Source organism: Lipophrys pholis (assembly GCF_963383615.2).
Source record: "Lipophrys pholis genome assembly, chromosome: 9".
Lineage (NCBI taxonomy): Eukaryota > Metazoa > Chordata > Actinopteri > Blenniiformes > Blenniidae > Lipophrys > Lipophrys pholis.
Window position 1 is genome coordinate 14,326,727 of NC_137639.1, and position 54,293 is coordinate 14,381,019.

Below are 54,293 nucleotides of genomic sequence, written 5' to 3' on the forward strand. Positions count from 1 at the left end.
AGAAATTAACTTATAGGCTGAAAAGTGTGGGGATAAACGCCACAAGTGACAGTGGACCATGTCTGGTGTCTGGTTCTCTACAGTAGGACACACGGATTACATTACTTCAGCTTTGCTTTAAAGCTATAAAATGGTCCCTGCTGCTGAAGTTTCCCTGGATAGGCATTGTATCATGATAGGATTTTGCATCGCTGACCACCTCTTTGACCGAGTGACTGGAAATGCCAGGCTGAGGTGTAATTGGGTTTTAAGAGTGGAATCCAGACCCATTAAATTATGTTCTGCATGCAGGGGAGCTAATTGTGTTTGGACCCTGCTGGCATACTGCATATTCACTCGAAACATTTACCCAACATTAAGCCCCAATTAGGCTTTTCAGGATGGGAAACCTGTTGCTGGATGATGGGAAGCGGAGATGCTGTTGCCCGACAGACTGATTGCGTGCTTTTTCCTCCAGTAAATGGAGTGCTGGCGCTAATAGATCTGCTGGTTTCTGACAAACTGATGAACTTCCTCTGTATTTATCAAATCTCTCACTGCAGGCCGCAGTGCAAAACAGTAACTCAATGCTGCTCTGGAAGTCTTAAAGTTTGAAAGTCTGCGTGTGAGGCTCCACTGTGCGCATGCTCCCCTCCAGCTCAGAGGAGCAGCTAATGCAGTTATATAACAGTCAGTGCAGCCGGCGTCTGCTGTGAGCCAAATGCCAGGCCAGTCTGGTTACATAAGCCTGTCAGAGTCATATTGTAGCACTACGGAGCGCTCACACCACAGCACGTCCCTGCACTTCGTTCGCCATCTCCTGCTCCGTCTCTCACTTCCTCCCACTCTCCTTTTTTTTCCCAGTTTTATTTGGGGGGGTGGGGTGCTCTTGTCTCTCCTTTTTTTTCTGCACCTCACCTCACTTCACTCCCCATCCCCACCAACTTTTCCTTCCCTTCCCGTCCCTCATTGCTGCAGTACTTTTCCCTTCAGCACCTAGAACAAAGAGTAAGTGCTGATGCAGACACACCAATAACTCCGACAGTGTGCAACACAAAAGAGGAGAACGAACTGCACACTCATTTTCTGCCGGGACCAAATGTGTCATGTTTATTCTCAGCAGTTTTACTTCTAGTACAGTTACTGGATGTCTTGCTCCCCTTCAATAGTTTGTGGATCAGCGTAAGTTCCTTACGTGCATCAGGCTTGATGTGTTAGGCGAAAGAATGCAGCGCAATTTATTTTGACCTGGACTCTGAGCACAACATTTGATCTCCAGAGGTATCAAAGCATGCAGCAGTCACATTCACCTTTGTAAGTGACCTTTACTATGATCACCACCCTCTGCTATGGTCCCTCAGGTGTGAGATCAGGAAGGCAGGGTCAACTAATGGACTGAGAGCAGGGGAAAAAAATAAAAAATAAAACATTCAAATCAGGGTCACACCAGGCCAAAAACATGTGTGAACGCAGAGCACACCCCAGACTAGTCACCACTCCATCACACCAACTTAGGGTAGTCAATAAACATCAAATGCATGCAATGCAATTCAACCAGAGCACCAGTAGAAAACCCACACTGCACAGGAAGAACATGCAACCTTGCAAAGAAAGGCTCTGCCCAGGACTTTTTCCACAATGAAGCCACAGTGCTCACCACTATAGCATTGCCGGGCCCTGTGTAATCAGGTCATGCAGTCACTCAAGAGGAGTTAATTGAATTTCATTCTTGGATTCTGACCTTCATCGTGCCTCTTTGTTTAATGCATATTCAGCATGCCTTTAGATGTCATTCTTGCAGTATATGGGGGGAGGAGTGCGTGGAAGTGGAAGAAGTCTGTGGGGACAAAACAGGCGATTGCAGCTGAATCAATAAGAGATTCGATCAGTAGAGAAATGCGAGCCTCATCAGACACTGGGCCCACATACTCATTGCGAGAGGTTTCAGGGCTAATTGGAATTAATAGTATTAACCAGGAACTGCTGCTGTTGGCCAATGGCGTCCTCCACCTCCTCATGAATATTAATGAGACGGGCTCGAGGAGCCAGCCCACTGGTGGAGGCTGACAGGAGGGCGGAGTCCGCCGGACTTGCGGCGCGGGGTGGTGCGGAGCCGCGGAGGAGTGTGTCGTGCGTAGGGCGAGATGTTGTTTTGTTGTGGCGATCAGCTGAATGTGGCGTCGCTGTCCGGTCTGACACAACAGTGGGAAGCACCGCGGGCCCCCCCGGCTCTCCCCTCGCACACACACGGCTCCGGAGCGGCCGGATCCGGTGCATCACAATCCAGGAAATGCGGCGGACTTCTGGCTCCTTCGCCACGGGATAAATGGCTGCAGCGCACTGGCTGTAGCGAGCTGGTAAGTGTTGACTCTTTGAATGTTATTGCCGGGGGATCTGTTTGGTTAGTTTCGCTTCAGGTGGTCGGGAGGAAGAGGGCTGACAGTGTGAAGTTGCGAGCAGAGCCCATCTGTATGTACACAAGCCTGGTAGAGTTGACTCGTCTGGGTCGGTGCTGTAAATCATTAAAATTGTGTTGCATGTAGCGGATCGCTGGCAGCAGCCAGTTCGGCGGCGGGGGGGGGTCAGACTTGGTGAAGCACAGCTGACAGCATACGCCTCATCATGCACCTCCATTCACCCCGTCATCCTTAATAACGCACCAGCCGAGGAGAGCAACAGTATAGACCCATTGGCTCTGCGCGCAGAGACTTTACGCAAAAACGTACCATGAAACCTGTTAAGCCACTTGTGATGGGCTGCACCTACACTTGGCAGATATTTAGAGGATGACATCATGCTTTAGTACTCGGTCTGTCCACCTTAATATGATAGATATTTAGAGTTGACCACACATCTATCTATCTATCTATCTATCTATCTATCTATCTATCTATCTATCTATCTATCTATCAGAGGCTTTAAGGCCGTGTAAGGACACTGCTCGGTGTGGATGATGTGAGTGAGACACAGATGTCTCTTCTAAAGCGTCGATCCATCTTCCAAACTGCTTAATCCTGTATAGAAGCTGGAGCGGCTTCCACCTGGCCGTAGGTGAAGGACAAGTAAAGCGCAATCTGGAGTCGCTGCTTAATGACAAATGCACGCTTTTTTCCCCCTGGAATGTTTGAGTAAACTGGAGTACCCAGAGAAAAACCCATGCACAGGGAGAACATGCAAACTCTGCACAGAAAGACCTCCAAGCCTGAGCTCACACCTGGGTTTTTCTCACTGTGAGGCAATAGTGCCAACCTTAGTTCCCTCTAATAGTCTCCATTGTAACTCCTGAAGCTTCACAGAAACATGAATGGTAATCGAAAAGGGAGAGCAATTACAGCTAATGCTGCAGTGTCCTTCACTGTTCCTGGGTTTGTACAGCTCGCAGCACGGAAGTACAGTAAGGTGTCAAACCACGGTGCTGAAGGCAAATAAATGGAGAGAGAGGCCAAGATGCAATTATTTCTTATTGAATCAGCACACAGTGGCAGCCTCACTGTTCCCTACTCGGGCCTGGATCAAGACCACTTGTAGTACGATCTGAAGAAAGGCGCTCGCTCAGCAGGCCCCAAAGCAGAGCTACGCTTCATTTCCCTGCAAGTTTCCAACATTGCTTGACAAAGTAAAACATTTATTTTTTGGGGGGGAAAATAACTGCTCCCACCAAGCGCTGCGGTTTATTATAAAAGTCGTATAACGGGAATAGTTTGATGTTTTCATTTCCTCGTGAGTTGGTTTGAATGTTTAAAAACGGCTTTTTAGGAATAATGGCTTTGTGTTAACGCTGTATTTGAGTGCGCTTGTATCCATGTAAGTGCAGGACCTGTTTTTACTGCAGTCGATCGCGAAGCAGTGCCAGATCATTACACAAAGCTTTGGTATTCTCTATCGTAGCTAGAGAGTTGCGCAATGAGTTCGCGCAGGTACAACAAATGGAATATACAGAATACTGTGAGTCTGTCGACAGGCACACTGATCAGTGGAGATCTGGTTTAGTCAGTGAAATGTGTTGTGTTGTTATGTTGCTCACTGGCACAAAAGGCGATCATAGTGGAAAAATGCCTGCTTTCTGCCAATTAACACCGAACCACTCAAAACTCTGCGTCTTACTCACCTGCCATACCCTTTCCTCTTCTCCTGAACTCACACACTGAGTCAGCCCTGCTGGTGGTGACGTGTTGAATTAAATGGCAGCCAAGGGGGTCGTGTGGAGTTCCCGCTCAGACCTTCAGACAGAAATCCTCCAGTTGAGATCAGGAGGTTTGATAACCGCGGCGACACTGGCGGAGAGGATCAGGAAATCATCTGGAGTTTTCCTACAGTGATAGTGACAGCTTGGTTTGAACCCCCGGTGTGAAATGTGTAGGTGTTATTTTGTCGAAAGAAAGTAAATGAGAGTGTAAATAGGCTGTCTGCTCTGTCTTATGCAGCTTTTACAGATTACACATCAAATGGCATGTATGAGCATGTCTAAGCAGGAGCATGTTTTATTTCCTTTGTGAGTGGGATGCCGTTCTTATCAGTAAAACACACACACGCACACACACACACACACACACACACTGGTGGACACAATCTTTTCATGTGGCTGACGCTGGTCATTAATCCTGTTCTCTGAAGCACCAGAGAAGAATAGACACACTGTAGTGCTGGGCGACCGGACTGAAACAGGAACAAGACCTTGGAAACACAATTGCACAAATACACGGAGCCCAGAAGTGCCTGTCTGGCAACCTTTCAAATGCCCCACTACCCTAATAACTTTATTTCAAGTCATCAGTTGTATTGTAATGTATTCTGAATAGTTTTCAGTTTTTTTTAGCCTCATGGGCCAATGGATCTCCTTTTTTACAAAAAAAATAAAAAATCAATTCGATATGCTTGTGTGGGAATGTGAGAGAGTGTTTTTGTAGGGGCTACAGTTGTCTATCAGTGTCTGGCCTCTAGCCTAGGCCAGTGTGTTGGCTGCCCCTTGAAATGGAGATAAAGTTTCCCTCTGTTTGCCAGTAAGCATAGCTCGTACTGTAATGTGTGTTAGTGTGGCCGCCTGGCCCACTCCCATGTGCGTTTGTGCAGGTTATGTAACGATAAATGTGGACGCGACTTGCAGCTGAGCAGGCGATGCAGGTTTTGTTGGAAGGGGTTGCTCGGTGAAACATTCCCAGAGAAAGAGTTAATCATTGCCTACTTCGGCGCAGCTGGTAGCCAAGAGGAATGCTAAGGGGGTATGCTGTTTGTGATGGCGATCCTCCCTCGGAACAGACCACACGTTTATTACATCACAGCAACTCCCAACGTTTCGCAGAAGCTGTATGAGAATGCAGTTTTAACGAGAATGAAATTTCCTCTGTTGTTCTTCTCTTTATAATCTATGTGTTTTTTTCCCCTTACATCAACACTGGGTTCACTTTCCACTTTCCACAGTGGCCAACCTTGTGCAAGACTTATTGTTATAGGGTGATTCTCAGCTTTTTGCGCTGCACACCACAGGTATGTCTAAAAAAAGGGCTCAGCCAGGACATCACTGGTCAGATGGCTGCTTAACAGAAAAGTAATGACACACAGTTGTAGTTTTTCCAAGTACATTAAAATGAAAGTATTAAATCTCTCAGCTCTTGGAGGTCAGGCACAAAGCTCTCCTTGAAGGTTCTGTGTTGCCTTGAGAGATGCAAGCCGACTGTGTGTTATTGATTGATGATGCAGGCGAGGGATTATGTTTCATGGCCAGACATCTCTACCTCTTCCAAAACTCTCACTTTTCTCTTCCCGGGTCCCAGGATACCCTTCGGACCACACCCCTCGGCACACATCGCATCAGATTGCAATCGCCAGATGTCTCGTCACCAAGCTAATCTGCGTTACTTAACCAACACCTGCAAAGACAACTGGCGTTTTTCTCGGCTTTAACTATCCCTTAATCCTGTTGCTGCACCTTCCATCTGTATTATTTCATGCTCGCGCGGTTATAGTGAATGCTCATGAAGGGAGAAGAAGAGAAGAGTCAGTGCAGGATAATTGTCATTTTAACTAAAGGTGTGTGCTTGAATTGGCTTTCTCCTCTCCTCCTCTCCTCTCCTCTCCTCTCCTTTGTCTCACTGTGTCAGATGTCCTTGTGGTAACTGCAAGTGAGGATTGGAGGGGATTTCTGCTCTGCAGGAGGGTAAGAGGGCTTTGGGGGGAAAATCCTTCCAAACCTGCCGCAGATCTGCCGAGCAAATCAAGTCAGCAGGCGATGCTCCAGGACAATCCTCCCCGTGCCATGTCACTGTCACTGAAGCAGTGATTCCGAACTAACCCCCCCCCCCCCCCCCCCCCGAACCCCACCTCCCCGTCTTTAGCTGCACCATTCCTGTGCAATCTGTGAAGCAGCCTTCAGAAGGGCCCAGATTTGTTTAGTCTCTCCCTGTGCTCTTCTCCGTGTTCAGCCTTGAGGAACTCTCTCTTACCTGGTGCCCCTTCATGCTATGAAGTGTGTTGGCTAGTGGGTAGCGCTTTGCCATGCTCCTATTTTTAAGATTTTGGTCCTATCCGGCACTATGATCCGATAAATCTCGTTTGCCGTTGAGTAAACTGGACATCAAATATTTTTTTTTTGTGTTTGTACTGTGGGTTGCACACATGCATGCTTATTTGTTATCTACCGCCATCTCTGCAGACACACTGCGCCCTAACATTGTCAGGTAAGGTCATATAAAGAACACCTCATTTTAGATGCTGTTAATTATGCAGGAGTGTGGTCGTCTGCCATCACTAGGAAGGTCATTTGCACCTCACCCTATTAAAGGGCGCAAAACTCTACGTATATTGGTTTGTGTGTGTTGTGTCACTAGTAACACTGTTCATTTTTGTTGTTGTGGTTTTGTTGTGAGATTCTATTTGAGGTTAAAACTCTCTTTAAAAGCCTTCTGGTTTTGCAGCCATCAGATGTTATTGCAAATGAAGGTGTATCTATACTTATACTCTACATATATAAATGTTTTTTTACGTACAGCGTTTTAGTCTTTCTGCTGACGCCTCCATATTACGGCCCCTAAGTAGGGGCGTCTGTTTCACGTAATTGAAGGTCAATATTTGCATGAGCATTCCTACAGACAACTTTCCTCGCTCGGTTTAGACGGTGGACAGACTGCCACTGTACTTCAATAAAATCTGAGTGCCTGTCATGTTCTAGTCTTGCAGTGCCAGGCCTGTGTCCTCGCACCAGATATGTGCTGTACCAAAGCAGCGGCTAGATCTTTCATTGCTTACACTTATTACAAGAGACTGAAAAAGGAAAAAAAAAAAAAAAAAAAACCTCAATGTTATGACAGGTTGAATAATGTATGAAGGAATAAACTTTGCAAAGCTCATGGGTTCTTTTGCTTAATGTTGCTGGGAAATAATTTAACCTCAGCAAACATTGGGGAATGTCCCCATTTTGTAGAAAGATTTCAAATAGAACAAACGTTATTGTCATTGTCTTAAAAAAACCCAGAGAGATAACAGAGTTGATTGCACAGAGACCCCGGCTGTTTTTCTGTCTAAATGTGGCCATTTTTAAGAGCGATGTCCTGGGTTTAAAATGTAGTTGGTCAGTGTAAATGTCTTGGATGGGAGGGTCCAGTGGTCTGTTTTATAATGTTCTCTGGAGACACATTTTCCTACACTAACCAAAGCTTTGAAAACAGTGATGTGAGGCTTCTGTGCTTTTGTACGAATTAACCTGCTGAGCGTTTGGATCACATCTACAAGAAAGTTTAGTTCTTCCAAACCAGTTTATAGTAGAATATGTGCAGTTTTTGTAATGCAGTTTTTATTTGAGTAACACTTTGAAAGGACTTTTTTTTTTTTTTTTTAAATGTTGTGTACTTTTGGTCATTCACATAACGATTTATGGCCCCCGGCCTTGTTCTCCCCGTGTGGGCGTGGGTTTCTTTTGTGGGTACTCCGCTTTCCTCCCACAGTCCAATGACATGTATGTGACGTCAACTGGTGACACTAAATTGCCCCACGGTGTGAATGTGATTGTGTGTGGTTGTTTGTCTGTCTATATGTGTTTGACCTGTTACAGACTGGCTACCTGTCCAGGATGTATCCTGTCCTCGCCCACACTATGCTGGGATCTGCTCCAGCGCCCCGCGACTCTCAACAGGATAAGCTGGATAGAAGGTGGATGGATAGATGGATGGAGTTGCTGAGGCACCCACAGTGGTGACCCATCAGCAGTTGTATTCAAACAAGAAACTCCTTGTTAAAAGCTGTCTTTCCTTATAGCTTTAAGAAAACACTGGCCCATACACACAACCATTTTTTTTTTTTTTTATACAAGACAAAATTGACTTGCAGATCTATATTTCAGGGATCCATCAAGATCCGTTTTTTTGGGCTAAATCTGTGATTTAAAGATGTGCTGCCTTTTGTTCTGGCATACTAACCAGTTTGTTCACATCCCGATTGTCTACCTGCTCATAGTTTAGACTTGGCTTGGTTTATTTTTAGGAACTCACCACGGCAGTGCAGCTCTCTGTTAAAGCTGTAGGCCGTGACAGAGATTACTCTCCTGCTGTTTTTTCTCGTAGAGTAAATCTAACTCTTTTCTTTACTCTGGGTTCAAGGACAAAATCGTATTTGCCTCTTAAGTCATTGTGAAATACCTTGTAATCTTTGATGGGCCGTCGTCCTCGCCATCAAACTCCAGGCAGGTGAATCATCTCCACGATGCAGTAAACGAATCTCATGTCACATTTGTTTCACTGTCGGAGTGGATTAACAGGAAACGAAGAAAAGTTAAGAAAACTGAGCTGCTTCAGAATCAAAGATGGTATGCAATTTGTTCATATAGGTGTTGCACGCACGCACGCACGCACACCGCAGACAGCCTATGCCACGCCTCAAGAAACTTCTTCACCCCAGGAGAGAGGATCCGGCCTCCAGCCTCTTGCCAGCGCAAAACCCCAGAGCTGCTGACACAGACTCACCCAGCGTAATTGAGAAAACAAACAGCTGATGAAAAAAGGCATGTGCCACTCATCAGAGGGCTACATGTTTATCTTTGGCTGCTGGCTGTTGAAGCCAAGGATTTCATCACCCTCAGGGGGTCAGAGATGGACGAGATGCGGTGGATCACGGCTGAAGTTGAAATAAAAAAAAAGCAGCAGCCCAGTATATAGATGAGGCTCACGCTTGAAAATCCCACACATTAGATTTATCTATCCATGTATTTACAATACATACCCTTTTATCTCATGCAGGGTAGAAGGATTTGCGGCCCGTATTCAGCGGGAGGCACATAACAGAAAAATTAGATTAACTGGGTATTATAAATCATCTTGTAATTTAGGATTTGTAGCCCTAACAAAGGCTGAGGACTGAGAAAGACATGTGAGCACACGTTTTAGGGGACGAGAAGGGGAGTGCTGTCGGAGGCTGTTTCTCACAGTCACCTCAGTCTGAGGTGTTACAATGTTTTTTGATTATGTAATGCTTCTGTCCTTAACAACCTCAGTCAGCAGTCCCCTTGTTGGCACCCAGGTAGTCCCCCACCACCTTTCTTCTCTCCCGCTCTGCACTGTCAGCACAGGAGAGAGCAGCCCCAGCTAAGTCATCGCAGACCTTGATTTTTCATCAACACTCTGCTAATATGTTTAATGGCACTCCTCTGTCCTTTGAGGGCAGGCCTCCCTCCACATCACCTGATTGGCAGGCTTCTGGGCTAGTGAAGGGGCGAAAGGACGGGAACAAGGACAGGTTATATAGGTAGATGCATGGTGCTTCTGGATGCCATATTTCACTCTTGACACTCTCTCCCACAGGGAGACCAAGCTGAAGAGCCTCAGGGATCTCCTCCCTGATCTTCTTTTCTGATTGTTCTCCTCTTCTGTCTCCCTCTTTTATCTTTTTTAAGTTTACAGCCTGTGATGTAGGTGGGTTCAGCCAAGAAAGTGATTTGAATGCTTTGTGAGTACAGTGGTTGGTGTGACTGGGCTACATTCTCACTCGCTGCCCCTTGAGTAGGGTGTTCATTATGACGGGAGTGCCTAAATTACATGGAAGAGGGGGAGCCCCCCCCGTGAGAATCTGGAAGCGAGGACAGAGTTTGGAGGACAGTCTTGTTGCGGGGATGGGAAAACAAACCCGTTTGTCAATGCAAAATGTTTTAAAAGTGGGTTTATTACAAAAAAAAAAAAAAAAGTGTAATTCTTGGAGTAACTTCTTCAGCTGGAGTCCATGATAGATTATTTTCTTTGTACTGATGAAAGCATACTGATCCTTTGTCTGTAAGATGGATGTTTTCACTGGTCTTTTGAGAGCAAGCTGTCCCAGTTGCTAGTCCAGCAACAATATTTCCTTCATTTGTCATACTTTGGTGTTTTGACTTGCACGAATGCACTTCTCATTATCACCATCACAGACATACAAGTCAGAGGTTGCGTGTTATTTGTGTTGACCAAGTTGAACTCTTGCTTTTTCTTTTGTTGCAATAGGTTCGCCTCTCATTTCTCACGAAGTGAATTCGCCTAACTCGGAGGCTGCCGCTTCCTTTGTGGGAAGTATCAGAGTTTTAGGCCATCAATCTATGTAATGCACTGTTTATTGCTTTTCTGTGTAACTACAGTGTTATCAGATTATCCATGGTGCAGTTTTTCATTGTGAACGGTGTGCTACATTGAATCGCTCCTCTTATTTGCCAAGTTTTCACTTCTTTGAATGTATGTTGTCAAACAGTCATGTCCTTATAAGTTATCTTTGTAAATCAGCCTGGTGGTGACTCTTTCATGCATTTCCATATGGCCTGTTTGATGTTGTTCCATTTTATTCATGGTGGGCAATCCATCTAAAGAGGATGGCTTTGTCCTCTCAGTGAGTCTGAATGAATTTGGGTCTGTAGTTGTATTTGGTCTCGGTGACAATCACTGTTGGTATGATTGGGTCTTGCTTCAATAGCGAAATGCATGCAATTAGTGTTTTAACATCAGATAATGAGCACAGGCCACATGGTGGTGTGTTGATCAGCACTCCTGCCTCACACCATTAATATCTCTGTTTCAACTCTTATTTCGACATTAGGGCCCGTTCGCTGTGGCGTTTGCATATTCTCCAGGTACAGCAGTTTTCTACTGCTCTCTAAAGATATGCATATTGTATGAATTGGTGTATTGGTTTGGAAAGTAGTTTTTGAATATTTGTATGTCAACCAGTTTTATTGGTACCATTGAATGAAACAAGCTTTTGGTTTATACCAATTTAACACTTTAACTTCTAAAAATGTTACACTGATATTTGATTATAGGCCAGACCTGTCAAATTTAATTTCATCCAACAGAACAGATATTAGGAGTTGTATCAGCTTTTGTAATTCAGGTATATGATGATGGAAATGCAGGAAGTCGCGTTACATAACGTGACTCGGTCCTTATATATATACTCATATATATATATATATATATATATAAGTCTTTGTCTCCATCTTTAAAACCACAAAGCCCAGCTGGTGAGGTGGCTGTTCACTTCTTTCACTCTGTTGCATTGTTTGGATATTGTTTCATCAGTGATGAAACTTATTCCACTTGCAAGTCTCCAGATTAGATATTCTCTGTTGGTAGATTAGATTTGTGTTCTCGGTCTCGCTGGTCACTGGAGGACACATTATGTCATTTGTTTGAATTACGTAGGTTCAGGTTTATGACTTAGTCAGTTTTTTTGTGGTTTCCAAACACGTTTTTATCTTTTGTAGAAAGAAGTAGTTGAAGTTTATATTTCAGGAAGTAGCTGAAGTAGTTGTACTGGTGGAGCTTGGCTGTTATTTTAATGAAAAAAATAAAAATTGTTACCAGATTATATTAGAGTCCAACACGTTTTAATTATTTAACTATTATATGGATGCTTGGAGATACTTTTTCCACAAATATTCCAGTACAAATGGAATGATTTAAAATTCAAGGTCACTTTGACCTCAATAACATGTTATGTGGTATTCATTTAGGAACCAGATCTTATCAATCACAATCAGTTTTATTGCTACTGACTTCAAGCATTTCTTTTTCTTATGATACTTTGGAGAGACTTCAAAACAGATTATCAACTTTTTCTTTATCCCAACAAGAGAAACTTGTTGATGAAGATAATATCAAAGTCTTGTTGTGACAAAAATACAAAGAAATCAGGTGTCTGGTGAAATCAAAATAGTACCTGCTTTTCACCTTGTCCCAAGTTAAGTTTTCTTACAGTCATATTTAGATATTGAAAAACACTTTCATTCAAAGCAGTTTTAACCTGATATACAGTAAATGATGTTGCTTTTGTCTTGTGTTTTTAAAGAGATGAATAAAAGAGTTTCACTCTCCAGGCACATCTGGATCATTGAATTGAAGGCTGTGAATCCAGAGGCAGAAAACAGTTGAAATTCCATCAACAGAAATAAAATGTTGTCAGAAAAGCTGCCCTGGGGTGCATAAAAAAGACACTACTGCTCAGGCTGTATGTTTGTGAAACAAATGCTCACCAGCGGAGAAATAAAACCGGGGCAGTTTGCTGTCACATTTGACATCAAACCTCAGATTGATGAGACATATAGTCTGGCTTTGTTTTTTTGTTTTGTTATTTTTATCTTTCTGTGCTTTAGAGAAGTGCGGGTTGTCGGTCACCCCTTTGTTCTTCAACAACCAGCAGGCAGCGACATAAAATCTGCACAAACATGAATAAACAGTGTGGGCAGCAGGAACATAATCCGAGTGAGTTGTATTCCGCTTAATACATTTACTTTAACATGTTCATTAGATAATTGGTAAGTTTTTTTTATTCCTCCAATGTAGGTGTAGTGAACTGAGCAGGTCAACTGTTTCTGGTCACGCTACTTTGCAAACCTAGTTTTCTAAAGTGTATCTTCAAATATTACCAAGCATTAAATGTTTTGGCAGATTGCAACACAGTGAAGATGCCTTGATGCACCACAGAGGTGTTTTATACAGCCCGTGTTTAGTTTGTGGAACTAACCTAATGGTGTGACCAATTTCACTAACATCCAAAACCACCACTGCTCCTATATGAAAGGCTTATTCTGAATTCAAAGAAGAAAACAAGTCTTACACGTGGGTGATTGTGCAGTATTAAATCCATGGTCATTAAGTGTTTAATTTTTTATAAATGAATCCCTCTGAATTCTACACACTGATTTATCGTGTGGATATTTGACTGGTGTCATCTTTCTCTTTAATGCTCCGCTGAAAGAGGAATAAATTAGTTACTTAGAAATTTATTTATGTCAACAAACTTGTGTCTAATACACTCGTCTTCGACATTTGAACCTCCTCATTTGCTGCAGTTTTCCTCTGCCGTCATTACAGTTTGTGCTGCATCATATCTTCACTGCCACCCAGCCCACCACCAGCGGTGTCAAGGCCGTGTTCATTGCACCCTGGGAGCCATCTCCAATTGGTTGCTATTTATAGGTCTCTATCTCTAAACATCTATGTAATGTACAAGGTTGAAACAGAATCTGCATTCTTGGTAAAGTCTGTCTTCCCTGTTAGTGTAAAAGGAAAAGGCTCCATTTCTAGAGGTGTATACTTTTGCTTACACTCGCAGATAATCATTCTATAAAGTTTCTTAGAATTCCTTTATTCAAATGTCCTCAGAATACTTCCCCCCTCTTCTTTTTCCTCACTGTCTATGCTGTGCATTCCTCTGTGACTGTCTACATTTAAATGATCAGATACTGGAGGTCGAGCTTTACTTCATGCTTCATCATTTTCAGTAACCAGAACAACACTCAGCTCTTTCCCTCGAATAACAATGATGTGTGGGAGTCGAAGTGCCATAAATAACTGAGCAACATTTTAAAATATCGTCCTCATTATGGTTACTTATTGGGAGGTAGAGCAAACCTTTCATTGGTTATTTTACGGTCCGTTCCAATTGAAGCCATCAAATCAGAATTTATCAGAGGGTTTCTCCTCTGTAGCTGCTGATCTGCTTCACTAAGCAAGTACTCGATACCCACCCTGCACTCCCGAGGTGTGCTACTCGTGTACAGTACCTGAGGTCCCTGCGAGATTGCAACGTTATCCAGTGACTTGGCCGGACAGAAAGCTCTTACAGTAAACATTCCCACTGGGGAAACATTCTCAGAGGTAACTAATGACCCAATGTGTGTGTACGGACCCAGAGAACCCGGCGAAGCCCAGCTTACAACATGTTCTGAGACAGTGCTTCAACCTGTATTGGATGACAAATCAGCGGCGCATACCAAGACAAGAACTAACAGAAAATCAATGTAACCAACCACCTATCCTACATCAATAAAGTGTCTCATTTGCTCTCCGCGAGCCTGTTCGGCGCACTGGCCTCCACTCCGTCTTGTTCCTGCCCTGTCCTTTCTCTTACTCACTCCAGGTTTCTTCGAAAGTGCATGGCAGCATCTCTATTTTAAGGACGTCTTTGTTGCTCTGTTGCTTTGTATTCAAATGATGAGGCTCGGAGGCAGGAGGACGCTGCTCTGAAGATGAGTGGATCATGAGGAATGAGAGAGAGGTGGCGAGTTGACTTGTGTGGAGTCAGGTTTCTCCAACACCAGATCTTTTATGAGGCGCTGACAGCTGGAGGAATGCTTCACTAATTCCCCTAACATGGGTCACACGACCTCCGTGTCTGGTTACTTTCCAGAGAAATTTGAACAGTTTGGGTGGCCAGGAGAGAGAAAAATGGTACATCGATACTTAAGTGCCCCATATATACGATCTCTGGCCTGTGACTGTATTGTGGGACCGGGCAGTGGCCTTCCCGAGTGGCTAGACGAGCCTGTACGTCCCGGCAATGATGTGAGCAGCCGGTGACACATTTCTGTCTGGTAATGCCAAATGGGCCCGTTGGTTTGTGGTAGATCAGGCCATATTTCTAAAAAGACATTCACTGCGGATGATTTTAATCCAAGGATCTTTTTCTTTTTTCTTTTTTTTTTTTTAAATTGCAGAAACACTCCAGAATTCATTCAAAGGAAGCATTCATCTACTAAGTTCTAGTTCAAGTGTAGAACACCAAGGTCTATTTGCTCCTCTCTTGCGATTTGGAAATGCACCTGTTACTTTACATGTAACGACAACGGAGAAGGTAACGTTTGGTGGACTGTAATATTGGATGGTCGGTTAATGGAGACGTTTGATGCAGAGATAATGAACCTATGTACCTTAAAGCTTCTGCCCAGATATGAAAGCAAAGCATACAAATCGAAAGCCAAACTTCCTGTTGTTGTTGTTATCTTCAACTATTCCAGAGAAACAGAAAACCCTCCAGTAGGTGCATGCAGTAATCAGCCTTCTGTGCAGTCTATGGCTGACATGTGTTTGTTTTTCCTGCAGATTCAGCGTTTAAAAGCTCCCCACAAACACACAGATTTATCCAGTCACTGTTGGAGTTTTTTTTTTTTTTTTTTCTTGTCTTGATTGCTGTGTGTGATTGATGAGCAGCTTTTTTCTGCCCTGGAGCTGCAATCTCAAGATATAGAGACTGAACATTGCTCACACATTTCAGACCCTTTTAAAAGATGTTTTCAGACGCCAGAGCGAGTAACTATTGTCGCCATGCAGCGAAGACATGAAATGACCATATACAAGAGCCTTCTGTCTCACCGTCTCTGCCTTTCTCCTACGCATTTGCACATGCTGTTTTTCTCCTGCATCTTGTTATTCTCCGTCTCGCGCCCTTTCCTTCTCCCTCTGTGACACACGCACTTGCACACATTTCCACTTCCAGAGAAACAAACACATAAGCAGACGGGCTGTGGCACATGGTGTTTGCATATAAGTGCATTGGGTTTGAAGGGCGACTGACGAGGTGTTGATGCGTCAGGAGAGTCTCCGCTGACAGCCCACTAATGCAGCATGGCACCAAGCAGAATGGGCAGCGGGGGCTCGCAGCAGAGGAGGGCGAGTAAACTGTAAACTGACACTTAGCCTGAATGGAGTTGTTTGTCACTGTGGGTAGCAATTACTTGAACTGGCCGGTCTTTGAGTAAACTCCCTGATCAGAAGGATGCCCCTTTGCCAAACCTGGGAGAGGACGGCAGGATGCAGGACAGTGCGAGACGTTCTGCGGCCCAGTCCTTGTGTTTGAACCCACTCAGGCTGAGCGTCCACCTGTTGACTCTTCCCTCATGCCTGTGTTTGTGCAGGCAGCACTAAAAGCACAAGCAGCTTCAGCCTAACGGCTTGAATTAACATCGTCGCGGCATACGGAGATGTGCAGATAAGGCATGGCGCCAGGTCATGCACGGAGTTGGGCAGCGTTGGCGTGTACCTGTTGCAGCTTCACATAGGATTCAGTAATGCCAAAAAGACCAGCACAGACTTTCCCAACATACAAGTTAATTATTTTCATATGAAACAGAAAATATTAGCAAAGCTCCCCCCAAAAAACTCCAAGCACTTAGGTGGCTGCTGTCGGAAAATCAGAAAGGACTTTCTGTTTATACATACACATTTGTCATCAAACAGCATGTTGTGGAATTTTTCTAAAAATAGCTCCAAAAAATGAAGGAAAATGGCAAATGTTCATTGTTATATATTCCTAAAACCTTTACACCTTTCAGAAAATTCCAAACTTCAACACATCACTAAAAAGATAATTGCTTCATCGCATAGTTTTTATTCATATGTATAAAGATAAGGAGTTTCAAGGCTTTTTTGGAAACTTAAATTACAATAGTTTTGACTATGTGATCCTGTGATTTAAAGAGAACCTGTTTTGGGTTAGAGTTTTTTTTTTTAAATGACTTTTAAGCTTATATTATGGAGAATAAAACAAAAATGTTGCAAATTTTTCAGTTTGTGTAATTATTTTTAAAAAAGTCCATTGTTTTAACGGTTTTTTTTCCTAATGCAAGGTGAAAAGTAAAAATATTTCCAAAATAAAAAGGGAAATATTATGTAGGTTTCAAACAGCAGCTGTAGATTTTGTCTTCTTGATTCAATTAATCGAAGAGCTTTGTGTCATCCCAGGTTTGCCTTTAAAAAATAAATAAATTAATTTAAAAAAATCGCACCATGCCAGAGATGCCAGAGGGCGAGTGTGAGGCAGCTGACTGTGGAAGCCGGGGACGGCGATCTGCATGGGAGGATGTGCACTGCGTTCTTAACATCCACGCATCAGTGAAACTTGTGGGCATGGAGAGGTTAGCTTCTGAAAATGTCAGTTCCTCTTTCTATATTTATCCACTCTCCGCCCATGCTTTGTCACTCTTTCATTTCAGTGGCACGCCACTCATGCTGCAGTGTGATGGCGGCTGCAGTTTGAAGGCAGGTGACGTTTGTTTGGCAGAGAAACTCCCTGCAATGTTTGACACTTTTTTTTTTTTAATGTTTCTAATCCAGTTGTTTCCTTTCAAATGGCCATTTTGCCTACAAAGTATAATTCTGCTCCGTTCTAAAAGATGTACACTGTTGACTGTAGCTGTAATAGCAGGGTTTAACACAAGCATCACAAATTGTTAATGATAGATGACCTCTATTTATGGTGTCTTTTACTCTTCAGGGACTTCACTCAGATCCAGGATACTTTTCATAATCACTACCCGTAGCAACCCTGGAGCCATGTTTTCCGACGAGCCTTTCTTATAATATAAAGTTTACTTTGGAGTGTATAGAGACAGTGATGCTTATTGATGCTTCAGCACCGTGGAAAAATAAAATATAATGACTGTGTTATGGGAAAAAGCAGCTACAAAGGGAGAATTGTGCACCCCCCCCCCCCCCCCCTTCCCCCCCAAACAATGTGAGGAATGAACTGAGGGAAAAAACAACGAAACTCTTCAAGCAATATAAAGTGGAGATGCTGAATGAAACGGAGCGCTGTGGGTCTTTTGATGTTTAACAGTATTGGATATCATATCTGCTGAGGGAAAGTATCGATTGGCATTAACAAAAGACCAGCAAGCTAAAACTCCATTAGCAGGCTGGCTGGTTGCACGTTTGAGACCACCCATCACATGCTCGTGCTTTTTATGCTTCACTAAGTTCATTTGTTGTGCAAAGATACAGCTGTTGAATCTCAAAACTTTTTGAATGTCGACCCATTTTTGGGTGTGGGAGAGAATATTAAAGAGTGTTGCGCAGAAAGTCGCAACGTTGGCTTTAGTTTTTTTATACTGGCTTATACTTTAATGATAGGTCGATTTAACCGTAAGTCAGTAGATTGAGGCAATTTCTACCTCCTATGAGCATTTTTTTTTTTTTACTGTTGGAAAAGGACTAAATTGGAGTTCTCATTTAAGGCAGAAGCCCACTCCAGAGGATGCACGAGTTGGATGGTTGAACGGGGTCTGCAGGTCTATCTGCTCACTCTGCTCCGACGATCCCCGTGACTTTAAAAACTACATTGAAACTCTTCACATTGTAGCTTCGAAAGAAAATAATGAGTCCCACACACCTCAGTTAATGTTGGCATTTTGACCTTCGTGTGCAACTGTCAATAACCAGCTGTATGCAATTTTGCTACAAGTCATATGAACTCGTTCCCATTTGAGCACCAGTCGGCTTTTTGTTATTCCACATCTGACGTTTGCCGCCTTTAATTTTTTTTTCTATTCTTTCCTCAATCACTATTTTACTTACTAAATGGACTTAAATTAATTTATGTAACTTTTGGTTTATTGTATTTTAATGGTTTTAAACAGACTTTTTTTTTTATAAAAAAAAAATATATATATTCACAAGAAGCAAAAGAAGTCCTGTTTGTTGCTCTATTTTTTCAATCACTACATGACATAATGCATGAACTCTGGGTCAGGTCAAGCTCACACGTTATTGATTCTGTTTACTGGTACCTAAGTCCACAAACAGATGTTGTATTTTATCAGAATATAGTCAAGTTTTATGTCCTGCATTATCTTTGATTTATGACCATTTATTTCTAACATAGAGGGTAAAAATGAAGTGATAATTACTCAGATATTGACTATCTTTACAAGTTCCACACATTCTTTCAAGCGTAGCCTATTTGTGCTTTGTCCCTCAATGTTTTTTTTTCTCCCTAAACAAATGCAAACAGGTGTGGCGGTGTCACGCCACAGAGGCTTTTATACACCAGGTAGTCTACTTTAAATGGATCTTGTTTCTATCACAATACCACAGTCATGGGGGGGGGGGGGGGGGGTAGTTTACAGGATGACCACACGCCTGAAATAATTTACCCCTAAAACAGAAAGAACCTATTCTGTATACTCCCATATTTGCCCACTTTACTGCTTGTGTCTGCAGTTTATGGGGTGAAAGTCCAAAAATATGTCATCTGTACGGTTGTGTGTAAATGCACAAACCACTCATTTGGACTAAATTATAGTCTGCGGCTGCTCCAGAAATGCACAAACCTTCACATGAAGCATGACGTTTGTGTTTCAGGTGTTGCTTATGTCGGCACTATATTATATTTGTCTGGTGTGTTAGGCGTGAAATTGCCCAATGTGACTGCATCCCAGGGGAACCCTTGTTTCCATTTAATGTATAAGAGAACAGATTTGCATACTGTAAGTCTGACATGCTTTGAACCGTTGAGTAGCATGTGGTTACTATTTATTACCGCATAATGAAAGCGTTCGTTCATGCCGTTACAATGGCTGCTTTTCCAGTTTTTTAAAGGATCATCTCATTTGCAGATGCTTCCAGGGCTGCTGAACTGAACACATCACAGCTTTCTCTCGAGCTTCTAACCAGTCTGTGCATCTGCTGCTCAGTCGCTGGCCTCGTTAATTGTTACGTCTATGGAGAACAACTTTCCTGTCAATCATCCCCACAGTGGCAGTTTTGTTCCCGGGCCTCTGCCCTCCCCTCCGACACTTTCCCGTCAGAACCCCTCAGTCTGAGGAACAGAGGACAAAGAGATGACGGATGGGTGAAGGTCCCTCACAGGGAAGTACAGTATAGAAGGTGTGTGTAGTAAAGAGTGACAATGAGCACATTGAGGCCGACACAATGCAGTGCTTCGGCCAGCGGCCTGTGAGAGTGGCCGAGCATCAGGCCAGCACAGTCCCTTACTGCAGTCAGCCATCAGCCCAACTGAGCCCGTGGTAATCGCACAAGTCCCCAACAACATGCCCATTGACTGGAACCCAATAAAATAAGCGAGGAAACCAAGGCAGAGGAGAAAGAGCAGGACACGTGGACCAAACGGGAACAGAGCATGCAATGAATAAGAGCAGCATTCAAAAATGTGACATTTGAATAAGCATTCAAATTGATGTTTCAAAGGCAAGGTTGAAGAAGAAAAACAAAACAAAAAAGGAAATATAGTAAGCCATTGGAGGAGGAGACAATCCGCTTTTCTTTCTGGCTCATGTCATCATCTGGCTGCTGCGAGTCCCACCAGGCTACCACTTGTTGCTGGCCTGTATGGATTCAGCTTCCCTCTGCCTGCCTTCTGATCAGTAGCCCAGCCATCCTCTCTTTCTGTGTGCCGGCTCGTCGCTGTGCGAGTGTGTTTATTTTAGAGTGTGTGACTCACACTTCCTGTGCACTGCCAGTGAAGCAAAGCTCTATGGAACAGCAGGGCCTCCGTTCATTCTCAATTCTCCCTCTCTCTCCCTCTCTCTCTCTCTCTCTCGCTCACTCTCTCTCTCGCTCTCTCGTTGTACGGCTGATAGGCCCATCCCGGGGTCTGCGTAATGCGGGGGCTTGCTTGAATGGATGCCACTGTGGAATTCATTTACAGATGCAGCACGGTGTCACACAGATTTGCGTAAACAAGACGTGGCGCCCCAAAACTCATGTGGCTTCTCGCATACAAAGCAGGCCGATGTGTTTTTCCTTCACCCATTGCTACATTAGGAAAAACCTTGTTGATAAGAAGGTGATAAGTGCGAGGACTCGCCTCCCGGATTCTGTGTTGTGGGGGAAAACCCCACGTAGGACCTGTTTGTAATCCTGCCTGTCGGCGCTGTGCCACGGCTGCCAGATGAGTTTGAGCTAAAGCAGCAGCAGCAGCAGCAGCAGCAGCCCATCCTGTCCTGATTGTGTATGATTTTGGGTTCACAGACCCGCCTCATCCTGCACTTTTGGTTACTTTGGCAATAAAATCATTAATAATTTCACTGCGGTCTTGGAGATGATGTGATTTGTCAGAGATGCTGCTGGAGTTACAGGCATTTGTACAGTCGAAATAATCGAGTGTCTCCCTCTCCCCGTTTCACCATCACTCCATTTTTGCCTCACCCCAGCTTCTCTTTCTTTCTTTCTCTCTCTCTCTCCCTCCCTCTCTCTCTCTCCCTCCCTCTCTCTCTCTCTCTCTCTCTCTCTCTCTCTCTCTCTCTCTCTCTCTGCAACACACCCACTCAAACAGTCATATCCGCTCTCACTCTCTGGCTCTCCCTGCTTGTCTCACAGTGCCTGTGAAGCGTCTCCGAGGGGGAAGACCAGACTGCTCTGTCAGGTAATCTAAACTCTGTCTGCTTCTCTCTCTCTCCTTCTCTGCACCAGTCCGACTGTTCCTCTGTCTGTCTTCACCTCTCACTTTAATCCCTCTCACTCTCTCTCTCTCTCTCTCTCTCTCTCTCTCTCCTCAGTCAGTCCTCTCATGTCTTCTCCTCATCAATAAAACTTAAGCTGTCAGGGAAGGCAAATGAGATGTCTAGATGTTGCAGCTGTGGTGTTTGATACACTATGTAGTACTTCTTGTACATTTAAATATGTAATCGCTACATAATCTAGGAACATCAGAGGAGTGTGACTGAGTTTCAAGAGTTTATCTCGTCTGTGAAAACTCGTATTAACAGGTTTTGAGTGACGCACCTGAGATGGGAGGTCATGCCAACAGGTGTCACATGTCCATATCGACATCATGACACTGATGAGAAGACAGACTTTTTGTTTGGCTCAGAGTGATAAGAGTATAAATAAAAAGTATTATGTATCTGTACAAGAAGAGAGCTTCCTCCTTTTTTGATATTACCTGATATTTTTGTGTGTGGTTAAAAAAAAACAAAAAACTGGTTGATTTCTTTCTTTTATTCTATTGGACGATTGAACAGATGAAGAAGTAAGAAACTCCCTTCGTTAGAGGTAAACGGTTTTGAGGCAAATTCTGAGCTGCAATTGAATCTGTCAAACTAAGTGCCTCAGAAAAGGATCGTTTCCATTCAAGAAAGCACCGAGCCGCAAATACCACAATGGAAAGTCTGCTAATGTGCAATTGACTTTGAGTTGTGGTCAGTTTCTTTTTTCAAACAGTTGATTCTGTCATGAAAAGTATCAGATTTTTTTTGCTGCCAGGGATATTATTAAAACTCCCAAGTGCAGTCCTCTCCTGCCGTGGAGGTGTGCATTACTCAGCTTCGCTCTGGCGTGTTTGATTTAAAGACCGGTATTGACCTGCAGTTCACCGGCTTGTGTTTAATCAAAATGAACACTGCGACAGTTGTGAACTGCCAGTCTTATCAAAGCCCCGTGAAATCGCTCCTGCCTCAGAGGTACCGAGATCCCAAAGCGACCCACACAGAGCCGAGAGGGAATGAGCGAGGACTCTGGTATGTGGTGTTTGGTCAGACGGCGTCCTCCTTACTGACAGCAGTGGTATCCCCGAGTGAGTGTGAGTCTCTGAGGTTTCCTGCTCTTTCTGCCGTCTGGTTCTCTCATCGCTCTCTTATTCCTCATAGTTACAATCAAAGAAGTCTGTTCCTCTCTACACTTCTGTGATGAGTTGGTGTTGCTGTCAAGGATTTCCAGCCAAAGCTTGATTGACACCTCTGTGTTTCTGTGGTGGCGGCGGCAGGACGAGGACCGGGATTTAATTTTCCATTTATTGTACATTTTGGGAATGCTGCAGAGGCTCCTGTGCGGTGTGAAACGTTAAAGTGCGCCGTCGAGATTTCAAGCTCTTTCAGTCGTTGGAGCACTCTAACTTCAGCCCGCCGCCACTCGAACGAGGGAGTTGGATGCTAAGGGTCTTACCAGCTTGTCAATGCATGCAGAGGCCAAGCAACTCCACTCCGCACTTCCTGCTGCCAGTGTGCGTCTGTAGTCGGAGAGGATGCTGGGAGATAAATTTAGACCTCCAGCTCCTTCTCCATCTGCCGTTGCTCAGAGTAGGTTGGTTTCCATGGGAACCTGCACCAGGCTGCCGCCAGGAAGAAAAAAAAAAATGAGAGAGGGAGATGTGTGTGTGTGTGTGTGTGTGTGTGTTTGGGGTGACAGCAGATTTTTGTTTTTAAGGCACTTAAGAGGGGTTTATCTGTTCTCAAGGCACAAGATTATTTAATTTTTGGCCCATATTTTTATCCTTCATCACTTCTGAGTATTGATGAGGAAAATTAACATACACTCTGCCCGCCACTGTCCTCCTATGAATGAGAAAGAACTATTTACTATGACATTGGAACAAATCTCCAGCGCTGCTTATTGATTCCAGGGAGCTTTCAATGTTTGTTTTTGTGGGATTTACAGTGAGGAGTGCTGGACCTGTTAGACAGAGCAGAGCTGATGGCAGGGGACAGCGTGTGTGTGTGCGTGTAGATGTGTGTGTGAAGGTGTGTGTGAGGATGTGTGAGTTCTGCCATGCGTCAGGGCTCCCTCGGGTACCTGCATCAATGCCCGTTTCTGCTGACAAAGCCCCTTTTGCATGTACACACATTCGGCAGACGCTCCTCACTCATTCTGTCTCCTCTCGTCTCTGTGGACCCGTCGTTAATCACATTTTAGGCGCAGAAACTAGTCCACACAACAAATCGCTGAATTGAGTGAGACTGACTTGTAAAACGACGTTGCAGAAGAGACGAAAGGTGGATTGATTTGAACACATTGCCTGCCACACTTATGTGTGTGTTGTGGTTTCGATTTGGTGCCACAAACAAAACAATACAGTGCTGTATATAGCAGCTGGAACTGTGGCTTTTTCCTCTTACCTCTGTTCTAAAAATAGAGTGAACGGCCTTCGCTTCACTGTCATCAGTAAGATTGGACTAATTTAATATTTACAAGAGGTGGTAGTGTTTAGTTTTTCTTTTTTTCTTCTTTCTTTTTTTTTTTTATAGGGAACAGATCTGTTTCAAGGGAAACCCCTTGCCATACTGCAGGGATATCAGCTGAGGAAAACCATTGTAGGTCACTCCAGGGCACCGCTGCTGACAGGCTGGTCAAATCTGTCAGTGTATTTGAGGCTGCTGCATATCAGGAGTTTTCGTCTGGGGAGAGCAGAGCTTTACATAGTGTGTGTGCTGTGGGCTTTAGGGCATGTGTGTGTGTATGCGTGCGCGCGCGCGTGTCTGTATTTTGCTTGAATGTAGGCTGGACTCTGGCATTCCTTTCCCTCATCTTCCTGGCAAACCCCTGACTGTGTGTGTTTCCCCACTCAGACCTGGCAGTCTAGACTGCCATGAATAATGTACGCAGTGCTGTTCCCAAGCTTAAAACCTTCTAATTGCCCTGTTAAAGGGCTGCATCAACAGCTATGGTTGAGATCATTAAACCTGCTCTCTGATAACCAACTACACGAATAAAGACATTTATTTGAGTAGGGGTTAAGGTACACAATTTGTCTTGCTCTTTGTGGCTCCCTCCTGCTCAGTCATTCTAATTTCTATGCACAGCATCATCCTACAACACATCCAGGCCCACATATTATTTACCCATCTTCTGGCCCTCTACTGCTCGTCCCCTTACACTCATATAATTTGCAACACTCCTTTTTCTAAACTCATTTCATCAATCAACTGTCTTTGTTGTCATCTTTGTATTCCTTCTTGAGGTGAGTGGGTAAATTGTCCCATTTCATAATCACCAAGGTACGATTTTTTGAAGGGGTGTGTAGGATCTGCGTCCTCTTGTTGTTAAACACTCAATGGCTACTTTATTTCTTACACCTTGCTAGAACTAGATTGGACTCTTTTGCCTTTAGAGAGGATTTGTGGCATAGATTCAACAAGGTGCTAGAAACATTCCTCAGACGTTATACTTCATATCGACATGATTGAATCACGCAGTTGCTGAGCATCCATAATGCCAAAGTCCCAGTCCTTCATATCCCAAAGGAGCTCTGTTGCATTGAGATCTGCTGACTGGAGACAATTGGAGTACTTTAAACCTATTGTCATGCTGAAAAAAAGTCGTTTGAGAAGATTTGAGGTTTTGACACGGTGTGTTATCCCGCTGAAAAGTAGTCATTGGAAGATACACTGGTTATAAAGGGATGACCAAGGTCAGCAACAATACTCATGCAGGCTGGGATGTTTTCAACGATACTCAATTGACAATAAGTGTTCCAAAGTGCGCCCACAAAATATCCTCAATCAGCAGACTGAACCATTGAAACAAGGCCGGAGGAATCTATGCTTTCATGTTGCGTACCCACCATCGGAATGTGGCAACAGAAATCGAGACTCATCAAACCAAACAATGTTAATCCAATCGTATTTTTCTCTATATTGCCCAACCTCGGTGAGCCCGTTTAAACTGTAGTCTTGGGTTCATGTTGTTAGGTGGTATCCAGTGTGATCATCTTCTGCTGTAGCCCATCAGCTTCAAGGTTCAATGTGTTGTGTGGCCGGAGATGGTCTTCTGCTTACCGGGGTTGTAACATGTGAGTTACCGTTCCCTTCCTTTTATCACAAACAAGTCTGACCAGTCTCCGGTGAACTCCCCCATCAACAAGTAATTTTGGCCCTCAGAACTATGCTTCACTGGATATTTTCTCTTTTTCAGAGAATTCTTGGTAAACCCTATAGATGGTCGTGTTAGATAATCCCATAATCTCATTCCTTCTCAACTTCTACATGTTGCCCTGAAAACCCATGTTTGTTTCCGGATCAACATCTTTAGAAAACTAGAGAAAGAAAAGTTCCCTGGTCCAACAGCAGATAGGAAAGAGAATGTACACGTACATTTCAGTTGTGTAGTTTCAGTTTGTTATGCTGCGTAATTGCAGTGTTTTCCTGGAAATCTGCTATAATCAAAGTACTCGACTGCTTAGAGAAACATACTGGACAGATGATCGGCTGTTAGCAGATGTGGGGAAACGTGGAGACGGAGCCGAGAATCCATCAAGTAGTTTCCAAGGGGAAGAGTGATTGTCTCTGTTTTCCTTCCTCCGTAAACGGCCTCTAATGAAGGCTGACTGTGCTGTGTTGTTGTTTTATAGACATATGGAGAGCTTAACGGTGGATCTCATTAAAAAAAATATGTCATTACGACATTGCCACCCCTGGCACCCCAAGCTACAGTTTTCTACCGGATCTGTTTATTCCGCCATTAAATGACTGATTCAGTCTTTTCTCTTTCCCCCACTTCATGTCACTTTTTTTTATTTCTACCTCATTTACATGTCTCTAATACTATTTATAAAAAGTCCTAACATTTTTTTTTTTGTCTTTCATCTTCTTCGGTTCATTTTTTGAATTTGCAATGCAAACCCTCAGAGCAGACGCACGCTCTCTGCATCGTCTACAGCTGTGGACTTGAACAACAAAGGAGTCCTCCCTCGGTGAACACTTATCTTTGGAGTATTAATATTGTTGTCGTACGTGGTGAATGGTCCTCTGGATGAACCAGTGTCGGCCCTGTCAGCACTTGGGAATGGCTGCTTAGGACGAGTGCTTTGATTGGCTCCATCTATTCCCAGAATGCATTTTCATTGGCTGCGTAGCAAGAATCCCATTTCTTGAGATGAGACGGAGAGTAAGATTTGTAGTAAGTGGGAAATATTACACAGCATACATCTTGATAAAGGATGACACTTCACCATAGCCGTGTCTCTGAGACTTTGTGAACTAGGCTGCTCCTAAACTGAAATTTTCTAGTATTGCAGAAGAGAGAAATATTGGGATTTATCCACCTTGATAAAGGTACAGCTGGATGCTTTGCTAGATTCTGTATAAGGCTACATCTCTACATCTCCTGCCTCAGCTCCTCATGAATACTGCACTCTGGTGGCAGTACAGCATGAGGAGTGTAGGCTGAAAACCAGCTACTGTCAAGTACTTTGATCCACTAAAAAAAATAAAAATAAAATAAAAAAGCCTCCTCCATTTACTGTTTTTAGCTTTAATGCCAGATCAGATATGCATAGGATATATTTCCAACTTTTGTTCTGACTCTTTGCCCTGACACTGTGGTCTCCTCTATTGGGGCTTGGACTATGAATGCTGCAGGTTGGCGCTGAGCCGCTCTGACTCCTGCAGAGTTGGCCAGTCATCAGTCATGTATAATTCCAATATGCCTGTTGAGAGAGCAAGTCTCAATTTGAAAAAGTTTTACATTTTGTTTACATTCTAAGGTGATTCACTAGTGTTTGCACAGTATGTGGTTATTATACCGGAGGACCTTTTTTTTCTATTATGGATTAGAAAATGTTACAATAATAAAACATTGTGAGCTGACATGTTCATATATACTTACAATAACGGTGCCAATGCACTCCAAAAGTTACTGTCTGTTATCTAATAAAAAGTTCCTATCAGGACACATCACAGCAAGCACTTGTTTGAAGCAATTACCTGGCACCCCACTTAATATAACACACAGAAATATATCTTTATTTGTCATAATGTGATATGTGGAGGCAATTTTTCAGAGGGAGTTTGATAATAAGCTGCAAATGATTTTTGGCTCACTCCTACCAACATAACTCTCTTGGCTTTGGGACACTGTTAGTTTGCCAAGGAACTTAAGTCATCTTTACAAGGTCCACATCAATTTATGTATTAAGTATGCATTAATGATCTATGGTCTCTTGTTTTTTATATTGGCCACTATTTGTTAAGGTGGTTTTGTAAAAAACAAAAGACAGCAACTACAAAATGGTTATCTTTTTGTCATTTGCAATAGCAGTTTGATAGCTATTTTTTTAATACCTGGTAAATGGAATCTTTCCAAATTTGTGACTAAATGCTTCTCTTTTTTTTTCTTCTCTAGACTCATTCTGAAGCTGAACGACTTACACTCTCAACAAGCAACAAGGAGCAAGGAGATGCCGAGAAGACCTTAGGAGGGCTGTTAGAATGGCTGAGGCCCGACAGGAGCAGAGCAGCTTTGTACACAGAGATGGCCCATGTTTACCTGTATCCATACAGCTCCAGGGCACTTTTTAATGATGCCTCATTTGGTCCTCTTGAATAACTTTTGGCCCAAACTGAAAAAGGTCACTCATTTTGATTTGCAACTCAGTCTGTCAATGTTCCTCTGCCTCTGACCTCTCCGCTGCCATGCGGTTAAACCAATGAGGCTCCAAGAGCCCTTCGTTACACATCTGTGAGGCCTCCTCCCACTCTATGGAGGCTGAGCCTAGCCATTCGGCTGATGGGGATCGCTCAGGAAGGCAAGAGCAGCAGCATGTGACAGCTGAATCTTCATTGGGATCTTGTCCACCTCAGCAGCCCCAGCAGCCTCCAAATCCTCGGCCCGTACACAGAGCCTTGGGGCGCTTACAAAATCGCCAACCCAGACGCACTGACCTTCTGCTTCGGTTGCAGCAGCAGCAAGCGGTAGCATGGCAGCACTCAGACACCCAGGGTCCCTCGGGAGGCAGCTTTTTCTCTATGGCCTCACAATCAACTTCACCTCTCCCCTCTACGTCCTCCACCCAGGGTGAGGGTCATGGGGTCCCATCTCAGTCCAGCCAAGAGAGCCAAGAAGTGGTGAGCTCACCCAGAAAGGGTGAAAAGAAACCACAAAAACCAGGAAAATATGTGTGCACTTTCTGTGGCCGTCCATGTGCCAAGCCAAGCGTTCTTCAGAAACATATACGCTCCCACACGGGAGAAAGACCCTACCCCTGTGCCCCTTGTGGCTTTTCTTTCAAGACCAAGAGCAACCTGTACAAGCACCGTAAGTCCCATGCTCATCGCATCAAAGCAGGCCTGGCGTCCAGTCGTGATGAGCCCAGTTTGAGTGGACCAGAGTCCAGTGTTGTTGGGGAAGATCCTGAGGAACAGACAGAGGGAGAAAGCACCGAGTCTGAAGAAGAGACTGGCCAACACAGAAAATCCTCCTCTAAGGAAATGCTTCTCCAACAGAGAAAAGGAGCAAAGGAGCGGCTTGGAGGGTCAGAGGACAGCCAGAGGCCGGAAGACTCCCAGGCTGTCAAGCAAAGACTGGCACTGAGACTTAGTGAAAGAAAGCGTGGCCCCATGGCTTCTCCTGATGACCCACCTTCCTCCCTTTCCACCTCATCTTCTTCTTCTCTAGGCCCTGGTAGTAAGGGGAGCACAGAGTCTGGCTACTTCTCTGGATCAGGCAGCACTGACCTGTCCCAAGTTAGCCCCCCCAGTTCCAGTGCCAAAACCTACGCAGAAATTATTCTCGGAAAATACGGAAGGCTGGGAGGGCAGCAGCGCAGTCCGCACCAACAGCAGCCTCATTCTTCACATTCCTCATCCTCAGGAACAGAGGATAAGAGCATTCCTTTTGCTGTACCCAAAACTCAAGTCATAGAGCACATTACCAAGCTCATTACCATCAACGAAGCAGTAGTCGACACCAGTGAAATTGACAGTGTTAAGCCTCGACGCACGTCCCTCTCCAGGAAAAGCAGCATGGAGTTGCCCAAATTCGCAACCCCTAAGGATCCCTACACATTTGATACTAAAGGAGAATCTGCAGGCCCCAGTAGTTTGTGGCAGCTTCAGAGTCCTGAGTTAGATCCTCAAAGTACACAGGAGCTGTCCGCAGTGCCTCTTCTCAGAAGCCATTCTATGCCATCATCTACCAGCCAAGAAGAGCCCCTTGCCCAAGGTACTATGTCTCCCAGAGGTTTCCGCCTCTGCCAGTCATTTGATGAGCAGCAGGCTGTGGTGGCAGAGATGAGAGTTGGCCATGCCCAGCGTATGCTCAGGCGCCAGCCCGCAATAGAAGTTCCTTTGGGAACCGAGATGTTAGAGGACACCAGTCTCACCTCCTCTTCAGCCACACACACTGAACTAGCCAGGCAGCCCGTTCAACAACAAATGCATATGATTCCCAGTATATTTGAATGTGGAACATGTGGGGTCCACTTTGAAAACACTGAAGGCCAGGAAGCCCACAGAAGCATCTGCCGAAGACAGGAACAAGAGAGTGGCAATACAAGTAAAACCACCCGGGAAGATCGTCCCCTGATGATGCACTATAAATTTCGAGCACTCGCGATGGCTGTGAGGAAGCGAAGGAAAGAGGAAAGCCTGGAGGAAGATCCTCCCAGTCCTGGATCTATAGCTACATCAGGCAGCTTTGCAAGCCTCAGTTCAGTGACAAGCAGGCAAGAGCACAGCCAGACCCTTTCAGGTTTGTTTATATATATATATCACTGTTCTTTGATGTCTTATGTGTATGTAACCTTTCTTTTTGTGTGTGTGTATATATATATATATATATATATATATATATATATGACTGATTGCCATCTTAGGAAGTTTTATATGTATATAATATAATGTGAGCTGATATCTTTTTTTGTGCTGTTTGTCAGGTGTTTCTTCACAGACTGAGCCAACTCAACAGCAGCAGCAGGAGAGGAAAGGTGTGTCTGTCATCCAACATACTAGCTCTTTTGAGAAACAGGAGAGTATATCTATGGAAAGTCAAGAATCGGACCTCGGAGAGAGTCAGCAAACACAACAACCCCAGCCAAAACCATCACCCTCGACATCTCGCCTCATTCGCCAGCCAAACATCCAAGTGCCAGAGATCCTTGTTACTGTGGAGCCTGACGCTGATATGCCATCTGTGTCACCCCCAGTGACGGCATCCTTATCCAAGGTACATGATTATTTAAAAGACTATTTGGCTTTCTATTTTTATACTCCAGTGCTTTTTTGAGAGCGGGGGCTCTCCTTTTGTAAAACTTAAATATTTCAGTTAGTGAGCTTTAATTGTCTCTTTATCTTACACAAGATGTTAAATTAATAAACTGTTTCATCTGTGGTAGGAGACGGAGAGAGTGGAGGAGTTCCAGTGGCCTCAGCGTAGCCAGACTCTGGCCCAACTCCCTGCAGAGAAGCTGCCACCAAAGAAGAAGAGACTCCGCCTGGCAGAAGTTACTCTGTCCTCTGGGGAGTCTAGCTTTGAATCGATGTCTCTGCCTCGCAGCCCCAGTCAAGAAAGCAACATCTCGAGCCTCTCTGTTTCTTTTGAGGATCCAACGCGGCCAGAGCTGGCCATCAGGGCCTCCAGTAGCCAAAGTTCCCAGATGCTGATGGTTCCGTCTACTTCTCACCAACATCACCAAACCCACAAGGAAATGAGGCGCTCCGCCTCAGAGCAAACCCCAGCTAGCCCACAACAAACTGAACAAATCTCAGAGACCAGAAGTAAGTCTTTTGATTATGGATCCTTGTCTCCTCAACAGTCCTCCTGGAAAGAAAGGAGAAAGTGTCTCCTGGTGAAACATCCCACTTTAGGGGAAGCTGAACAGGATGTTTCAGGCTGTATGAGTCAGCTGTCCAGAGCAGATAGTCCAAAGCCTGGTCCCTCTCATTGCAGCCATCCTCCCCCTTCTCCCTGCTCCCCTGATGTAACGCCCCAGTATTGCCTGGAAACTAAAGCAAAGGCCTTGCAGCTGCTACAGCCACAGATCTTGCCTCACTCTCAGGATGTGTTCCCTCTGCAACCCAGAGGCCAGCAAGTATTCCCCACAGGATCACACACCCAGCTGCTCCCGGTCACCACAACCATACCTGAAGTAGTGTCCACCCAAGTCATCCACAGAGCTTTCTTACATTCACAAGGATCTCCACCTATACAGATACACCCAGCTCAAATTCATGTGGCAGAAAGGTTTGGATTACCACTCCCCCAACTTTCCTCTCTAGTTCCTTTCCAGTTCTCTCCGAGAACCAGAGCTAGTCAAGCTGTGTACCTGCCCATTCCCCCAAGACTAACTACACATTTCCCCTCCCCTCCCACTGCAGAAAACAGACCTTTCTCTTCATTGTCTTCTGCCCTGACTCATCAATCTCTTGTAACAATCTCCTACCAGCACCCACGGCCTGTCATTGCCACATGTCTTGCACAGCTTACACCAGTCGTGTCCCTTATGGTGCCAGTCCGCCTACACACTCATATACCTACATATGCCAGTGCTATGTACACTACCTTGTCACAGATTTTAACTTCCACTCGCTCACAAGAGCCAACTTCCTGCACAGCAATGGTCATTGTGAGCCAGGTGGAGAGGGACAAGCTGCAGAGAACCTACTTAAAGGTCCCTTCCCCAGACATCAAGAGTCTCCTCCCACTTTCTCTGCCCAGAGAGCTTGCCTCAGGGTCTGAAGAGGGGTATGGGCCACTGGGGGCTGGAGGAAGTAAGCGCATGCTGTCACCTGCAGCCAGTCTCGAGCTTAGCACAGAAGCCCAACGTCACCAGAAAAGGGTAAAAGAGGAAGAGGAGGGAGAACAATATAAGGCTGGTGAGGAGAAGGAAGGGGTGGAGGATGTGGAGATAAAGGTAAGCCGAGAAGAGGAAGGTAAAGCTGCCAGAGAGAAACTGGAAGAAAGAGAGAAGAAACAAACACATGATGTAGAAGTCATGACTGTGAAAGCGGAGGACCAAATACCATGGAAAAACATTAAAGATGTAAATGAGGAGCATAAGGAATCATCTGAGACAAGTCAAAAAAAGGAAGCGGTGCCAATTGTGGAGGAGGCACTTGAGAGACCGAGCACCCCTTCATACCCCAGCCTCCACACTTCCACCACAGTCAACTGGTGCTACCTGAAGTATGTCAAACCAAACCCGTCTGCACAGGGAGACCCTCGCAACTCAGTTTACTCTACCTGGAGCATCAGCTCTCACAACCCCAACTTGCCAGGCGTCAGTACTAAAGTGGCCTTGTCTCTACTATGCTCTAAACAGAAGCACAGCTCTGAGACATACACCATGGCCACGGCCCAAACATCAGCCAAGAGTAAACTGGTCCCTGGAAGTAGCAGGATCCCACGTGTATCAGAGGTAAACATAAACACAATTTACTCTGATTTTATAAAGGGCTAAATCAAAACCACTTTCTTAAGCATCTGTTGATATTGTCAGGTTTTATTAATAAATGCAACTTCATGCTCGACCTTACTGCAATATCTCTTTGCTGCATAGACTCTTCTCTTGAAACATGCCCACCATAATTAGCTCGGTTGTCTTTTAGAAATTTTACAGCAATGCGATCCTAAATCTACAGAATTAAAGACGAATCAAACACAGAGCATTGTATTTTAACTTTCTGATTAAATTTGTTCTCTCTATGTCTTGAGTGTAGGTACATGCCACCTCACCCAGCTCCCTCACTGAAGTGAAGGATCAGCGGCCTCATAAACAGGAGGAAAAGAAGGAGAAGAGAGAGGAGCAGGGCCCATCCACCTCCAAACACAGCGAACCCTCTCGCGTTCGCATTTTTGAAGGAGGGTAAGAACTGCCAGAGTGAGGCTGCTGCAACACACTTATTTAAACTCTGTAGTTGTGGATTATGCCAGTGCCTCAGTACACAAGGTCTTCCGTCACAAACCAATGCTTGTCATCAGCAAAAACAGCAACTATGGAGAGCTGACAAGAGTGCACTGAGAATTACAGTAACAGATGGGAAGCCGTGGATGCAACAGGGACTTCATTTGTACCTGTAGCCAAGTTTAGTTTTTTTTTAGTTTTTTTTCCTTCTCACTGCTGGCATGGATGTCTGTGTTTTAGAAGTGTTAATGGGGAGAGATGTGTGTGCATGCATGTGTGTGTGAGTGAGTGAAGGGGAAAAGGTTGTTTCTAACTTCACTTTGCAAGCTGCTCTTTAATCTATTTTGATGGTTACCAAAAGTTAGAGAGACCACACAGAGGCAACGTATCAAACAATCTGCATGCAGTCAGAATAACTGTCATGTTTTTCTTCACCTTCACATAGTGTTGCTTTCAATAAATATTTTCATTGTATCATCTTTTGTTTCCCAGCTTATATGTTTAAAGCGAAAACCTTCCCCGTTCTTTGGAGATCTGTTCACTGTGAAGCAACATTCACAATACGGCACTGTGCAAACGTTTTAGGCTGGTGTAAAGAAATCAGTATTTGGTGCGACCACCCCTTAAAGCAGCATCGGCCATTCTGCGTTTTTGAAGGAACTTCAACATAGGTCAGGAATATGGTTCAGATCCTTCTGTCTCTTTATGTAACCCAAACAAAGTCATTTCTAGGAAGATCACAGTTCTGTTGAAGCCACATCATCACGTTCAGGATCTTCTTCAGTAAGCTGGCTGGTTAATTACCTCTGCTGCAGTATAGATATAGGGCCTATAATGGATATGTAAACTGTATTACGCCAGCCAGACTATGATGATAATTATGAATATTATGTTGATTATTATTATTAGTTTTAGTTGATATGTATATCCAATTTCCAATAATTTCATCCAAGCTGGGATTTATTGCCTGAATTACAAAAAAGGCCGGGTACACCCTGGACAGGAATTTCTGAACAGTGCTGCAAAATATAAATATTTTACGTAAAAATATCTCTAAAAGAGCTAATGAAGATTTTAGGGAGGGGTTATCTCTGCATGTGTGTGAGTACACACACAAAAAGAAAACTGGGTTTGTTTTCTGATGTGCACACAGAGTCAATGTGGTGAAGTTGTCTGCTTAGCAGGAGATAAGACATTAATTACCACCCTTTAACATTTGCAGCCAAACATTATACGTATTTACAAAGTACAGTTTCATCCATAAACAGCCCACAGCTTCCCTCCGTCTTTCTCTTGTCTTTGTGTGGTGCCACCCTCCTCCCACTGCTCATGCCTCCTGTTTTCTCCCTGGCAGATCCTCCAGTTTTACTTGCTGATGTATTATTTTCTTTCTCTTCCCTCCCAACCTCGTCTGCATCCTCTCGCTGTGTATTTCCATCCCTTGATGTCCTTCTGTATTTTCCCCATGCATGCAAATAAGCACAGCCACTCAGTATTGAGCAGCAGAGAATGTTTTGCACCCTGACTTTGTTAGGACTCATTATCTCTCTTCTCTCTTTTGAGAGATCTTTGAAATCATGCCTGTGAGCCACTCGTATCATTTTGGAAAAAAAACGTTTTTTTTATTATGTTGCCACGATTTGCCGGGTTTCTTTGTCACCCAGTTTCCGAGATCCCTTTCAGCAGTCCAGGAGCCTTTGGTGTTTATTAGTACCACATGGCTGAAGAAGACACTTTCACCTCAGTAACACATGTCTCAGCAATTAGGTAACAACAGCAGCTTCTTCTTGGTGGCCGTTAAAGTCCATGAAACGTCAGCTTTAATCCCTCTTAGTGAGCATAAGCTGAACCGTGTCCCTCTGGATCCTGTGAGGACATGCAGATTGATTTGCACAGCATACGCTGTGTGAACATTGCAGACTTGTTATGACACTTTAAACACACTATTGGACACATTTGAGCAATTTACTCGCAAAACATACTGGCAAATATTAGCTGAGTCAGAATTCTCTGTGGCAAAATGGTTTACCTACTACCTTTCACTATCTGTATTGTTGCTTTTACTGTTTTCAAGTCTTGGAATAATCATTCAACAACACTCTGTTTGGGAGACATATTTTCTCCTCCAATATAGCACCGTGATCCTAAAGCTACAAAACAAGCTTGTTAGTTTGAATCTGTTGAGAGATGTGGTGCTGATTTAATGCGTGATAAGTGAAGTGCGACTTCTGCCTTGTGTTCCTTCTGAGATGTGGTTGGATATTTTTAGCAGTGGCAAGAAATACATGGCGTTTATTGGGCAGCTCCTGAATAAATACAGTATAATGTCACTGTTGAGACTGTTGTGCAGTTGTGTAATAATTTGTTGGGATTTGCTATAGCTGGCTCTGTTATACAATAGGCAGCATTCAGTCTGGCTTCTTGTAGATGTGGTGCACATCCTGTAATTAAACACAGTCGGCACACATTGGATATTTACAATTCAGAATGGATTGTGCATGCCTTCGTGGGTATTCAGAGCAGAGGATTTTCATAGAGGACAATTCATTCAGATAGAAAACGTCCGCGGTCCACTGTGTCTGCAAATAGCACTTAGGTAAACATCAAGATAGTGCACAAACAATGTTTTTATAGACTGGGCCTAAATGTGTTGCTTCATTTTTATATGTAGCATCTATTTAAGGTGGTTGGCCGTAGCCAGGCTTCCCTTCCCTCTCTTTAGCCATTGCTGTTGTTGGCAGGGCCATCCCATCATAGCAGAATAGACGGTATTCTTTGTGTTCCCAGGGAGGGAATGGGGTTTTGGTGGGGCTTCCCCAACCCACGTTCATAAAGAAACTCTTGTTTTCCACTTTCTGGTTTGTGTATGTGTGTGTGAAAAGCAACACACATTTGCCATTTGTACTGGAGATGCTTACAACAATATTATCGTAAGAGCAATCGACTAAATGACTGTGTAATATTTCTCAATGCTGGCAGAGAAGAAACCACTGAGAATGACCACACAACCGTCAGCAGTAACCCTGTCTTCCCCGCATCAGCAGACGTTTGCAAGGGTCAACTGAATACAATAGGGTGAACTTAAGGCTGCATTCATGAGCTTGAAAAGACACATATACTTTAAGGAGCTAACGGAGCCCAAAGTTGAGCCAAGAGTGAATATTGGATTTACATTGATCAGATGGCCAGAAAAACAACTTTAAAAGTTTTCTACATCTGTTGGACATTTTTACCATGACCTATCTTAACAAGGGACAGGTCTTTTTCCATCGAGCTCCATGTGACTCTACCATAGTGTAGAACAGACAAACCAGGCATTTCATGCCAGTTTTATGGCTTCCATAGGTTCTCGTCTTTGCTTCGACGGGGAAAAAGATGGTGGCTGTATTTTTTTTTTGGTCATAAAGAAAAACCTCAAAACAGCAGTTTTTCCAGTTTGTTTGCCTTTCTCAATTTGCCCCAAATCTCAGTATTTCAGCTTCAAAACTGCAATTGACCTAAAGTGATCAAATAAAATCTCTCTATAACTATAATTGTAAAATAAAGATAGCACTATCTATGGTATATGTGTTACTGTCCTGCGATAGTGGCATATACTTTATATTTGAATTTTGTGGCAGTAAAGTTCTCTGTCTGTTTTTTCTTTCCATTCTTTGTTGTAGGTATAAGTCCAATGAGGAGTATGTTTATGTGAGAGGTCGCGGCCGGGGAAAGTACATTTGTGGAGAATGTGGCATCCGCTGCAAGAAGCCAAGCATGCTGAAAAAGCACATCAGAACACACACAGATGTCCGTCCATACGTCTGCAAACACTGCAACTTTGCCTTCAAAACCAAAGGTAATTGGGGCATTTACAGCTCTCAATATGAATTGTAATGGTTCTGTCTGATAACTAATGCAAAGTCTCTTTCATACATAATGATAGCATTGTACCTCTTCTGCATGAACGTCTTTATTTTCCTTTCCATGTGGAAGTTGAGGGAAGTTTTCATGGGCTTTTCTTGTTCTTTTCTAGGAAACCTTACAAAACACATGAAGTCAAAGGCACATGGGAAAAAATGCCAAGCAATGGGAGTCTCTGAGTCATCACTGGACGAGCCGGAGAGCGAGGAAACAGGTACTTCAGGGGGGATGGTGCGGCATTTCACATATTCATATAACTTCCACTGTGGAGAAATATTGGTACACAGCTGGATGAACTTCTGCCTTTGAAGAATAGTAGCTGCTCAACACTGACAGCTTATGCAACACCATGTTCTATTCTCCTCCCTCTGGCCTTGCATAAGAAATATGAAAAAGCTTGAGATAAATAAATGAAGACTGCAGCTTCTGTCTTGATGTAAAAGTGACAGTCTAGCCACAATACCTTTCTCTTATAGATGCGTTACTGGCATATAACAATGCATATTGTCATATATATATCTATCCCTTCTTAAATCCACCCACCTCACTGTCTGCTCCCTATCCTCCCAGTCCTGTCCCTTCCTTCACTGCCTCTTTTTTGTTGCTGGACTCCAGTCGTCACGACCAAGGACGCTCCATTTAAACAGTCTTTTCATTTACACACATTCACAAGGCTGTTGAAATAGTTTGTGAATAGAGACATGCTGCTATTCAAATGAATTCCGGCCTTTCTATTCTAAGTCTATTTATAACATGGATTTGATGCATGGTGGGTGAGTTATGAGAAAGACACTGTCCTGAACCTTTGTGCTTTTTGTCATTGTGTTTTTGTGTTTTGAGGGTGATGGGTCTTTTTGACTTGGTTTTATATATTCAATACAGACCCTTCAGTTTGAACGTGGAGGACAAGGACCATGTTTAGGGGTTAGGGTTGTTAAATAACTTTTTATTGCCAAAGGTAACAAAATACATCCCCACCCCCTGATAATCGATGCTTCTTCACTAACGGGCCAGACACATAAAATACATGTGTTTAAAAATGTAAGTAGAGTAAGGCTGCCAGATCTGAATTGGGTGTGAAAAGCACATTATTAGGTGAAAAGTCACCCCTTGTACCTTTCAGCAGTGTTTTTGTATTCATCTTTAAATGCTTTTCACTTTAAAAGCTTTTCTTGCTTCATCATATGAAGCTGAAGGAATGTTATTTAATGTTTAACTTGTTTTTTTCCTTTATCAAACAGTTGGAAGTGATGATCGTGTGTGTGGCTCAGAGGAGCAGGAAGAACACCAATTCTCTGATGTGGACGAGTCTGACGATGATGATGACGACGACGACGATGATGATGATGAGGAGGAGGAATCCCCATCTCATGAAGATCCACCATCCTCCTGTTCATCAGACACCCACCTGTCAACAGGTGGGCTATCCAGCTGTAGCAGACGCTCCAAGCGGGGCACTCCAGACCCTGAGGCACCAGGACCCAGTCCCAGTCAGGAGCCGTCCCCACGAGGAGTCTGGCCCAGCCGACGCGCCTCCTCGCCGGGGAGCAGAAGGGCGCTGTTCTCCCGGCGAGGCTGGAAGGCATCTTCAAGAGCTTTCTCCCCCAGCAGTGAGAGCTGTTCCCCCAGCCGTAGCCTCTCCCCACGCCTGGAGCTGTCCTCGCCCATCCACAGCCTCTCCCCCAGAACTGAGCTGTCCTCACCCAGCCGACACATCTCACCCTCCCCTGAAAGAGGACCATCTCCCATCAGACCCCTTTCTCCCGTTCGTCCAATTTCTCCCAGCTACTACCGGTCATCGCAAGCTCGGACCTCCCCCTTGCCCCTGGGGTTGCAACCCAGGATTCCTGGATACTTTCCCTGGGAGAGCCCCAGTACAAAGGGTAGTCACATGAAACTGGTGAGTCATAGTTTATGAAGTGAGTGATTAATTTACATTAAGGAGAAGGTACATCAAGCAATTTGACAATTTATTTCTGCAGTGTAGAATTATGTGCTCTGCTGCAGTAACTGGCATTAACAAAGTCCTTGCTCCCTCTACAGGAGAAATGTGGTACGTCAGGCGAGTGGCCTGCCTCAGAGACGAGCCTCTTTCCATCGACTTTTCGTCTTTCATCCAGTGAGGGATATCCTGGCCACCAAACGGTAGATAACATCTTCAGCCACCTCCCCATGCACTCCCAACAAGCAAAGGTCCCTTATCTGATGATCCCAATTGGAGGTATCCAAATGGTACAGGCCAGACCAAGGTCCCACCCCACCACCCCCTCATCCCCGACATCTCCGCCTCTGGAGGGGCCTTCACTGGCCAGGTTTGAATCATACTGGGGCGGGACCCCCAGGACTCAAGGGCTTAGGACTCCTGGAGGCCACTGGTCAGAGCACCGGGCAGCAGGATCCAGTCAGTCAGGGTGGCATGGTCATAGCACAGCACTAACATTTTCCAAACCGGGGTTGGAGACCACAGACTCGAAGCAATATGGCAGCTCGCACAGCTCCGTCCGCACCCACCAGTCCGCCACTGAGACCACCGAACACTGCCCAAGAGACAGTTGTTCAAGAGCACCCCTCAGCCAAGCAGCCCCCGTAGCCTCACGTGTCACCGAAGAAGAGCCGGAGAGGGAGGAGCTGGGTAGTGACGTGTTGGAGGAAGGAGCTCAAGGAGACTCGGCCAGAACAGACCAGAGCACTTAACAGTGTCTTCACCTTCTGATGCACTTTGCATCCCATTTTGCTTTATTGGTTGCTACACTAGTCTTTTTTTTATTGCTTTGTTTTTTATACAGTTTTCAATACTATTGTTAACTTAAATGTTTGTTCTTTGGCAATATTCAGGTTGTTATAAAAATGCACTTTTTTCCTTTGTGAAAACGATGTTTATGTAAATCTATATAAATTAAATCTATATAAATATCTATATCAATATATCCCTCCTGTATCTATATTGATACCGGTAATCTTAATGTCTGTTAAAAAGAAATGTAAAAAGAATTTAAATAAATTTGTAAATGACCAAAATCTTTCATCAAAAATAATTCCATTTTTGTTTGTCCAGTATTACTCAAAATGTAGTTACTTGTGCCTTTTCTGTCCAGGTTTGTGTTTTAAGATGTACAAATAGACAAAGAGATGGCTGTGAAATTTTATATCTGCTTTTGTGTGTTCTTCGGGAGGGTTCATATTTGATGTTTTGATTGTTTCCTTTGAAAAAGGCCATTGCTTTATTGCCGGGTGAGTCACATTGTTCAGATACTGAAGGAGCAGCAGACGCTCATCAAAAGAAATGCACTGAAGTTCTATTTTTCTTACAAAAGATTTTAGATTAGAATGTATGTTTGTACAGGGAAGAGCGCTCCTTATTTATTGTTGTATGACGACAATGATAATTGTTTTAAGGTTGTTGTTTTTTTTTTTTTTTTTTTTTTTTTTTTTACTTTTTGTTTTTGCAAAACAAAAGTCTTTTTGTTACATGTATGTGTCTTTTTCATGATGTTCTTATAACTTGAACTGGCGACAAAGATGAGAGGAGGCTGAGTTTTACTGATCATATGATCAAAGTGCCCTGCAGATTTCACACAGCAAAATTTCTAGTCATTGAAGAAATAATAATAAAAAAAACAACAAAAAAAAACTATATGCAGACTCTGTTGAGGTTGTGCCTTTCTTGCAAGAGTTTGAATCACAATTCTTTTTTCCATCAACATTGTAGCAGGTTAAGAGTTTTGAGGATAATCGCATGAAGAAAGAAAATAAACAACTGTTTTCACATTGCTTTTCTAAATGTACAGAATTTGGCACACACACACACACAAAAAAAAAAAAAAGACTTTTGACAGCTTACTTGTATTAACCCTGTTGAAATGATGATGCACCACACAGACCAGCCTGAACAGGGTTCGCGTCCATGTGCTCGCTCAAGAAAAAACAAAACTCAAATTCAATAAACGGCAAATTGAGTAACCTTGTGTGTGAATTTAAGTCGAATTTTCAGATTAGTTTAGAATGGAAAATGAACAAAATTAAACTGAAACTAAGTAAAAGCTACGTCCTGTATTGAATTTAAAGTGATTGTACTTTTATGGCTGTTTGAGCTACTCTGTGTTACTCTGGTAATGCAACGTGAATTAATTGTTTGCTCGCCGTTCGAAATTGTAGCTTCAGCCATCTATATGTTCAGAATTCTGTGTTTTTATTTATCTTTTTAATGCAAAAATGTTAAACTTTTTAACCCAAGTTCTGTTCATTGAAAGGAATTTTAATCTTTTAACTGTTTCGCAAGATTAAGAGACGATGAAGGGAGTATAAACACACACGAGCCAAAACAAACTTTCCAAAGCTCAAAACTCAGAAGTTTCTTCTTGCAGACGGAGGAAGCTGTAAGAGTTTAGTTTCAACACTAGATGGCACCAATATGAGGTAAATATTTTCATCATGTTATTCAGTTTTGGGTTCCACTCTGGATCATAGTTTTCTTGGCTTCACTTTTAATTGGGGTCAATAGGTGACACAGACCTTACAAAATGATCTCGCGCTATCACCTCTGAATCAACATGAACTCAAATTACATGTTGTAAATTTTTTGTTTTACGAGTCATCTGTGAGATTATTCCTTTACTGATTTCCAGAATTTTTCTGATTTTATAACAAAGACAAACACATTTATCACTGCAAGAAGCTTCGGAAATGTGCGTCGTCATATCTCACATGCTGGGCACGCCGTCTTTTATCACAGACCTACCCTCAGTGTATGTCGAGGTATGTAAAACTGTATCAACACATAAAACAATATTGACATAAACCATATCACTCCCAGTCCCATCATGGTGTTTCAAATTTACTCTCACTTGTCCCCCTGAAAACAATATATAATGGCACAGCATGACACAGATTATGCAAAGGTTACTCAGGCATTACATGGACGTTTTGTTGACAAAGGGCCAAAAGAGTATAGCTAATGCAAAACATGACAACATAGAAGTGCTCTCATTTTTTTTGAATGCCCTCTTGCAGTGAAAGACTCCTCTTCCTCTTCCAGGGCCTGATACCTGCCGTCAACAGTTCAGGATAAGCAGTGTTTTTTTTTGTTTGTTTTTTTTAACTCGACAGGCGGCTGCGTTGCTGAGCAAAAGTAAATAACTCCCAGGAATGAAGCCTATAAAGAGACTGGGGTGTGATGCGGTATAAAAAGATACTCCAGCTTTATCACCTACTTCTCTCTCATAGCTGCCATATACCAGTGTTTTTCAGCTGAGGGATAATGATGATCCCTCTGTTGTTGAGCCGTGGGGGGCACATCTGTGTTCCTGGGGGCACTGAACTTATAACCTCGAGCACAAAGAATGTGAAAAATCCACACAGACATGTAAGAGTGTATGTAGAACACATCACATGTCAAACAATCCACACATCTTTATATAAGAGTAGAATATTATCTAGTAACAACCCCCACCTCTTGAAAAAAAAGTCTGGCTTATTATGTACAGAGACACGACAGCGCTCTCGTTGATATAGTTGAAGTAAATCCATGCACATCAGTCGGCGCTGTCCTAAATCATTCTTATGTGTGAACGCAAACTGTGCATGTTGGTGAGTACCTGAAAAGGTACCTGACCGGGACACTTTGGATAAAAGGCCTTGTCAAAGGATGTCATTTTTGTGGATCAGCGCCTGGCGGTTTAACACAAACTTGAGCGAGAGGTTTCTTAACTCAGCTCAAGTCATTACGCTCATTTTGGAGTCATTGTCAAAAGTGTTCACAGTGAATGTTAAAAGACCGTATTCAGTTGTAACTAATATTTTTAGTGTGTTATTAGAACACATTGTGTTTCTCGTTACATGTGACAGAGATGCAGATTTTATAAAAAAAAAACTAACAAACAGTGGATTAAAGAATCTAGAAAACTGAAAATGTTCCTGTGACTGTATCACACAGTGGAATATCTTACCTGAACATTAACTGACCAATCTTCACCAAACGGGACTAAATCATTGAGAAATTGAATGAAATGATGATTACACTTATTTTCTACAAATTATGTAACCACAACTACCACTGTTAATAAGACTAGAAGGTGGTATAGACGAGCGGCCGTCCAGCAGATGCCTGCTCTGATGTTGTCAGAATCGAGAATGTGAGTGATGAGTTTCATTCATTCAGGGCTTTGGAAACTGTCCGGTGGGAGTCGGTGTGTATTCCCACTGTTTTAGCAAATCAGAAATGGGTGATGGGATTTACATCTTCTTAGATTTGTAGTACTTTGCAGTCCTTTGGGGTGTGGGGGTTGGGGTTGGGGTTGGGGTGGGGGATCTTGGGAACCACACCTGTTCACGTCAGAAGAAAAAAAAATTTTTCGTCCTTTAGTGAAGGAGACATCATTTAAATTCCTGTGTGTCGTTACACTTGGTACTCATTATGTTTTGAAAACTTGTTCTTTTGACTTTTTTCCCCACTCCTTTCCTCATCAAAGGTGTCTTCTCGGCATGCCACAAAGAGGATAAGTACGACTGTTTGTTCTGTGCGTTCACGTGTCGGGTTTCACGGAAAGCTTTAGCTGCTCTTTTGGTAAACAGACAGCTATTTCTGTGAAGTAGTTACACATCCATCTGTCAGTCTGTTTTCTTCTGCCAAACAATACCTGCTCCACATCCTCAAATTTCCACTGGGTAAAAAAAAAAAAAAAAAAGAAAATCACAGTGTCGTGTGAGAGTTTAACGTGCTCCATATTTTCCTCATTCATTAGTTCCCTTCCGTTTCAGAAATCCTGTCATCTGGTATCAGCAGGGCGCCTGGTACCTGATCTGTATCTAGTTTTTATATGTGTGAAAGTTGAATTTTCACTATCTGCATCTTGCGTGGCTGACCTGCTGCGTCATTATGTGGGTGACAGCCGAGAGTGGCCTTATCAGTGGCTTAGTCACCGACACCCATCATGAATGGAGGTTTCATTTAGTCAAATGTAAGAAAGGAGCAGGTTTCTCTGAGTTTCAGACGTTCACGAGTTACAAAGACACACTGATGGCAATAGGAATGATGCAAATCACTAATTCATTCACTGTTAAACAGACGAGCATAAAGTGGTTGTGGAAAGCTGTAACATAGAAATAATATAGCTGTTTAGGCAGAGCAGTGATAAATGCTAAAGACAATATTTCACAATATTCCATTGGATACAATTTTATTCTTAGTATTTAAAGATTCAAGCCAGTGCAAACCAGGGGCGGATCTAGAACATTGTTGGAGGGGGGGCACACGGAGGAACCAAAAGGAGGCAATCTTATTTTTGTTTTAATTGTTCACGTAGTGGATTTGTATCTTCATATTTCTTTTCTTGGCTTAATTAGTTTTAGATGGTGCGCACAACTTTGTTTTTGTTTTCCACAGTCAACAATAGTATTATGTTGTGCAGGTCCCCTCGGTTCTAATGGTCTCTTCAACGTGTCTTTATTTTCATATACAAATCCTAAACAGCTTCTGTGGTGATGCTGTTTTCACATTTTCATCATGTGATTTGTTTTTACATACAGAAATATTGTCAAAGGAAAATAAAGAACATTGCAAATCTGGTTCTACTCCTCATGTTCAAATGTATTTTTTTCTTTTTTCTTGCAAGGACGGGGGGCGTATACACAACTACACAGGATGGGTTACAGACCGCAGGAGGATAGGGCTCTGAAAGGGAATTCACCATTTCAATTTTCACTGTTTTTATAGCTTTAACTATTAGTTCATGAAAAAGCTCTTTGGCAGCAATAAGAAGTGACTGTCTGGCTGTTATCTCAGTTTCTGCGGCAGTCTACAGAGGTTAGTGTCAATATTTCCAATTAGGAGTTTGGTCTACATATCTGTGTTTGGATATCATTCATTTATTGGTCTAGTTCACGTTTATTATGTCCTCAGGGATTTAAGGAGGCCGACTTGTCTCCACCTCAGCTTATGTCTAACCTTTCAACATGGTTAGTATGGTGGTTGTAATCCATTATCTGAATTCTTCTTCATTACTCCAATGCCCATCACAACAGGAGAAATATGTCTGGCCCAGACTCTTGACAGGTGACATCCTTGAATGACACTTACATCTGTCACAGAGGAGCTAAAAAAGCTGCAGATATTCAAGGAATGTGTCAGAGGGTTCGAACACCCCGGGGTCGTACACTCTGGCTCCATGGAAGGCAGACGTAGGTGGAGCTTTTATCATGACATCACAGGAGAGAGGAGGGTATAAAAGAGTGACAGAGTCAGGACACCTCCAGAAAAAAGTACCCATAGCAGCAGAAGAGTGAAACCACAGCTGTACCACAGCATAAGGACAGTCGCCTCCGCAGACATTCATCCATCAGCCATCAACCATGTCAGCTCACAGCAGCATATTCATCCTTGTCACTCTCTGGGCTTCAGTGCAAGAAGGTATGTCTGTTTTTGAAGAACATATTCTTAAACCAATCTTATATTGACATGTGCATTATGAGGATGTTTATCAGTAAATAACATAATCTTTATTAAGCTAGAAGAGAACTGACTTGAGCTTGTTTCTGTGCAGCAGCAGAGAAGACTGTGACTGACTTATGTACACAGGCATTAATCTCAGCCATGCTGCGCATACAAAATCAATGGCTGTCACTGCATGCTGGTACACATGACATGAATTGGCAAGTAGAAGCATGTGGGGCACAATGGGATCTGTTTATCAAACCCTAATTTCTTCTTCTAACAGAGTTTTTTTCTCTCACTAAATGCAGACATGTAGTTTGTTACAGATACAAAGCAGGATTTTTTTTTGTAGTTTGTGATATAATTAATGAAGAAAAAATATCCTAAGTGTCCCGCATCCTTAATCATATCATTGCCAGTATATAGAAGTAGTGCAATTCAGTAAATAAGCTCATTATTTAATAACTATTTTTATTTAAATTTATCTATTAAGATGAGTTTTGTCGTATGAGTGTGAAGGAGAAGTAAATGTGTGTTAAAGATCCTATAACCGGAACTTATTCGATCTAATATTGGAAAAAAGGAGGCAGAGCTACTCACTGGTGCCTTCGTTTGACTGTATGTTTAATAACACTGTGTGAATAGGTCTGGGCCTGCCGGTGTTGCAGCAGCTGGACCTGGAGACCAGCGACAGTGTCCCGACACACCGGGTGAGGACCAAGCGCTGTGCGTGCAGCAACCAGCTGGACTCTGAGTGCCACTACTTCTGCCACCTGGACATCATCTGGGTCACCACTCCCAGGTGAGCAGGAAATGATGCGCTGAGAAAAGGCATAAATACGTTGACGCATGTTGACTAATCACTGAAATGACTTGTGCAGTACTTGTGATGGAAAACATGAAAATGTGATTTGAACCAGTGCATCTCACCTTAAGGCCAGAAGCCGCGGGATGACCTTTCTGTCATAATCCCCACACAATGAACTAATCGAAGTATCAAAGAGCAAAGTCTGCACAGTGTTTATATGATAAGTGTAACTGTGGGCCTGTCTTTCTCTTTGCAGTAAGACGACGGTTTATGGTCTAGGTGGTGCCTTCTCTCGACGCAGGAGGTCCACTGACCGTTGCACCTGTGCCAATCCTGACGATCACGGCTGCAACAGCTTCTGTCGCCTCAGGTGAGTTGAGACCCGAGCAGCACACTCAAAGCCACACTGTCAAACATCCGTTTAAAGATCCTCCCAAGTTGAGGAGGTATGTTAATGAAGGAAGCTACTGGCTCCCCTTTGAAGAGAGCAGGGAGTGGTGGTGCAGGATGAAATAGCTCGCGCTGTTATTACCCTAAATGTGTAGTTACTATATGTCCCAGACTTGTCTAAGGGAGTGATCTTTATAACCCGAGGGAGCAGAATGGGATCAGTGCACAGAGTTCACACAGTGTGTTGTTTACTGGGGGCCTGTGAGAGGCTGGTGAAGCCAAATGCAAGATTAGAAGAGAAAACTAATTTTCTATAAATGTCACCACCGACTTTAACCGGAAATGTGGAGTGACAGGCCAAAGACCGGACACACCATGAGAACCTGCAAAGGCCAGTTTGCAGGATACAGAGTAATGATAACTGCTGATTGGGTGAATGTTTTGTTGTGGAGCAAAACATTTAGTGAGCCTGTAAAGATAAGATGTATTTCGGTTATGATGAGTGGTAAAAAGAAATTGCTCAGGATGTTGTAACGCAAGTAAGATATTTTTTAACTACAGCTGTGTCAATAAAACTTTAAAACACAACCTGCAAGCTTTTTCATTATTATTTACTTGTGTGCAGCCCTAAAGTCAAACCGGTGGAGAGAAATCAGCGCAGCGTACTCAGTGTCCTGAGGTAAGCATTTAAAGTCTGCTGATTACTAAATATATATACTGCTCAAAAACTCACTTCTTTTCCATTTTGCTGATATTCTCTGTCTTTTCTCCGCCCACAGAGCAATAGCCAGAAAGTCAGAAAGGCTTTGGGGTATACACCACTCAGATAAAGAGTCTTCTGGAGGAAAAATGCTCGCTGAGAATCGTGGCGGCTGAAGCAATGAGTGTCAAAGAAAATGAGAGCGGCGAGCACCTGAACAAATTACACTCTTTTGACAGTGTAAAGGAGAAACAAAAGGCTGCTGAGAGACTGTCCCTGCTAATACAGGTGCAAAATGTGCCTGAGGCCCCGGGGAGCATAATAGGAGCAGCCGTGGAGGATCACAATGGATGAGAGCTGCAATCAGGTCCTGTTGGCATCCAGCCCTCTGGTCTGTCAGAGGAAGAGTCAAAGCGTCTGCATCTGAGCTCAGTCAAGTCAGGCCAGCACTGACGATGAAGAGAAAATGGATCAGACAAACTATGCAAGCAAGGAATCGGTGGCATGCATTATTTGTTTTTATTATTATGTTACTTATTTACTTATTTATTTACTTCTTTATTTACGTCACTTTTTACTAAGATAAGCATTTATTTCCTAAATATTGGAGTCATGGAGTTATCATCTTCAGCTTAAAGCTTCGAGAGTATGTGTTAAAAAAAATATGTAGATAAATCACATTTATGTAAGAATTACTGAAGTATATTATGTGCACGGGTAATTACATGGACTTGGTCAATATCTGTTTATTTGCACAGCACATTTTAAACTTGTAATTGATAGGGGTGGTTTTTTTTCTGGTATGTTTGAAAAAATGTAATTCTTGGAGAGAAGTCATCCAGAAAAAATAATTCATTGACTAAATAAACATTCTAAAGCAGCATGAGTGATTTAATTGTGTGACCAGCAAACATACGTCTCAGTTCAAAAGGAGGCCTCACATGGATGAATGGTTCAGGAATTCACAGTTCACATCAATAATAAGTTTACCTGCTATTCAGTGGCAGCAGAGCCCCGTGTTATCACAAGGATCTGTGGAAAGAATGCAGAGTTTGGTAACTGAGGGGGAAAGAGAGATGTACGGAATGCTCTGTGACCCCATATTCACAATTGATCACCTTTGCAGCACATACCGTCCACACACCTGAATATGCCCCCCCCCCCCCCAAAAAAAAAACTTGGGCAACTTATGGAAGTACTGGAGATAATTGACCTCCCACCTGATTAGCAATAAACTGGATTTTACAGTCTTATCAAAGAGGGTGATAGAAGATAAGACTTCTTATTATTGCTTATCTTAAAATAATTGATTTTCCATTTTGACTCAATTCGATTGTTGAATTAAATTGAATTTTATAAAGTAATGATTCTTCCATGGGGGGAATCGCTTCTCTTGAGGCTTCACAGTGAGCGCCACAGGGGTCAGGGGGACGCCTTTTCCCACTATTATTTTTTCCTTTCTTTTTTTTAAAAATTCTAAATCTATTACTTTTTACATATTTAAAACACAATTGTTGTAAAGCCCTCAGAGTGGTGTATTGGTTAACATTCTCTCAATTTCCAGCCTTTCTATGTGGAGTCTACACATTCTTCCTGTGGGTTCATGATTTTTCTCTGGCTATTCTGATCTTGTCTCACTGTCGAAAAGCTTGTAGTTGTATTTCATCGGGTGAGCCTCAATTGCCCCTCGGTGTACATATGAGCGTGTGTTACTGTCCATCTGTGTTTTCCCTGTGATGGACGGCGATCTGACACTGCTCCTGAACTGGATAAAGTAGAGTACGTGGTGGCTCATTTTAAACGAGGTGTAAACAGCTTTAAATTGAAAATCAAGCATAAATACAAAACCGTAAATGTAACTATTGCAGCTGGCAGTTCCAGAGTATACATAAAGAAGATATTTCAATAAACTAGTAACAGTTGTGAATTCTATTACGTATAGATCTCAGAAAGTAAATTAGGAAGGACATCTTAGAAATGAAAAACGTGAGCTTTAAAAGACAACGATGTACTTCTTGACGTGAAACAAAGCATCTGCCCAACTGATTTAAAGGATCTGGCTCCACCACAGGCATGCAATATTTCATTAAGCTTTGACAAGTTCAGCCCCACCTGAGTCGGGTGTGAGTTTCAATCTTATCTCTACAAACATCTTTGATTATTTCAAAAGGCTATCGCCACACAATCCGAAGCAAACTGTAATCTTGATCCAAAGAAAGAAGAGGAGGAGAAATGCAAGGAACTGTTGTGAAGTTGTGGTAGTCCGTCATAAACGGGCATTTCCTTGTCTTTAATGGCTTGACGCACAAAGAGCTATCACAAACAACTGCACCAGGTTGTGAAGCAACCAAAACATAAACATACAAATGGTTAACCTTTAACCGGTCTGATATGAAAATATGTCACTTTCAGCTCAGCTTTGAAAAAACAGCGGGCTGCCGCAGTGACAGAACTCTGTCCATGGTGCTGGAAACAGGTGGGAAACAAGTGAGCCGCTTCACTGGTGACGCCACAGAGGGATGAAGGTCACTGGTTTCCAGTTGAGTGACTACATGAAAAAAATAGAAGAAGAAAAAAGATTTTGGAATAAGTCCACATTCATCACATGGAGGTAAATAATAATCTGGTTTCTTACTGTCTCTGCCTTAATAGTTAAATGGTAAAACATGCATATAAAAGAATACAATTTCGTCAGCAAATCACAGGACTGCCTTCATATAGCGATATTATCAAGAAAACTGAAAGTTCCATCTGTCTTTACATAAAACATGAATAACCTTCTATATAGCACATTTTCAGACAATAAAATGTAACATTAGGTGCTACACAGGTGCACAACAACATTTTAAACAATTGTATCGTCATATAAACCTCTCCATATACAGTATATACACATACATATTGAAAGCAATAAAATGTAATATCAAGACCAATGAGAGCCTGAAACAGTTGAATGGAAAGAGAGTCGCATGGTAATTTGACATAAAATTCTAAGAAAATATTTCAAATCAAATTGATTAAATAAGCATGCAGATATGCATTTCATAAGACATAAAGACAGATAGAAGTCTATATACAGGTAGAAAACCATTGTAATAAATACCCAAAACATAAGATACAATTAATTGAATTGTAAAGTTACAAAGTAAATTAATCATCAAAACAATAACAAATAAAATAGAAAAAAATAATAAGTTACAAATGAAGACATGGTAGAGTAATGAAAGACAGAAAGTATAAATACACAAAATGCTGACAAAACATGACACGACAGCATTATTGGTTAAGAAGCACTAGAGCCAAATGAAAGAGATCTCTGTTAAGTTGACATGAGTAACAACCTTGATCAAGCTATTATTGAGCAAAAAAAGCAAACACACCTACATGATTTTAACCTTTTTCTTCAGTTCCCATTGAAAATGTAACCTCGAGCACTAAACTACAGAAATACTGTGACCTATTGAGGTTCTTCCCAGTCGTTCAAAGTATGTGCAGACTGCAGAGGACTTCCTACAAAGGTGGAGCTGAATATTAAAGCTTACATGAGTAGGTCGGTGCCTGCATATCTGTGTCAATGATTACACACACTGTTAAGAGTAGTTAAAGAACAAAAAACCTGCACAACTTCAAACCAAGGTATTATGCAAGCAGGTTAAACTGTCCAGAAAGATGCGATGGAAGTGACTCCAGTGAAGGATCAGACTGAGAGGTAAACCACAGAACGCTGCTCAGCCAGGAGAGCTGGTTGTTGTGCGATTTCAAGGTTGCAATTTTGATCTCTGATCATTCACTGTTAATTTTGGAAGAGCTTGAGGGGCCTCTACTGAAAAGCTCCGGTTCCTGTAATAACACACGAGGTATTACCACACAGAAACACTCTGGTAACCAAAAAGTCGATATTTCATCTCCTCACAATACACCTTCGGAACATCAACAATACACATCCATTGAATTTGTCTCGCGGGGACTGTGAAAACCAGACGTCACAAGCATCTTCACACAGATATTTAGTTTTCCCTTCTTTAAACCTCAATGTGACCTGATGATCATATTCACAGTGAATACAGGACATTTCTTGGACAGCACCAAAACAGGAACTTTCTCCTTACTCAGATAAACAAACAAACAAACTCTCACCCTTTCTCCTGGAATCCACCGACATACAGTATTTAACTTGTCTGCGTTATGGATCTTAAACTCCAGGCAGAGTGTGTACTCTATGTATAGTTATAATTTTAAAGTGGAAGTTTTGAATGACCGCTGAGCTTTCTAGATATCAGTAATATAAGTGATGGACTTGTAAACATTGTTGCTGGTTTTTACAATATTTCCATATTTTACTTGGGATAGAATGTTTTCTGAATGAAGACAGACACTGATTTATCCAGTGCTGAAATATTTCAAGCTTTTTTCTTTCGGTTGATTCTAAAAAAGAAAAGACCCAACCGAGAATATTTGAGGACAAATCTTAAAAGAAAAGTCATTTATTCATAATGTCACACACCTGAGGAGCCCACTCTTCATTTCTGAATAAATAATTTAGCTTTCAAGCAAAAGCATCTTTGGTATATTAGCCTCAAACGGTCACATCACATGAAATATAAAAGATATGGGTTCAACTTATTTTCTCAATTTTTGACTGAGTAATCACGATAGTTCCTCAATGAATCAAATTTATGTTCAAATAATTGCTTTTAAACCATAAATGTCCTGCCTTTGCTTGTCATAAATCAGATGTTGCCTGCCACTGAATTTATGTCATTTTATTTTATTCAAGAAGTGTAACCTATTGCTCACCCTTGTAAATTCATAGCACTTAATCATTATGTTTATTATACGGTAATGTGTTGCTATTGGCAGTAATACGCTAATAAGTGAGTAATATTAGAAACATTGTGACACCACCACCGCCACTGAACTTTCAGTGACTGTGTCTTTTGTTACTCTTGAAAGCAGTTGCAGAGCGGCTATCTCTCTCTGTATTCTTTTATCTGGCTGTTGTTAACATTTATTACTGGACTGAATAATTTTTTTACTGGAGAAGGAGTGTAACATTGATATTTGACTCAGTTGTCCTGACGACATTATAGTATAAGTAACATCAACGTCAAGTTGTATCGTGGAACATTCATAAAACCTGTCTGCTTGTTTTCATTTTATACCAGTCGCTTTGCTGCTATTTCCTGTTGTTGTCATTTATAAATTGATTTATTTCAAGAAGCACTAATATCCAGATCACAGCGACGCTTCCACTATGTGATTTAACTTCTGCAAAACTGAATCACGTATTAGACTGACAAGTCAGCGATGGGCTCACAGCAACTCAACAATAATACAACTGTGAGCACAAAAGACAAGCCTGCTTCCTTTTTAGAAGTGACCAATTCATTTTAATCTCTGTAAATTGCTTAAAATCCATCAGTGAAGTGAAAGTATCTGCCTGTTAGTGACCCAGATGTGGTGAAGTGCTTCACACTGGTTGCTGGGAAATGTGCTGTGATCTAACAGGCTCGGGTCACAGCCACCGACAGTGCACATGCACACTCACAACTGCTGCTGGAGGTCTGTGTTGAGGAATTGTTTTCTAAAAAAGACCATGCAGGGGCTCCTACGATGTAAAACACTTACAGCAGAACAAGTGTGTGCGTTTCCCCTCTGCGGTGCATTTCAGTAATTGTTTACCACCAGAGCACAGGGTCATGTTTCTCTGTGCAGGCTGAGGCAGCTGCATGTCAACATCACAACCATTTTAACCCTCGATGGAAAATTCCACACTGTGAGCAGTGTGTGGCACCTTTCTCTTTGCAGGACCACGTCGAAGAAGAACAATCAACAGAGCTGCCATAGTGCAAAGTGCAAGGACCCTGAGAACATGCCTTTAGAATTCTTCACAGTGAAGTCAAACTACATTCAGGTCAATAAATATTCAGCTTTGTCTCAGTTTAAAGCGTCTACATTTAGCTGAAATTAAAGATGTGTTCCGAAAATATTGCACCGACCTTTTAGGAGTTATAGATATTTTCTTATATTTCACGCTATATATCAGAAAATCTACTACAACGGTGAATGTAGGTCTTGATTCTTATAACTGGGTTCTAATCTGTTGTCGTTAGACCGTCTGAAGTCTGGAGTTCCCACATTTAACTTGTTTCCTCCCTTTATATGCTTTGTTCACTGCAGCCACTTTCTGGTGCCGCTCGGTTGAGAGAGTTTGCACCGGCGGCTTCCCCATCAGTATATGAAGCACAAACTTAATCAGATAAACTTTACATTACTTTGCCTGAAGAAGATCTAAAGTGGTTTTGCAGAGTGTGTTGGGTCATAATTCAGAAGTCTGAGCATGAGTCAACTTCTAAGGTCTCCATGTCTTCTTCTGCATTTTGGTGTATTTGGTGAGTCACAGCGCCCCTAACGCCCTGGCATATGTAAGTGCATGCCCTTAGGCATTGCGTTTCGCCATTGTTCATAGTGGCATGTGGATGGAATTTTCTTTTTGAGAACGCCAGGTAGAAAAAATAAGTTTTGGCTTGTGTGGACAGGGCCTTAGTGTTACATTGAGATTTCCCCTTAAATGGCTAACGTTTAACACATGGATATGTTTTTATCTCTTAAACTTGTCATGAGAGTTCCAAGGAAAAAGATCTTACCTCACCTTGACACTGCTTATCTGCCACTGCTTATCGCCAATTACTTTTGTGACTAATAATAACGGGACCATGTGACCAAGAACTATC

General features: G+C 42.8%; 2 protein-coding genes across 3 annotated transcripts; both read left to right on the forward strand.

Moving 5' to 3' along the window:
• Positions 1–2,104: 2,104 nt before the first annotated feature.
• Positions 2,105–40,615, forward strand: hivep3b (HIVEP zinc finger 3b). 2 transcript variants are annotated; one of them, XM_080471582.1, is made up of 10 exons: positions 2,116–2,336; positions 21,318–21,363; positions 27,834–30,179; positions 30,364–30,653; positions 30,823–32,844; positions 33,146–33,291; positions 36,993–37,168; positions 37,346–37,447; positions 38,475–39,133; positions 39,277–40,615. In XM_080471582.1, the coding sequence occupies exons 3-10, from the start codon at positions 28,190–28,192 to the stop codon at positions 39,925–39,927; spliced, it is 6,036 nt and encodes a 2,011-aa protein (XP_080327708.1). In that variant the 5' UTR covers positions 2,116–2,336; positions 21,318–21,363; positions 27,834–28,189; the 3' UTR covers positions 39,928–40,615. The 2 variants fall into 2 exon arrangements, with proteins under 2 accessions (XP_080327709.1, XP_080327708.1); XM_080471583.1 differs by lacking the exon at positions 21,318–21,363 and having other exon boundaries at positions 2,105–2,336.
• A 4,883-nt stretch (positions 40,616–45,498) lies between these two features.
• Positions 45,499–48,440, forward strand: LOC308115076 (endothelin-2). The gene is made up of 5 exons (XM_080472426.1): positions 45,499–45,637; positions 46,307–46,463; positions 46,726–46,839; positions 47,485–47,538; positions 47,639–48,440. Exons 1-5 carry the CDS (start codon positions 45,580–45,582, stop codon positions 47,733–47,735), a joined length of 480 nt encoding a protein of 159 aa, XP_080328552.1. The 5' UTR covers positions 45,499–45,579; the 3' UTR covers positions 47,736–48,440.
• Positions 48,441–54,293: the final 5,853 nt, after the last annotated feature.

Excerpts from the sequence above, each read along its gene's own strand:
- LOC308115076 (XM_080472426.1), top strand. The coding sequence starts at position 45,580 with ATGTCAGCTCACAGCAGCATATTCATCCTTGTCACTCTCTGGGCTTCA. Across the intron at positions 46,840-47,484 it reads AACAGCTTCTGTCGCCTCAG|CCCTAAAGTCAAACCGGTGG; the intron begins GTGAGTTGAGAC and ends ACTTGTGTGCAG. Across the intron at positions 47,539-47,638 it reads AGCGTACTCAGTGTCCTGAG|AGCAATAGCCAGAAAGTCAG; the intron begins GTAAGCATTTAA and ends CTCCGCCCACAG.
- hivep3b (XM_080471583.1), top strand. The coding sequence starts at position 28,190 with ATGGAGGCTGAGCCTAGCCATTCGGCTGATGGGGATCGCTCAGGAAGG. Across the intron at positions 30,180-30,363 it reads GCACAGCCAGACCCTTTCAG|GTGTTTCTTCACAGACTGAG; the intron begins GTTTGTTTATAT and ends GCTGTTTGTCAG. Across the intron at positions 30,654-30,822 it reads TGACGGCATCCTTATCCAAG|GAGACGGAGAGAGTGGAGGA; the intron begins GTACATGATTAT and ends CATCTGTGGTAG.